At 33.1% G+C, this 72,089-nt stretch overlaps 3 protein-coding genes across 3 annotated transcripts in view; 1 reads left to right on the top strand and 2 right to left on the bottom strand.

The window, feature by feature from the left end:
- The window catches only part of LOC110021328 (probable ethylene response sensor 1), a 39,877-nt gene extending 22,106 nt beyond the window's left edge, over positions 1-17,771 (top strand). Inside the window, exons 3-6 of the mRNA XM_020719779.1 lie at positions 14,229-14,597; positions 14,905-15,171; positions 15,282-15,409; positions 17,170-17,771. Of these exons, the coding sequence (XP_020575438.1) occupies positions 14,229-14,597; positions 14,905-15,171; positions 15,282-15,409; positions 17,170-17,401 (996 nt within the window). The 3' untranslated portion in view covers positions 17,402-17,771. The remainder of the gene's footprint in view (positions 1-14,228; positions 14,598-14,904; positions 15,172-15,281; positions 15,410-17,169) is intronic.
- A 9,068-nt stretch (positions 17,772-26,839) lies between these two features.
- Positions 26,840-58,465, bottom strand: LOC110032685 (malignant T-cell-amplified sequence 1 homolog). Its single transcript, XM_020736391.1, has 8 exons — positions 58,315-58,465; positions 57,139-57,220; positions 56,980-57,047; positions 41,615-41,712; positions 41,088-41,224; positions 34,671-34,738; positions 29,574-29,637; positions 26,840-27,039 (listed from the first exon to the last, which is right to left on the bottom strand). Exons 1-8 carry the CDS (start codon positions 58,323-58,325, stop codon positions 27,022-27,024), a joined length of 546 nt encoding a protein of 181 aa, XP_020592050.1. The 5' UTR covers positions 58,326-58,465; the 3' UTR covers positions 26,840-27,021.
- An 11,934-nt stretch (positions 58,466-70,399) lies between these two features.
- LOC110038260 (poly [ADP-ribose] polymerase 2-A) overlaps positions 70,400-72,089 on the bottom strand; it is a 24,176-nt gene continuing 22,486 nt past the window's right edge. The window contains exons 17-18 of the mRNA XM_020743043.1: positions 71,304-71,409; positions 70,400-70,710 (exon numbers count right to left, since the gene is read on the bottom strand). Of these exons, the coding sequence (XP_020598702.1) occupies positions 70,618-70,710; positions 71,304-71,409 (199 nt within the window). The 3' untranslated portion in view covers positions 70,400-70,617. The remainder of the gene's footprint in view (positions 70,711-71,303; positions 71,410-72,089) is intronic.

Genomic DNA, 72,089 nt, shown 5'->3' with positions numbered 1-72,089 from the left:
TGGGTGGGATGGCTGCGATGCTTGATGAGATGAATGCCTTAACTGAAAATGAAATGTGGGAAGTAGTTGAACTACCTTATGAAATGAAAGCTGTTGGTTGTAAGTGAGTCTTTGCAGTTAAGTTTTATTTTGATGGATTTATAGCTTGTCTCAAAGCTCGGTTGGTGGTTTATTTCTCTATGCATTGCTTCTAATAAATCTTTGATAAGATTCTCTACGCATCGCTTCCAATAAATGATAATTTTAATGATAAGATTCTCTACGCATTGCTTCCATTTTATTGGTGGTTTATGTTGAGGATATTATTATAATTGGAAGCGATGCGTAGAGAATCTTATCATTAAAATTATTTCTTCAAAATCAGTTCAGTGTTAAATATTTTAATTCCTAGAAGTACTTATTGAAAATTGAGATATCAAGGAGCAAGAAATGTATATTTTTATCTCAACGAAAGTATGTATGGATCTGTTAGTAGAAACTAGAAAATTATGGGTGAAACCATGCAATACTCCAATTTTTCATAATCAACAACTTACCAAGGATGAAGAGCCTTTTAATGATCATGAACGACATAGAAGTTAGTGAAAAAAATAAATTATCTCACTGTAACTTGTCCTAATATTGTGTATTCAGTTAGTACTATACGTCAGTTTATGTCTTCCCAAATATTCTATCATTGGTCAGTTTTTGAACATATACCATGTTATCTCAAGGGAGCTCTTGGATAAGATATTTTATACCAGGATCATGGGCATAGAAATATTGCATGTTTCGCTGATGCAAACTAGACAAGTTCCATGATTGATCGAAGATCCATTACTAGATATTGCATCTTTAGTGGGGGTAATTTGGTCTCATGAAAGAATAATAAACAGAATGTAGTGTCATGATTCAATGTTAAATCTGAGTATCGAGCGATGACACAAGTTATGAGTGAATTGATATGGGTCTTCCAATTCCCAATCAAATGGGTTTTATGTTAACTACAACAAAGTTGTGGTATGATAATCAAGCAATAATATATATTGAGTTTAACTATCTTTCATGAAAGAATGAAGCACATTGAGATAAATTCATTTTGTTCATGAAGAGATTCAACAAAGTTTGATTTTTATAACTCATGTAAAGATTGGGGAACAACTAGGAGACATCTTCACCAAGGCCCTTAATGGAGCAAGAGTCATTTTTATTTGTAACAAGCTGGGCATGATTAACATCTGTTTCAGTTTGAGGGAAAGTGTTATGGAAAATACTAAATATAAAGCTTGTATATTAGGTAACTTGTATATTAGGAATCTTGTATATAATATAACTTAATTAGAGCAGATTAAATTTCAAATCTTTTTTATATTAGGTTTATTTTTAATTTGAAGAGAGAGGAGTGTCTATAAAGCTCTAACATATGATTTCAATGGGGAATAAGAAGAAGGGAGTCTAAAAAGAAGAACGCCCCGCATGCAAAATACAACAGTCGAAACGAAAGTGCTTGCTTGTTTTACTTCATTATGAAAATTTTTCCAACATTTGTTAATTGTTTTTGTAAAAATAAATCAAGCACATATTTTAAAAAGTTTTCTAGTGCTATAATTGACAATAAGAAGATTTGGATATAAAAATAAGAGATGTTATAAGTTTATTTTAGATTCAAGCTTGTTAAAAAAGTTAAAATAATCTTATAAAATAAGGTTGCTTTGGTCAACCTTCATAACACTGTAAAAAGCTAAAATTTGCTACATTTGAGAACAAATAGGTTGAGGCCAATTCCAATACACATGATATGTTAAAAATTTATCTCAACAAATACACTACTAGATAAGGCTAAGAATATTTTTTTAGTAATGTTCTTCATGGTTTGTGGTCGAGTAAAATGTTTTTTGGCCAACTCTTTCATCATCATCATCATCATGATTATTCACCTATCCCATTCATTTTAGTTGGCTTTATGAATACTCTTTTCTCACTTTTTTTTGTTGAATGCTACTGTCATGACCCAACTTGACTCGGGGCATGAAATCAACCAAGAGGGGAACATATGATCCGACGGTATTAATCAAATTTTCTTTTTTATTTTTATCTCTATTAATGAATAAAAAAGGATAAATAAAATAACCACTAAAATTAAATTAAAGCAATTATAAATTTATCTTACGTCAGGTTGTTTGCGTCTTCTATAAATATTGCCTCCTTTATTGCCCATCTTTACACAATCTTAAACCTGAAAAGTTAATGAAAAACATAATGCGCTAACTAAAGTCAGTGAATACTCATGCTCAGACCACAATAACACAATGAAAAATAAAATAATATGCATGCCAGTTAAGGTTATAATAAATCAATATAAAATATTTTACAGTTTATGAATATAACCACTCACGATATTTTATAATATTTAAGGTCTTACTATATCAATAACATGTCTATGTCATTCTATATATGTAAACCGTCACAGGAGCGCCATCTAAAAAATATACTATTTAAGGTATTTTAATATCATTATTATTTTCCATCTACATGTACGCGCACCTTAGTGTTCCTCCGCTAATATCATAAACAATTATAGTCAAACATACACATACAATCAATCTATGCAGTTCATATCATTCACAATTTTATATCAATGAATATGTAATATTTGGTACAATAATGCCTAAAAGTTTTCAAAATGAGAGACTATAAACATTCATATTAAAATGATCGATAAAATTTAAGAATATAAGAATCAATTGCATTAGCTTGAATAACAATAAAACTGGTTCAGAATAGATACAAACATGATATTATAATTTAAGTGTAGTACTCATCTCGATGTCGATTTTTTTATTCTTGCATTTGCCTTGATATCGATTCTCTTAAAATTGATGTCTATAATAAACATGGGTATTCATAGTGCCAAAATTTAATTTATTGATTTGGGGCTGAGTAGGGAAGCCAGTTGAATCAGATGGAAATAGGGGTCGGCTGAACCATCCTGCTTCTGTCTCGGTCTTGCATCTTGCTAGACCAACCAACCTCCTTAGGGGGTTGGAATTGCTGCCTATTGCTTTCCACCTTTTTCTTTTTAGTTTCCCACCTATTTCCCTCCATTTATATTTATGAGTGGTGGAATTAGGGTTTTGTTATTTGTGATTTCTCTTTTCAGATTCTAGTGTCGAAGTCCTTTTCTTCAATGGTTTCGTGTAGAAGCAGAGCGGGAGGATGAAAAAGATGGAGTTTCGGATCTCTGTATGCCGCGATCCCGATGTAGCCTTCTTAACTAGCTCTAATCGTAATTACATTGCAAGGTTACTATTAGTAAGACAGATCTTGTACGCTGCGATCCCGTCGAAGGCTTCCCAGCTCATGATTTCATAGATTCTGTACGCCGCGATCCTGTCATAGCTTCCTAGCTCGCTACAATTGCAACTGTTTATTGAGAGTTAGGTCACACCGCTATCCCATGGGCTTCACAGCTAGCTTGAATTGCAGAAATTTGGTGGAAATGCTGCAATCTCGTCTTTGCTTTCTAGAATCAAATGCTCTGATAACAATTTGACATGAACTTAGACGAATTTTCACATAAATTAGGGTAACTAAATATTTTCTTCAATAACACAAAATAACACAATCCGAATACATAAAGATAAACACCAACAATTCGAGAGATAGACGATCTCTCACAAATCTTAACGCTAACACTTACAATTTGAAAGGGAGTCAATCTCCTCTAAACCCTAATCCTTAGGCCCAAGATAACAATCTTATAGCCTACCTAACCCTAAGCATAATAAGCCCTACTTATGCTTAACAATAATAACTAATAAAAGGCTCTCATGACCTAATCTATATATATGTGTGTGTGTATTTTAAACAACTATCTAAACACCAATAAGTTGAGTTTAACATTGAATTTTGAATACACCTTAATTCTAAATATTTGAAACCAAACGATCCCTAAGCCAAGCCATTTTCTATGCCCTCAGTTGTGGGATTGGTGGTTGCCATTTTAGCCACTAAGTATGCATATGGATGTGGGATTTTTATGATATGCTATAAGCATAAGGAGGTAACAAAATGTAAAAAGGTGTGAACCTTCCCCATAAAGTTGTATATGTATTAAGCTGTGCTAAGAATTATCCTGTTCATGCTCATTTGTTCTTTTACCTATTGAGCTTGAGCATTGTCATTTCTAGTTTGAGTTGAATTCAAGCTTTATTAATTATGTTTTGAATGATTTAGACATTTTATATTGCTAAACATAATTGCATTAAAAAATTTTAAACAAAACTAATGTAATTCACTCAATATTATTTATAGCATTTTTGAGGTTTAAAGGTTAATAAAGAGTACGAGTAGATTTCTATCTATTTATATGACTATTTGATTAATATTTTCATCATACTTCTATTTCTAGAAATATAAATCAAATTTAAAGTACATATGATGCAGGAAGTTTTTTGATATGCCATCATTTATATGGATAAATAAGATCAAATGTATTTGCTTGCATGCTTCAATGTACGATATTTCAAAATTATTCTATTAGTTTATATAACGATGAATAAGACATTTTAAAATTTTGTTAGTATTAAAATAGTAAGCTAAGATGATTTGGATTTTTAAATAGAAGTTTATTTTCATGAAATCATAGATTTATAGGTCAAACTTCAAAATATTCTTGGTCTAAACACTTTATTTATTCTTACTTGATATCAAAAGATGAAATCGTTCATAAAATTTTTATATTCTAATAATGTATTAAAAAACAAAAAACCAAGAAAGAATCACACCTCAAATTCATGTTGGCTTAATGAATCCTTTTTCTACATTTAGTTGCGTTGATTGCTAAATCATCTGTCAACGTTGTACAACACTTATTATCCAACTTCCAGTGATATTACAGTTTGCCATACAAATTTGGGTTTATTGAATTCACCTTTCATAAAAAATGATCACATTTTGGAAAGCACGTGATTGGAAAGAAAAGCTTTAGTTATTTTTTTGTTTGGTTTTAATTTTTTCCCCCTGTATCACTCTTTTTTCATATATAGGCATTATTCTCTAAAACATAACATAGTTTTCCACCCTATAACATGAAATTAGAGTCAAGTTAATACAACTCATGCTAGCATCTCCTGTCCCCTCCCTCGTCGGTCTTGTTCTATTCACAAATCTTATATGCCGTTGCCTAGACTTTTTTTATTCACCCACTCACTCAACTTGTGTTGCTTGCTTGGACCAATTAATATCACACTTACATCGCATGTTGTCTTTTAGCGCTCATGTTACTTTACTTTGCTACTTGTGCCCTTGCGGATGCTGGTTTACTTGCTTCAATACTTATATAGCGCCTCTTATTCCCACCAACCACTTGGAATTTTGTACTCTACCTAGCCTTCTTGCTTATTTGTATTGAGAGCTCTCGTCTTTGCTGGTGTTGCTAACACTAACTAATGCCCTAGCCAGTGCGTACGACCACTTTTGTGGCTCATCATTACTTTGTTTCATGCGCCGCTCTCTTCCCGCTTCACATTTGTCCTACTCAATTTTCATCACCTCTACGATTTGATTCCCACTTAAATTCTATACACATATCTTAATGTGGGGTCATGGCCTCTCCATCTATTCTTCTTGGGGTATAACCATCCACTATCAAATCAAATTTACTATCGACTATCTTCTATATTCAAGAGTTTTTCACTATCTTGTGACATGTTTCCCAGTCATGGCGGCAACATCAATTTTTTTTGATAAAAAACATCTAATTATATTGTTCTCACTTTGCTGCTCAATAGATTTGAACCATTTAGATTGTGTTTGATAGCATATTATTTATAGGATTTAACTATGAATTTAACTTAAATCCAGCCAAGAAAAAAAAAAAAAAACTAACACTATGTTAATTCCAATTTTCTCGCATTCTGTCTCTCTTCTTGTGTTCCATTATTTTAACGACGTAAATCCAAATTTATTAAATTCGATTGCTAACCTGATTTATTCTGCCGTTGCTCCTGAGCTCTTCTATTTAGATTTATCTGATTTGATAAATCATATTTAACATAAAACTAAGTGTAGCCAAACATCGCCTTAGTGTATTGTCTGGCATTTTTCAAGCCACTGTACTGAAAATGTAGGACTTCTTTATTTAATATATATTTAGGAAAATAATATTGATTGTGGCTGCATTGATTTTAAGAGGTCTTTTCTTTTTAACGACATATTTAACTTTCCATGAATATTATAGTGCCTTAATTTGTAAGTAGGATGAACTTCTTTAATACAAACCCTTTTCTTTTAATTTGAACCATTAAAAAAAATAAAATTAGCAATTTATTTTGCCGATTCTGTGTTTTTTCCTTCCTGCAACTTGTTTAATTATAGATAATGGTTGACTCTAGCATTCTAAACATTGCCAGTGCTCCCTTGTGCGTTTAACTGAGCCCTGCCCTCCTTAGCCATTCCTTGACCAATTTTCCCTTTCTATAGTGCATCATGGTGGTTTTCGTCGCCGTGACACGACTAACGACAATTTTGACCACGAGGGAAAAGCTTCTTTTTTCTTGATCTCATTCTGGCTAGGGCGGCCAAAAAAACCCATTATTTGCGAACAACTCATATTTGGCTTGTTAAGTAGTTTGTGTTAGACTTTTTGTTGCGTAAACGAGCTGAACACGAACAATTTTTTTAAGCTCGAATTATAACCGAGTCGAACACGAACAACTCTTTGTTAGCTCATGTTCGACCTGTTTTAACTCGAAAAAAAAAAAAGTATATAATTATTTATATAATAATATATTTTATATATTTATATGTAAGTTTAAGTTATAATAGCTCGTGTGGTAATATTGTTATGCACATTCTTTTGCATAGATTTAGTTCAAGTTCGAATCTAACACTCTACATCTATTTATTCAAATTAATTTTAACGAGCCAATTTTGAGCTGAACACGAACATGAATATTTAAATCTAAATGAACACGAACACACTGTTCGCGAGCCGATTTTGAACACGTGTAATTTCAGAGGAGCCGAACACAAGCTAAGCCCAAGCTCGGACTGTTTACAACCCTAATTGTGGCAACACTAGTCATCCCTCAGAATTGTCTCTCTATTTCTCATCATACTTCCACCTCCTCTCTAATGGTATTGGCACTTTCACCCTGAACTCTTCTTCTGGATCGACAATCTTTATCTCAACAAGATTATGACCGTCTCCTTCAACACTCTCATACATGTGTTTTTGTTTGTCATTTTGTTGTTTGGGATTGGTTGATACCGGAGTTAACCCAAACTACAATAGGAAAAAACAAATGTTATTACTAAAAACAAATAGATCGTTACAACCACATATAATTGGAAGGGAAATTACTATATAACAAGACAAATTCACACTAGGGCTTGATCCGAGAGTGGTGGAGGTCGGGCTAAGTGGTTGAGGAGTGATGCTAGGAGACTGAACTGGGCTGTGGGTTGCTGGGACAGCGAAAGGAGGGGCTGAAATTGCATTGGCGGTGAAGCAGAGGGCCTGGAACGACAGTGACAACAAAGGAGAGGGTTGGGACAGCGAGGGACAGCGAACGGGAAGGGTTGTGAACTGCAGCATAGCAAGAATGCTGTCCCGGTGCTGCGACAGCGAGGGGGGCGGGTGGAATGAGTGAAATAGGTGGCTGAGGCGGGACATATCTTATCAATATAAAGGTCATCAAGCACTATTATCTAATCAGTATAAAGACCATTAATTTTTCAGGGCATACTTTTTATAAAGTAACCATTATTACCTTTTTCAAAACTTTTTGGTCCATGTTATCAATGTTTTGCACTTGGAACCCATTGACAGAAATACTGCCTTCGTGCTTCCTCAAAACCATAAAAACTACTCAAGAGTCATACTATTTTTTTGCCACTCCATCATTTAGCCTCCCAACAAGTTTAGAATGATCCTCACGCTGTTTTTGCATTGTCATATTGCAGAATTTCTTTTTTATTCGTTGATTTTGCTATTTCCTTGATGTTTCCCTCGTTCTGCGCGAATCATTTGCTTTTTTTTGTTTTTTTCCCACTGTTTTGAGCCCAGCCCCATTGTCAAATAATATGTTGTTTTAACCCCGACCCCACAGCCAGATAATAGGGCCAGTTCTATTAAGAAGATTGTCAGTAAAGAAGCTTAGAAACAAGCATTACAATAATGGAGACTTGATGTTAGAGTGAGGAGGTGCATAAAGTTATCAAGGATTAAATTTGACTTCTATTGAGGCTTATAATGATTTTAATAAAACTAAATCTTATAAATGAGCAAGTGATTAAAGAGCTAATTTTTTATGATTTATTTAATAGGCGTGATCATTGGTGCTAAGAACTGAGAAGATGAGGTGCATAAAAAAACCTAAGGCAAGAACCGAGAGATGTAGATATTTTAATCAAGTTAATTGCATCAGAAGAGAAGATTATATAGTCTTGATTAAAGATGATGCTAGCGAAAGTTATTAAAATTAAATTGATTAATCACAAAATAAAATTTTTAATAAAGAAATCATTTTAGAAGAACAATAATCAATATTTTTGGATTGATCTAAAAAGTGACGGAAATTTGCTTTGAAGAAGATACATACATATCACAATTTGGATCCCTATGAAGACGAAACATTGGAGCTAAGAAAAGTGAAAATGAGATGCAAAAAAGAGCTAAGACATGAACTAAGATATGTAAGTATTTTAATAAGTTAAATGTGTTAGAAGTGAAGATGATCTAATCTTGATTAAAGATGATAATAATAGAAGATGGAAACATATTAAATTAAAAAAAAGGGAAGATGGAAACATTAAGTTGATAAATCATTTAAATAAAAGCTTTAATAGCATTATGTTACAAAAGCAACGATTGATTTTTTTGGATTGATTTAAGAAATAAGGGGATTTTATGATCATTCTAGGTTTCCTAGAAGGTGTGATAGAACACAAAATTGTGTTAGGGACGTTGGATTGTGATACATTCTTGATAAATTTTCCACATAAATTAGAGCTAACATATATTTTATTGCAATTACATCATACATTCAACATGAATACAAAAATAAGCACAAATAGTTCGAGAGGTTGGTGAGCTCTCTCGAATTCTACAATTCGAGGGTAGGAAGTCTCTCAAAAACCCTAACCCTAATACTCAAGACCCAATCTCATGCATAACTCCAATCTTAACATATTAGCCCTATTTATACCAAACAATAATAAATGATAAAAGAATAAATATTCTTATGCTAATAAAAGACAAAATTGTCTTTAGGCTAGACCGACGTAACAATATCCCCTCCCAAAAAAAACCTTGTCCTCAAGGTGGATAAAAGGAAACTGTTGCTGGATCAAACTCTCCTGCATCCTCTTTACACATTGTGAGAATTTTTAGTGTCTATTGCTCGCAACGGTGCCTTGGAGCAAACTTTTCGTTGCACTGACGACATAACCCTTTGCTCGCTTCTCCTGAATTTGTCTTTGTAAGTTGCTTAAGTTGACCCATAGACGGTCCCCCTAATTCTTTTCCTTCAGCGCCACCTCTTGAAATGACATTTTATGGGTTCTTAGTGTCGTTTTCGTCGAGGTACTCTTGTATAATTCTTTCATGGTGCTGCCTCTATGGTCTTCTCCATCTGGTCCTTGTCCTCCACCATCTGGGCTAGCTCCATCGTCTCCCTCAATCCCCGTGGTATCTACGGTCAGAGTGCCGCACTTATGTCTCGCTTTTGACCATTCGTGAAATTCCTCTCCAATACTACTTCAAAAATCCTCCTGAGTTGCCTCGAAAATAGCTCAAATTTCTCCCTATACTCTATGATAGTCCCTTCCCCAATTAATACAAAGAATTGTTCGTATGGATCTCCTTGTCGAATGGCTCGAAAACGTTCCAACAAGTAATTCTTAAATTATTTCACAAATGGATCGGTTATCTAGCTTCACTCTACTGAAAACACGCTAGGGCTTTCCCCTCCAAACATAATCATACTGCCATGAGCTTCCCCTCCCAATTTAGCTTATTCATCGCAAAATATTGCTCTACTTGCTAACCCATGTGCATCCTCCCCTTCTAAGTTTGGCATCTTTAACTACTTAACCCTAACATCTACACCCAACTTCCTCTCCCTTCCCTGTTTCCCCCCATGTATGTGATTGCCCGAACTCTCACCCATCAAGGTATTATCTGCTTTAGCAACATGACCTTAATGTTTTGCCCCGTTGATGTAACTTCCCAGGAGGTCATTCATCCAATAATTGCTTTAGCATGGGCACACTTAACTATAAGGTTTATAATGAAATTCCAATTTTTACACCAAAAGGTACCTCAATGTTTAAGAGTGCTTTAATTTACTAAGGGGTTTAACAATCTCACTCACTTAAGCAACTAACACTTCATACCTAGACTCATCCACTAGGCAGTTAGCATTCTACAAAAGAGACCCTTATAGATTTAAGAGGTGGCTCCCACTATGTAGCACTTTGTACCATCTTGGGTTCAAGAGGTAGCTCCCATGGCGTAGCATTTTGTTCTATATGTCACTTAGTTTCCATCTTTTGGCTGGTGGAATGCTTTGATACTTTTTTTGATAGCCCGAACTCTCACTTATTAAGGTATTGTTTGCTTTAGCCACATGACCTCGTGGTTTTGCCCCGTTGATGTAACTTCCCAGGAGGTTACTCATCTTATAATTGGTTTAGCATGGGCACACTTAACTTTAAGGTTTCTAATAAAATTTCAATTGTTACACCAAAAGGTGCCTCAATGCTTAAGAGTGCTTTTACTTAAGGGGTTTCACAATCTCACTCACTTAAGTAACTGACACTTCATACTCAGAATCATCTACTAGGCAGTTAGCATTCTAAAAGTGGCCCTTACAGATTCAAGAGATGCCTCCCACAATGTAGCATTTTATACCATCTTGGGTTCAAGAGGTGGCTCCCATGGCGTAGCACTTTGCTCTATATGTCACTTAGTTTCCACCTTCCTGCTAGTAGAATGCTTTGATACTTTTTGTGACAGCCCAAACTCTCACCCATAAGGGCATTGTTCGCTTTGGGCGCATGACCTCACAGTTTTGCCCCGTTGGTGTAATTTCACAGGAGGTCACCCATCCTACGATTGCTCTAGCATGAACACACTTAACTTTGGAGTTTCTAATGGAACTTAACTGTTATACCAAAATGCACCTCATTGTTTAAGATCAACTTCAATCTACTTAAAGGGTTTCACAATGTATGGACCATAAATCTCCTTTCTTCGATCATAGCCATACCCCATCTTAATTTCTCTCTTTTCTTGTTCATGCTTCTCCAAACCCCTTTTATAGTCCTCCATATTTCGGCCCAACCACCTCCCTCGAAATTCTCTAATCCACCCCTCACTGGAGCTCTCAGAGGAGCTTCTTAATGGTGGTTTTTTTTCTTCTCGTGTTCCTCTTGTTCGATCTTTTTTCCTTTTGATTTAGCCAATGAATGTACAATCAACCCTTGGTTAGGTTTGCAAATTGAACCGTCAGAGGAGTCATGAATTGCATCTCGATAAGCCTCCTTATCCTCTGCTCCAAGCGCTTGAATCAGTTTTCAATGGATGAAAATTTTTTATTGGTGGTTGCAAACCTTTCCTCTATCCTGGATTTTAGTTGGCTCACCTTCCTACAATTTCATTTTCAAATTAACTACTTTCTTAGCTGCCATTATTCTGTGAAAAGTTATCAATCACAAAAGTCAGAAACCTCTGTACACTGAAATGCCTTGTCAATGATTTTCGGATAGTTTGTATCATGTTTATGTCGCGAGATAGTAAACTATATTTGGCTTTCTTTGATTTGAGGCCCGCTCCAGTTGCACACCCACTTTGGAACAAGAGAAAGATGGGTGTTTTGAGCTTTTATACATCGCAACCTCGACACGACCTTCTCAGCTAGCTCAAATCGCGACTTCTTTTTGCTTCTAGGGCATACCGACGCTTCCAGATAGCTCCAATCGCGATCTCTAATTGTTTTACGTGATAGGCAAAAACATTGAATTCCTGCCGTCATTGGTTATACGCAGTCCCATTGGCGTCGACTTCCCTATACACTCAGATTGAGCGCTCTGAACAACGTGATCCCTTCCCGCGGTGGAGCTCTCAGAGGAGGTTTCGCGCGATCGGTGAACAAGGCTGCGACTCTAAACTGTGATTCGTGGTTCTTCTAGAAATCAACAACTCTGATACTAATTGATACGATTCTTGGCTAATTTTTAACAAAAATTAGGGCAAACACATATTTTATTGCAAGAACATCAAATATTTAATGTGAATATAAAGATAAGCGCCTACAATTCAAGAGGTTGACGATCTCTCCCAAATCCTACACTTTGAGAGGTAGGAAATATCTCCCATACCCTAAGCCTAAGACACATGACCCAATCTCATGTATAAACCTAACTCTAAACACATTAGCCCTATTTATACTAAAGATTAATGAATGAAAAGAAAAAAAATTCTCTTAGACTAATAAAAGACAAAATTGCTCTTAGGCTAGGCAAGTGTAACAAATTGATACTGCTAGTGGGGAGATGGACGACAATTGACAATTTGCACGAATGGTGATGGGACAACAAACCATAGGCGTCAAAGTTGCAAATTTCTGCAGTAAGCAGCTGTTGGAAGCGTGTTCGATGGCTGTTTGGCGGAAAACAACAAGCAAACGGTGAATCAGTGTGGTAAGGATGTCGAGGGGGATATACCACCTGTTCCTGGGCAAGCTACAAACACCCCCCTTGCAAAGGAAAGAGACTACAACACTCTAGAGAGCAAGAAATCAGAGAGTTACTCTCAAAATGCCTAAAGCTTAAGCTGCAATTCCAAGCAGCCCAGTGCATGTATATAGAATCTCCTAATAGGAAATAGCCTAATTAGAAAATAAAAACATAAGAAAGAACTAGAAAGGAAGGAAGCTAAGTAGGAAAAACAAAAAGAAAAATAAAACAGAAGAAAACAGTGGCATAGGATGCCTGCAATCGTGGGATCCGAACCCGCCGATATGGCGGCGCCGCACTGGGGAAAACTGCATTTGCATCAATTCATCTTTGAAGAAGGTGCATAAATATAAGGATTTGATCCGTTTGAGATGCATATATTGAGATTTAGAGAGTTAGAAATTGCTATAGTAGTTTAAATACTAAAATTTTAAAAGAATTTTGAAGACTAAGATGATGCCAAATGATTGAAGGATGAGTATTTTGGAATCAATTTTTAAGAACAATGATGTTTAAGATTGCAATAATTATAGATGAATCAAGCTTATAATGGTGCTATGAGAGAGTTACGGAATGTACATTTAGAAAATTTATGCCAATTTTAGAGAATTAATTTAATTTCATGAGGAAGGTTTATATTGAAGTGAATTTTTGTGTTAAGATAATTAATGCAAAAATATAGATGATAGATAATGGATCTCGATATTGTTTTTATTCATTTTGAGAAAGAGATCAAATAGCATTATAACTGTTTTGGTGCGTAGGTGTAAGTTATTCATAATAATTTGCGTAGTGTTTTCAAGATCTAAGGCAACATTCAATAGAAATAAGTAGAAAATGAGGATTCATAAAGCTTGTACCTAAATAGTTGTGTTAATGCTAACCATGAAGATACATTCAAATAGTTGGGATGAGTGATGGTGATTATACTGATGATTTGATAGTTTCACATGTGATTGGGTTTCATTTTTCTATTTTTCTTTCTGGAATAACTAAATAACATTCTTCTGTTTTTTATGGCATCGTACATCTAGATCATTGCAGTTTCCATTTTTGAAGTTCCAATTTTATTCGCTGGTATAAGGTTGGTGCTGATGTTATTTAGTTAACACATGCATTAATGTCGTAATGTGGGCTTGGAGTAATGGTTTGGTTTCTTTTACTCTGTTTTCAAGTCATATCTCACAGTAATATAACTAGAATGCATTAGTGTTATGATATGGACTTTGAGTAGTGGTTTTCTTTCCTTTTACATTATCTCGTACCAAGCGAATGTACATTTTTTAAATATTTTTGTTGTGTAGATCAATCCCTCTCTTAGACCTGACATTTATGAGAAACTTCCTTCACTTTTCATTGCCATTTTATTAGTTCGTTATTTACATTTTTTAAATATCTTTGTTGTGTAGATCAATCCCTCTCTTAGACCTGACATTTATGAGAAACTTCCTTCACTTTTCATTGCCATTTTATTAGTTCGTTATTTGCGTTATATGTTGATTCAGGTTGCAGTAGCTCTTTCACATGCCGCCATCTTGGAGGAATCCATGCGGGCGCGAGATCAACTCATGGATCAGAATGTCGCTTTAGATTTAGCACGGCGGGAGGCAGAGATGGCCATTCGTGCACGGAATGATTTTTTGGCTGTCATGAACCATGAGATGCGGACCCCCATGCATGCAATCATTGCTCTATCCTCCCTGCTTCTTGAAACCGAACTGACTCCGGAGCAACGTTTGATGGTAGAAACTATCTTGAAGAGCAGTAACTTGTTAGCAACACTAATAAATGATGTTTTAGACCTTTCTAAGCTCGAGGATGGCAGCTTCGAGTTAGAGGTTACAGTTTTCAATCTTCACACTGTCTTTAGAGAGGTAGTTATTTTTATATACTTTTTCATACTGTCTTCAGAGAAGCTGTATGTTTATTTTTATTTTCAAAATGTTCCCAACACTTTGCAAGGGATCATTTTAGTCTCATAATTTGTAAAAGTGCCAATTTAATCCCAGACTCTTTTAATGAGGGCTAAAATAGCTTTTCATGGGAACTATTTTAGCCCATATTAAAAAAGCGCTAATTTGACACTTTTATAGACACTTTACTTTTTTTTATTTCTTCCATAAGCAATTCAATTTTCTTCTAGTTTTGCTTAGCTGACTATTTTCTTATGTTAAAATATAGGTCGTAAATTTGATAAAACCAATAGCAGCCGTCAAGAAGTTGTCATTGATTGTGTTTCTTTCTCCGGACTTGCCGTCGTGTGCCGTTGGAGACGAGAAACGGCTTATGCAAACTATGCTTAATGTTGTTGGAAATGCTGTTAAATTTACGAAGGAGGGTAGCATATCTATTACAGCGAGTATAGCAAAACCTGATTCATTGAGAGATCCTAGAGACCCAGAGTTCTACCCCATCCCAAGTGACGGCCATTTTTATTTACGAGTGCAGGTTACGTAAAAGAAGTATTTGACGTGTTTAGCATATATGAAATTTCTTGAGTAGAAGCTTCTTTTTGTACGTTTCATACATTGGCTATATATGCTTCTTTTCTGGTACAGATCAAGGACACTGGTTGCGGAATAAGTCCGCAGGAGTTGCCACACCTCTTCACTAAATTTGCACATGCCCAAAATGGTTCTGACAAAGGTTACAACGGCTCTGGGCTTGGGCTTGCTATTTGCAAGAGGTAAGGCTCTATAGATGGGATGCTCCAATGCATAAATTTGGTAGGGTGGGAAGTGGAAATGATGGTTTTCATTTTCAGTTTCGGTTTTGGTTTTAGAGCCTTTTATGGGGTTTGGGTTTCCACAATTTCGAAGTCTTGATATTTTTGGTCCTTAGTTTTGCGTCATCGGTTTTAGTTTTGAACAATTTTTGAATGCCTTGTAAATTTAAAGATTTCTTCAATATGCATTTAAATTCTCTAAGAATGTTATTTTAAATGAAAAAAAGGTGTTTTTTTTTTGTTTTCATTAAATGACTTGTAGACAATATATAAATTGAAATATTTTTAAATTTGAATTATTTATTATTTTAAATTAATGTATGGCTATATGTTTGAAATAATTAACTAATTGGCTAGAATGATTCATGAGATTGTTATTTAAAATAATATAATTTACTTATTAATATTAGTGATGGTGATTTGGTAGTGTGGATTAATACTTAATAATGCATGTTGAAGGTTCTTTGTGTAACTTTCACGTAACAAATCACTATATTTTTATTGTTTAGGAATAAATTATGCATGCAATTCGTATAAGGACATGAAAGGATGCGATTTTCTCACCTAAAGACTTTTTTTTGGGCTGAAAATGAAAATAATCTAATATTTCGTATCAGTTGAGCTAAAACCACTGTTTTGAATTGGCTTTGGCTGATACAAAAAACTATGATAAAAGAAATTAGCCAATGTTAATCATCCCATTGCATTTCATTATTTTATAAAGCAATTTATTTTTCCTTGTTATAATTATTTTGCATCTCACAAAGCATGTCAAGCTATATGAATTGCTAAAAGCATTCTCCTTGTATTTTCTATATTGGAGTATATGAACGCTATAACAGTCAAAGTCATGTCTCTTGTAATCTTTCTAAACTGAAATTTTACTAGCTGCTTTGTAATTTTAGTGACTTTAAATGTCTTATTTTGCACAAAAGCCCCAATTATACATGAACATCAAAATGCTCTACCTGTATAACCTGACTTCTGCAAAATAACCAAGTTATAAATTTGTAGAGTTTTATCACATATCCTTTCAACTTTTTTTTGGTCATTTTCATACAACAATTGGATCCCTCATTTGCCTTTGAATAATCTTGGCATTTTACTTTTCATTCTTTATTTCTCCTCATCCTTCCTTTTTAGACAACAATTTACAATGGCACTATTTTCACAAATTTTAGTCTATAACGTGTGGGCTTCGTGTTTCAACTTATTGCGAGTCTGTTTCACTGTAAGTGATTGAGTGTTTTGATTTTGCTTCTAGGGTTTTATTTGGTTAAGATTGGATGAAAGTGAATTATCATTCTTGCAACTCACCTTTAAAAAAGTGAGAAGTTTTGGTCTTGATGGTCAGAAAGGCATCTTTTTATTTTTGCTTCTTTCTTTTAATAATAATAATATAATAATGATAAATTGGTGGGATGATTGGTTAGAATAATGCTTTCAATAGTAATAAATTAATGAAAAAAAATATTAGTGTGGGTCAATTTAAAACATACCGCAGCCCAAAAAACACAATAGAACTAAATAAGAAGTAATTTATTGTAAAATAAAAAACTCCCTTCAGAGTTGCGATCCAAATACTTCAAACACTCTTACATTAGACTAAATTGGCCTTAAATCATCTTTAACACTTTCAAATACATATAAAAATAGGATCTTAGCTTTTATGCAAAATAATAATGCACTGGTTTTTCACCTTCTTTCATTCTTTTTACCAGATTTGTGAATATCATGAAAGGACACATTTGGCTTGAAAGCGAAGGTATTGGGAAAGGCTGCACCACCATTTTCATTGTGAAGCTGGGCATCAGTGAGGATCCTGCGCATCGGTTTCAGCACAAATTATTACCCCCAATCCGAGCAGGCCAATCCGAAGCAGATGCTTTTGGTTCAAAACCGACGCCGACGGATTTGATTCCATTGAAAAATCGGTATCAACGAAGCTTGTAGTGAGACAAAAATGAGTAATTGAAAGCAGTTGGATCTGTGCTTGTACACTCGAAAATAAAGTTGGAAGTGAAGTGCAATTAAAAGAAGCAATTTTCTGTCATTCCAGATTTCCAGATTCCAGGGGTTGAAATGAAAAATGTGAGTTGAGTATTTACAAAGTTGTTCTGGGTTTACTGAACTATTGGAATTTATTGTGGGGCAGTTTTATTGAGTGAGTATCAAATCTGGAAGTGTGGTGTTTAGTATTAACTTAAGCTTACATGGAGTTAATGTTCACTATAAAATTTGTATGACATGTTTTATCTGCTGACAGGCTAAGGAGATTGATCCCGCTGATTAATAAATCAAAATTTGATGAGAAAAAGTTGTTTTGTGCTGTGCATCCATGATGCGTATGTTTATCTTTTACATTTTTTTTTTATGAAGTTTTGGCTATAGTTGGTTGCAGATTGAAATTTATCGTATATGATTATGATTTAGTTTAAATGCATTATGTGTGAATACGAACGTATCATTTTGAAGTTGAAAGGAAGGGATCAATGAAGAGATTATTGTCGACCGTGATAGAGAGACTCGAAAATGCGAGAAAGAGGAAAATCTGAATTCCTTCCATAAGGTTGATTCCAATGAAGAAGAGGATATATCACAATGCTTTGGGATTTAATATCAAAGGAGACCGATGGATGGAGTGACTTTTGGAGGACAAGGAGACATGGGAGTGAAGGTGGACTTATCGAATTTCTAGTGAAGAATGAATGCAAATGACTTCATTGAGTTGTTGCAAACTACGGAGAAAATTTTTTAGTATAAGGAGGTGCCAACTATTAGGAGAGAAGTTTGCTGCCATAAAGTTGAAAAAGAGTCTCTTTATGGTGGAAGAATTTGAAGAGAGACGGAGAAGGTAGGCACAAAATCACTGCTAGAGGGACGATGAAGAATGAGATGCAGATGAAATACTTACACCCATAGTACTATCAAGACATGTTCTTGAAGCTCCACTACCCACAACAGAGAGTTGACAGTGGAGGAGTTCACAACAGAGCTTGAGCAACTCATGATGAAATGTGAGTTGATAGAGCCATAGAAGTGCACTATAGCCAAACTTTTAGGAGGCCTGAAGCCAACCATCAACAATTTTGTCCAACTACAATCCTATTGGTTGTTGAGAGATGTTCAGATCTTGACATTGAAGTTGAAAAGATAACAAAGTGAGAGCAGACACCCACCTCAATATAGACAACCACCCATAGCTAAAGGTATTAATAAGGGCACACTCCTGGGGAAGGTGTGAAGACTGGTCAGAGGGATGATAAAACTGATCAGAGTGAGATAAAGCTTGAGAAGAGTAGCAAACCTAACATTGTTCCATCGAAGTAGTGCTTTAAGTGACATGGATATCGACGTTTCGCCTCCAGTTGCCCTAATAGCAGAGTTATGTCCTAACCAACCAGGGTGTAGTGGAGGAAGTGAGTGAAAAGGAGGTAGAAGAAGAGCAGTGTGAGAAGTATCAACTCCATGGAGATGAGGGTGAGATGTTAGTTGTGAAGAGGGATATGCAAACTGAACCAAAGAGAGAACTTTTGGCTGAGACATATCATAAGACTCAGTATAATGGGTTAAAAAACACCTACTCATTTATGAAGGAGGGGAAACATAGTTTTTTTGCCCATCATGGAGTATGAAGGAGCTGGCACTCACAATGTAGAGGAGACCTTGATCTCACATACCACCTTTCTTCAGTTAGCATGGGAGGCCCTAGTGGCAATGGCCTTAGTCACCCTAGAGGGGATTGAGGAGGAGACTGAGTTAACAAAGATGATACAACCACTACTAGCTTTAAGATGTGATGACTGAGAGTTTACCTGAGGGACTTCCGCCACTTAGAGACATTCAACATGCTATAGAACTTATCTTTGGATCAGTGTTACTTAACAAGCCTACTTACAGATCAAAATCAGCTGAGTATGAGGAGTTGCAATAACAAATGTGGGACCTTATTGCTAGAGGGTTAGTGAGGGAGAGCTCCGATCCATGTGTTGTTCTTTCTTTGATGGTGCCTAAGATGGATTGTTTGTGGAAGATGTGTATTGATAGTCAAACTATCAATAAGATCACCATCAAGTACAAATTTTCTATAACTTGCCTGAATGATCTACTGGATCAATTACTTGGAGCTATTAGCTTTTTCAAGATTGACCTACGTAGTGGATATCACCGGATTAGAATGAAACCAATGGATAAATAGAAGATTGCTTTCAAGACTAGACATGGGTTATATGAATGGACAATCATACCCTTTGGATTGTGCACCTAGCACTTTTATGCGGATGATGAATCGGGTGTTTAGGGCATATATTGAGAAGTTCGTAGTTGTATTCTTTGATGACATCTTAGTTTACAATAAATCTGAGGAGGAGCACTTGCAGCATTTGAGGAGGGTCTTTGAGGTTCTTTGGTTAGAGGAGCAATATGCCCACCCAGAGAAATGTCACTTCATGATAACATAGGCATGATTTTTGGGTTATATTATATTTCGTGTATTCATTCAAATGGACCCTATGAAGATAGAGGCTATTGTGAGTTGGAAACCCCACATTCCTTTATAGAGCTAATGCAGTTTTTGAGGCTCGGATCCTTTTATATAAGATTTATCAGGAACTTCAACTCCATTACAACTCTCTTGACAAAGCTCTTGAAAGGAGTGAAGTTTCAATGGATAGAGGCAACACAATCCAGCTTTGACACCCTGAAGAAGAAGGTGACTCGCGTCTCATTATTAGTGCTACCAAAATTTAGCCAGTTTTTCAAGATGGAATGTGACAATTCTAATGTGGGGATTAAAGTTGTGTTGAGTCAAGGAGGGCACCTCGTAGTCATTTTCAATGAGAATTTAAGCGACTCAAGGAAGAAGCAATCAACATAAGATAAGGAGTTCTATGTTAATGTGAGAGCTCTTAGTCATTAAAGTCACTATCTATTGAATAATGAGTTTGCCTTATCACATATCATGAGGCTCTGAAGTTCTTGAACAATCAAGGCAACCTAAAGGGCAAACATGCTTCTTGGGCTGAGTTATTGGCTTAATTTTAGTTTGTGCTCAAGCACAAGACACAAAGTTAAAAATTAGTAACAGATTCCTAGAGTCATCACCACTTACTGATCATATTCATGCAAGCTAAACTTGTGGGATATTAGGTGGTGAAGGAGATGTACGAGGTTGATGAGGAATTTAGTAAGATTTGGGATCAATGTCAAGAGAAGCTTGCAAGACAGTACAACAGATTTGATGGCTACTTGTTCCATTAAAATAGGTTGTGTTCCCATATGTTCATTATGAAAGTCAATCGTGTATGAGAATCACAATGGGGGATTAACAAGTCATTTTAGTAGAGACAAGACCCTCACACCAGGGAATTTTTTTTTTGGCCTGGAATGAGCTATGTCAGACAGTACAGAGTTTGTCACCTCACCAAAATCAAGGGGCAGAACACAGGGCTATATATACCATTACTAGTAATATAAGCTCAATAGTTGGGTGTTAGTATGGATTTCCATGTGAGACTTTTGAAGACACATCAACATATGAATTCAATGATGGCAGTGGTTGACATTTTTTCAAAGATGGGTCATTTTGGTACCTTGTTAAAGAAGACTGAATGCATCATATATAACTGTCTTGTATTTTCAGGAGATAGTGAAACTACATAAGAAACCAAAGACCATTACTTCTGATAGGGATGTCAAGTTCCTGAGTTACTTTTTGGAGGGCTTTATGGGGGAAGCTTGATACTAAGTTTCAATTAGCTCAATATCTCACCCACAGACAAAAAGTCAGACAGAGGTGTTGAGCAGGAGTTGGGAAATCTTTTGAGGTGCTTTATAGGGAAGAAAATCAAAAAATGGGAATTGATTCTAGCCTAATCTCTTAAAACAATTCTGTGAGTCAAGACTATAGGGCATAACTCTTTGAGATTGTGTATGGGAGCAACTCGCTCACCCCACTTGAGTTGGCACCATTCCTAAAGAGGTTAGTATGGATGATGAGGCTAGATTACAGAAGATTTAGAGGCTATATGAGGAGGATGGGAACAAGATCAAGCAGAACGAAGTACCATGAGCAATAAACAGGAAAAAATTGACTTTTCAGGAGGGAGATATAGTGGGGATTAGACTAGAGAAAGAGAGGTTTCATGTGGGATCTTTTGGGAGACTCAAATCCAGAGCAAATTGACTTTTCAGGATCCTATAGGAGCTTAATGACACATGATTGACTTACCAGGAGATGACAACATTTTTGATACATTCAACATGGCCGACCTAGATCCATACTATGAAGAGACATAAGCTTCAATGAATGAGGTTTAAACTCCCATAATCCTAAGAGGTTGATGCAGAGCGTGGATGTCTAGGATGCTTAGACTGGTTTAGTCCATTAGAAATTGCGGGTTTTCTGGCTCTCTAGGCTTAGGGATTATCCCCCGGTTGGATTGAGACCCACTTTTAGTTATCTAAGACTATATATTTACTATTTTTGGTGTTTAGGGTTTAGTTTTTGTTGTAATTTATTTTGAGACAACCATTAATATATTTTTCCCTCTACTTGTTGTATCTAGTGGTGCTTCGATAGTATCTTGGTTTCCAGGTGGTGTTTATTCTTCCCATACTTTTACCCCAACCTTTTCCACAATTTCTCACATCCCATTCTTGTTTTGCTTGTTGCATCGCTCGAAACTACACCTCCCACCATTGTTCTTGCTGCTCACCGCTTTCCTGTTGTTGACATCATTTTTCCCATCGCTATTGCCTCCTTCCCGCTTCCTATCCAACCCCCTTGCCACCTTCTTGAAAGTCCAAACACCTAGCCAACACCACCTCCAACCTATTTTGTGTGTGTTGTTGTTTTGTTGCAATTTTAGATTTTCCTATTATTTTGTTGTAATTTCAGGTTTTGAAGTCAATACTAATCATATTTGTATTCCCTTTGAAGTGTGTTAAATTTTGGTATCACATGGTATTAAAGCACTGAAATGTTATGTGCATAAATATGAAAAATATAGGTGTAAGATATGAAAATACATAAGGATTGTGTTGTGTCATCCAATGAATTTATCATATTTCAAATGGTGCTTTGATATGTGGGGAAATTTTTTGAAGATTAATTTTAAAGGATATAAAAGTTATTGAATTTTATTTTCAGGTGGATTTTCGATAATTTATCTGTCGAAATGCCAGCTAAAAAACTACAAAATAGAATGACATAAAAACAATTAAAATATGCAAAAGTTGTGGAATATTTGAATAGTAATAGCAGGCTATTTACCGCTCATGCCTTGTGTTTACCCTTTTTATCTTTTCTAGTTTCGAAGTGGCAACTATATGTATGCCCCTTAATTGAGCATCCTTTTGTTATTCTCCCGGGTAGTGTGAGCATTTGAGTACATCCTAAAAAAAATTATTTTATTTTATAGTAAATGTGCTATTCATTTGAGCATTTTATCATGTATTTTTGATAAAAAATTAGTCTGAAACTTGTCTTAAAAATGTTAAAATAAAGATAAAAGCTCATTTTCTTAGATCATGCAAAAAACACATCATGTAAAAATAATCCGAACAAAATAATTTTATACTCGATACTCTTTTTAAAATTGTTGTGATTATAAATTTTCATACTAAAATATAAGAAAATATGGCAATATCATAAACAAATAATTATATATTTTTAATACATAACTTAAAAAGTAATATTGAAAAAATGACCCGACACTCTCTCCATTCCTCCAAGTCATTAATCTTTTGATATACTTGTCATCTTCTCTTTTTCCTCTTGTTTACTTCTCTATTGTTGCCTATACATAAAAAAAAAATATTTGATTATTTTTATCAAAATATATGAAAAACTTGTTGTTGTTTTAATGGGAGAATGACATGAGATTCATCTAGTATCAAAGATATTATATCTTCATTAGCTTAGTGCATGATAATCAAGATCTTCACAAGTTCCAAGCTAATCTTAGGTTGGTTGATTAATAACATTAAGATTCAAAATAAATGGATATAATCATATGGAATAACCCTTGTTGAGCAACTCTTATTATGACTATTATTCAAAATATCATATTAAATGCTAACTAATTTATTATGCATGTTATTTCATTTCTTTTTATGATGGGCTATAACTAACATTTCAAAAAATTTTAATACATGTAAATACAAAAAAAAATGGATATAAGATAAAAAAAGCACTTTACATGAAAATATTAAATATCTTGATTTAGCATAAAAAATAAAGAATCCAATTAAATATAACAATCCAACATGAATCTTCAAAAATGTTTATGAATCTAGAGAAAACCTATAAATTTACTAAAAAGTTTTCTATCTACCTAAAAGTGAATCTATAAAAAATACATAGATCCATGAAATGAAATCTATATTAACAAAAAAGTTATATTCCTCTTAAATTTTCACTATAAAAATCTATTTATTACTTAATTGTTTCGCATAAAAAAGCCACTATATGATTGAGTTCTTTATAACTCTAATTAGAGTATAATTTTATTTTAGTATTTGAAATTTTATTCTCCATATTTGAAACAAATTTTCTTATTGAAGATAGATTAAATCTATTATGAATATAAAACATGTGCTATTGCATTAGCAACTTTGGCCATCACTTTAAATAGATCAATATATATAGGATTTAGTTATCCTTTCTTAGTGAACATGTTCACTCTCTTTAATAAATTAACTTTAATTATCATAAATGCACCCAAAAAAATTTTATTGCAAGATGTTCAAGATTATAATACTTTTTTTGCTTATCATGAATTGTGTTCACTCTATTTTGATTGATATAATCTTCTTTGTAGCATTGTTGATGAATTCAGACATTTGTCATCCAACTTCTATACAAAAATAATACCTCTGATATTCTAAGACTTTATATGATGTCATTCTTATACTAGATTAAAAATTACTACTATAAGCAAATTCAACCAATGGAATATGCTCCTTTCAACTTCTTCCAATATTTGAAATGGGAGAACTCAATGCTTCCTCCAGTATCTAAGTTTATAGTCCATCCACTTGTGGGCAAAAGGATGAACTAAAATTCAGTTTCAAGCCCAAATCGTCTTGTACAACATTTACACAATATAGAAGTAAAACTTCTATTGAACTTAGATACATTAACTTTGGGTATGTCATCCAATATAATAATCTCTTTAATTTATAACTATACCAATCGATCTATTAGGTAAATTTATCTCATAGTAACAAATGTGTTGTTTTTTATAAATTGATCAACCATTACCCGCAAAATAACTTGGCTTTGTCTTGACCCAAGAAACTCTAAAAAAAAATCCATGATAATTTTTGTCCACTTTTACCCCGGAATAGATAAACGTTGGAATAAACTACTACTCTATTGTTGTTCCACTTTTATCACTTAATAAGTTTCACAGACAAATTTTGTTACTTCTTTTTTTATCTTGATAATCAAATTATTTATTTTAAATCATAATAGATCTTATTGCTCCTAGAATAAATAATATCATTAGAGAAATAAATTTTATTTAAAATTTCTCTTCTTAATTATAAACAACTAGAAACCCACAATCTAACTCTATAAATTAATATTTCTATTAAATGAATGCACATACAAGAAAAAGGACCGAAACATTAGCAATGATTTTATGCATCAAGTTCTATATATTTTTATGAATAATGATATATAGTCAAATAAATCTATAATGATAAAAAAAAAATTATTTAAGTGGTTACATGACATATAACAATCTTTAAAAATAGGTGCGAGTTATCAAATAAATTAAGGCAAAAAAATATTATAAAGCCTCATAATGCTTAGAACCATATTAGACAAGTGTAGCATTTCTCAATAATTCACCATGGGTTACTAACACAATTATAAAAATAATTGATTTTATATCTCATAATAGCAAAAAATTGAAAAATATGCCTACTACTACGAGGTCAATAGGCAAGTGAGCAATCACATAAACATGCTCAAACCTTACTCTAACCATTACCAAAACTTGAATTATATCCAAACATTGCTCAAACTTACAATTTTCCTCAAATCATACTTGAATCATTGTTTGAATAAATTTAATCTTCAATAAGCATTCCATGGTCAGGTGATGTAGCTTCTTGTGAAATGAAATTTTAAACAAATTTCCTCAAGAGAACAAACAACAAACATACTTCTTCAATTCTCACTACTACAAGACACATTAGATCAAATTTCCATATTCTTACAATAAGACTCTCAACATTTTAAGTTCAAACTACCCTATTGAAATTGATACAAGAAAAATAATGATAGATTTCATTTTTGGTTTCAATATCTTTGTTGTATGCAAATGATACAAAATTTTCTAATCAATAGGATTTAGCCATTGTGCCTTCAACAACCATTAAGCTTAACAATACATTTCTAGATGATATTTTCATTTGTTTGGAATACAATAATGGTTGTTTAGAAAAGCCTACAATAATGTAACTAGACTTGTGAGCACTATGATGAAGCCAAAATTTAAGTTGTTAAATTTTCCAAACATAACTCTCTTTCTTGTGAATAATCTCTTTAGTTTTACCTATTATAGCATAAGATGAGGGGTGGTTGATGAAGATAACTAAGCAAATCAATTTTTGTAAATTTCATACATGATTTTAAATACATGTCAAGTGATTAATGACAATATATGAAAGTCTTAAGTTCTAGATTAGCTATGCAAAGGAACAGAAGAGCCATTTGATATCATTTTAATTTTTTATTAGAGTTATTTACATGCATACTGCCCAATTCCCATTTATTTATTACATCTAAAAACCCAAAATTTACCTTTTAGATTTATACATCTTTTATGTCACATAAGAAAATATCACCATTTTGATTTCTAAAAATTGAAATACACCTTTTTGTGCATATGCAAAGTGGCGTATCTGTAAATATTACATGTAAACTCCATTAATATGTCGTCACGTGTGCTACATTGCAATGGTTATTAAAGTGAAACCGCAAAGGTTATTGGGGGATTATTAAAGAGTTATTGTAAGGGGTTATTGAAGTGAAACTACATAAATTATTGAGGGTTGAAGTGGAACAACAGAGGTTATTGGGTGGTTATTGTAGGGTTATTGCGGCGTTATTCGAGTTAATACCCCAATAACCCTCCCAATAACATCTACGGTTCCACTTAAATATTTTTTTAGGTGAGCCAAATATAGCACACATGACGACATATTACTAGAGTCCACATGTAGAGCTGCATCCGGACTACGCATGGAAAAAATTTTCAGAAGAGAGAGGACCATAAAACCAATTGCTGAAACATGAAACACAGTTATAATAATAATATTTATTATTATTATTATTATTATATTATATTCTTTTAAAACAGAAGGAAACGTAACTAGTTTCTCGTTAGACAAAAATGCTACATATCATAAGATCAAAAACATTAAAAAAAGAAACAATTTCAAAATGTTAGAAACTATTTGTTCAGCAAGATTACTTTCTTTAGTAAATAAAGAGAAATTCCCATTCGATTTTACCGCAGCAGATCCTCTCCTTCCTCCGGGTTCCCCAACAATAGAACTCAGTCCAGGTGTTCCATCTATTCATGAGCACAAAGAGCATTAATATACAATAGGAAAACTTACACATGCCACACAATTCCTTTGTATTTACATATCTAACAACTAAATTTTGATATTTACATTTATAATATTTTGCTGTCATAAAATTAGGCATGAAAACGTATTTTTCACTTTTAGTAAGTTAATGATAATGGTATTTTTTATATAATATTAAAGATAATAAGTGTACTGCAAGTAAATATGAACGTCTAGGCGAGATATGTAAATACATAACAATTTTGTGGTATGTATGTAAATGCCTCTATACATTAACGTGCAGAGATTCTCCAGAATAATCCAGAAATACACCAAAGTTTGGATTGGAGAAGAAACTAGCAGAAAAGAACAAGGGCAAAACGCCAGAATGGTTTTTGTAGAAAATAAATTCATCTTTATAGAATTCAGCGAAAAATACTATATATTAACACTTGGAAGGACAAATAAATTCTCTATTTATACTCTTCTGGTACGTATGGAAGTTCCCAAGCTTATGCGGTGTCTTATTGTACATGGAAACTCATAAGAGAAAGTACTGAACATGTTGGGACAAGTCCAAAAAAGAAAATAAAATTGATAAGAGGGGACAAATATAATGACAATATGTTTGAATATTTTTTGTACTTTTTATACCGTTTTTCTAGAGGAATTTGAATCCTCCCTCTCTCCTTGAAAGTAGATTATGCTTTAATTTGCATTTCTTTAGATTTTTGTTTAGGTGCTATTAAGATAATTATGCTTGTTAATATTTGCAACAGGAAGATTTAATGTTTGTTTAGTTGACTTCAAGAGAACTAATAAAATTATTCATATTGTTAACAACACGTTGCATTTAATAAATAAGAAACTAAAAGATATTTATTTATGATGTCACACTTCAATATAATTAAACTAATCATTTGTAATTTAAATTTTGTGGGTTATCTCTATGAATGATATATTTTAATATTTTGACTGTTTTATATAGTAGAATGGGTATATATATCTATAGAGAGAGAGAGAGAGAGAGAGAGAAAGAAAGAGAGAGAGAGAGAGAGAGAGAGAGAGAGAGCTATAGGTTAATATCAAGAAGAGTAAAGAGAGTTTATGTGAAAAAAAGATGGCATAAAATGAAAAGTTGATAGACAAATCTGTGAAGTAAATATCTCTATAAGGAATAAAAGAAGGACCAAACTCTGTTTAATTCTATCTTAATGCCCATTTTTATTGATTAGATAATTGTTTCATTTTCCTACACAATAAATGGAATTATTTTTTATTTAAAGTAAAAGAAATCTACTACTCTAAGCAGCCGCAATTATACTAGTTCACACATAATAACATCATTATGATCAGTCTTATCCACCTATTTTGGGAAGGCTCAATGAATCCTTCTTAGCGTTGCATGTATAGTTAACTTCGATTAATAAAAGCACTTATTTTCAACTATTCTAAATTATTTTACGCACACCTAAACCAGTTATCTTAACTGTTAAAGAAGGCAACTTGTCACTGTGTCCATAATACAATACCATCTAACACTTGTATTTCCTAGTTTTACCGCAACATCTATATTATAATTTTCATTTTGTTAAATCGAGTTATAAATGCACTAAATTAAGTGTTAGAATGTCGATAAACTCAGATAATATTGAAGCTATAACATGGCACTCATTCCTTACGAATTCACATATCTAACATCTAAACTTTGCTTTTTACATTTATCCCACCCAAATTTCCTATCACATCAAAAATATCACCAATTTAATTTTTTAAAATAATATACACTTTTCACGCCTAAGTAAGGTGGAATGCATGTAAAAATTGAAGTATAAGTGTTAGATACGTAAATACATAGGAATTGAGTGGAATGAATGTAAATCTTCCGAAAAATATTTTAAAAATTTATGATCCAAAAAATAGTTTCTGTTATAAAATGATAAATCAACCGATCCATTAGATTCTATCCTTTTATTATTATTATTTAATAGTTCGTTACATCGAAATGTAAATATGACATCATCTGAATCCAATGCATCCGCACATGAGGGACGAAACATTGGCGCTTAAAATGGAGCACCCAGCCATAAACTCTCTAACTAATTCATCAGCTTGAGGACTCAAATTATCTAATAACAACAACAACAACAACAACAAAGTTTTAATCCCACTACGTGGGGAAACTCAAATTATCTAATAGCTAGTGAGAATTAGGGAATAACAAATAGTTTTAAATAATGGAGTAAAACCATCTCATACTGCTCAAAGAGATAATTTCTAATCATGGCTTTAAATATGGTTGGCGGCCAAGTAGGTTGCTACATAAATACTCTAGCAGTTGACTTTATATGTTATGTTTTGGAAAATAAATATATATAGCTTTTAGAACATATAGGATAAGTAATTAATTGTTAAACAGGGCAACTTCATGGAATGAAGAAGGGACTCGGTAGCAGAATTGTTCTAGCAAAAAGTTTGAATAAGACAATGACCAAAATCATTAGAAAAGGAAATTCAAAATGAACAGACAGCATACCTTCCAAAGGCCATCATTTAGATAGTGCATGTTGTCGACACCGATTCCTTTGTTAATGGCCCTTCTGCAGAAATAATGAAATTATCATTTTAGAGTAACTTGATGAAACCTTAGTAAAAACCAAACCACCCTTGATGGCAAAGATAACAAACCAAATTTAGATGTAATCAACAAAATAGCCATCAGCAACAATAAAGTACATAAAAATATTTAGTGTCTGCTGGATATGTTGTCTATTGTATGAGTTTATATAAACAAGTTTGCTCAGTTATACAGATCCGCAGACATTCTGCAGACCACTGCCATATTAAGTGGAGCTCAAAGCAGGATCGTACCATGCTTGAGTTGGAACAGACGCTAATGTAAAATAAACAAACAAAATACATAGCAACCAGCATCCTATTTTATTTAAAAAGGAGAATCCAGTACCATGTTTATTCGAAAGTTGTGAACGCTATATAACTTAAATTATCCAAAAAAAAGAACATAAACATAATAATAATAATAATAATAATAATAATAATGGCACACATCTAACATGGAAAAATTGCGCAAAAATTTCAAAGGATGCAAGATGACTAAATTAAAGGTACTTGCATGAGAAAAGAACAGAGAATGGAAGGTTGCCGATAAATCATTCTGCATTGGTGCAGAGCATGTAGAGTAACAGCATGACATGATAAAGAAACACGATGCACGTGTTTTGCTAATCACTTCCGCTTAATAGACGAGCAATGTATTGCTTCATTTTTCTTTAAATTGCACTTATGATGTCACAACTTGGTCTAGGGTTTGAAATTAACTGAAACGGGAACAGATGGTCCGACGGTGAGAGTGAAGTTTTCAATATTTATTTACTATATAATAGATGAAAGCCATTTATCAATTTAAACTAAAACAATAAAATTACTAGTTGTCCGCATCTTTTATAAACATTATTAATTCTATCGTTCATCTTTTCAATCACCAAATTAACCTGAAAAGTTAGTTTAAAATAACAATGAGCTGAACAAGCCATACTCATATTCTAAAACTACAACAATACAAGAATGCATGTCAGTTAAACTTGTAATAATCAATGTTAACATTTAATATATTATAAATAAATCTTATTATATCAATAGCATATCAATATCATTCTATATCGGTACAATCGTAACAAGAGCACAGTTTAAAAATTGTACCACATAAGATACTTTAATATCAATATCCTTTATTATTTACATACACATATATTTTAGTGTTCCCCCACTAGTACTATCAAGAGGTGACTCAATCATTGTAAATCAAGCACATATAAACATCAAATAAAAATATAACTTTTTAAAAATAAATATTCATTTCTCATTTGCATAGAAGTTAATGTAGTTATAAATCATTCAATATTTATGATAATTTAAATATTGTTGTACACATATATCATTCATTACGAACAAAGATTCACTAGAATTGAAAAATTCTTAGTTTGCGGTAATTTTGATAGTACTAGTCAATGCATTTGGTCTAGAAGAAACAAAATATCACTATAATACAATAAGATGAGTACTTATCTAGATGTCGATTAATTTGCAATTTGATTTGCCTTGAATTTATGTTAACCTCAAAACTTTTTAAAATTTAAGCCAACAATAAACATGAGTATAAAAATTAACTTATTATTTAAAACATTTACTTTATATTATTTAAGTGTTAATTTTTTTTTATTATTATATCTTGTATAATCATAAATATATTATAAGTATAAAATTCTTATTAAATATTTTAATTAAACTTATTAAAAGTCACTTACTCCTATTCGATCGAAGCCCTAATTGTGTGCAGACGTTTCTTTTTGCGATTGAATCACTCTCTCCTCCCCTACAGTTGACTCCCCCTCGCATGAGTCTAGACGTCGACGCATCCCTCCTTCATATGACAACAGCGTATACGCACTCAGAAGAGCTTCTTCCCGCAACGTCGACCCCTTCGACCGACGCCTACTCTCTTTCCCATTGTTTGACATCGACACTGATACTTCCTCATGCCTTCTAATCGTCTGCTAGGATGTCTCCCGCGCCATTCTCTCCTTCGCAAGCTGCTCTACTCCAAGGTAAGTGAAGTTCAGATAGGTCGCTTCGTTTTATAGGCGAACTCTTCGTGAAGGCCTCCAATCCCATCGTTTCAAATTCCCGACTATTTGATTCATTTCCAACTTCTTCGGCTATCCAACCCTCTCAATTCATCTCCCCTTTGCTCGATTCCTCGCTTCCATTTCTTCAATTTTCTCTGTTCCTCTCCCTCGGTTATAGAAACATAACATTACATTTGATAACATCAGTTTTGATTGAGATTATTGTTTTTTTAATTAAAATGAACAGGACAATAATAATAAATAAGATAGATATATGACAGTTAAATTTTATCACTGATTAGCAAATTATTAGAATTTAATTAATAGGCTATACATATTAAGTTATGAGAATCAACCACGAGATAACTAATTAATTAATAGAATTTATTAATTAGTGAATTATTTCGGCTAACAAAATTTAACTTAAATTTTAATTCAATGCATAGATATTTTATGAGGATTAATTATGATAACTAAGCTTGGAATAAATAATAAGCTCATAACCGACCAAAAAATGAATAACTAACTACATATCAAGGTTAAATAGGAATAAAATGAGGATTTGTTTACGATAATTAAATTTTCAATTGTATTGAACTAAGATCTAGATAACAAATTCATTTCGTAATGGTGGAAGATTTGTTATGGTGTCATGAATTGATTGCTGCTCCTTTTCCATATTTTTAATTAACTTTGTCAGATCTCATCATTTTAACAAAAATACAATTCAACCTTTCGTTAAAAAATTATTTTTATACAAGGGATACTTAATTAACTAGTTAGAATTTTAATTAAAATAATTACTTAAAGATAAAATAATTAAAAATATTAATTATAATTTAAAGTGAATAATTATGTAATTGTTGCGTGCTGGAAAATTCGCGGCGATAGAGTAGTGATTTATGGTCTTAGTGTTATATTGAAATTCAGCGCGCACACACACAAGGATAAGAAAACATTGCTATGGGAGACATCAAAATTTTTAAATGGAAAAAACTTAAAAAGAAAAAAAAAATCACAGGACCTAACTTAGTTCAAATAATTCTACCATATATTTGAAAATATAAGGGTGCGCTCTTCTCTCATAATAGGGAGAACGTTAAAATTTTACACTAAAACTACATCTGTTTTTATTAAGTTAAAAAAAGACTAGTGCTGGGAAATTCAATAACAGTCGTAATCTAGCAACAATGGTTATAAGTATTGGTCGCCGGCGGCTGGTGGTCAATAGTGGAAAATGGTCGATAGTGGTCAGTGGCTACGGAAACAGGTGGTCGACGATGGCTAGCGGTTACGAAGGCTGGTGGTATTCACTGGATCTTCTAGTCACAGCCCAGTCAAGGACTTGAAATTAACCAAGGCGGGAACAGACGATCGAACATTGAAATTAATTTTTTTATTATTTTGTTTCTATCATTAACAATTTATTAACCATATATTAATTGAAAGAGCCGCTAAAAGAAACAATTAAATTAACCAAATAAAAAGTTAACTTTCAGCTTGCTAAAACCTCGTTTTCTGTAAACATAATCTACCCATAATATTCATTTTAATAAAAAACTTAAAAGTGAAAAATTTTAAAACAACATAATGAGTTATCTAAGGTAAACTAGAAGCAATCAATCTTATAAAGTATAATAACTCAAAGAAAAAAATATAAAATGTATGACAACCTTTCATATTTAACTATAAAAAATCTTATAATTATCTAATGTAAGTGTTCATGACATTTATTCAATGAAAACAAGTTAAACTTTAATATGCATTAATTTTAACTGTAGCTTTCAAAGTTTAATTTTTAACTTTACTTTTATTTCATGCTATTAACGTTTACATTTGCCTTGGGAGCAGCGTCAAAACATAATCTAACACACCTCTAATTAATATTATCACATCGGCACAACGATTCATGATGTAATTTACACGATTGTCTGAGATGGAAAATTATCTACTCATCCCTAGCCGATATTCTCCAGTCAGCACAGTTGTTCATGATCTAAAAATCACAATTTTTTTGGGTGGTAGGAAAAAATCTACGTGCGTGGGTACATTCAAATCCCCTGCATGAATCGTAAGAGGGTGAACTTCTCTTAACATGCACATATAAACATTCATATATACAATATATTATTCTTTATAAAATAAATTCTTTTTATATACGACAACTTATATTTATCTACCAAACATAATACAACTCTAATAGAATCTAAGGTCATTATGACACTACCTAGGCGAATAACTTGGTGTAAAGCGGTAGGTGTCTAGGTGCTTGCCTCAATGATTCAAATATATTTGTATTATTTTCATGCTTATACATGGCCATTATAAGAAGGAGAGCTACAAATATACTAATGGGGATGAGTATAGGCAATGAAAAAGATGAAATATATGGTCATGAATATATGATTACAGTATTGCATTTGCTTGTTTAAGCTTGAAGCATAACTTCTGGGACACGGAATGCTATGTTTTGGAAAAGCTAATTGGCTTGGTTTGTTAATTTGATATTTGGAATAATACAAGCTTGAAACTATGTATTTTTGCCTGGTATACTTTAAATATTATATTATGATAATTATCATTTTATACTCTGTAAAGATATTTCTCAAAATTAACATAGATGAAATTTTTTTAATGCCTCGTTTTGCTTGGGCTAACAGCTACGCTAATGCCAAGCATCTCAGAATTGGGAAGTTTTCTCATCTTAAAGGAATCTAGAACCTTTACACTGAAGCACATTCATGTCTTCATTTCCATAACAGTTGAAGTGTTCTGCCCTTTAAACACACACAGAACAAACACTTCTAAGAAGCAATGGCTTTTACAGAAAAACTAAAACTTCAAAAGAGTATACTGCATAACTTGAATTATGAAAATCTTTTGAACATGACAACCACTTCGTATATGCTATTGAAAATTGGAAATGCCGCTATACGAATAAGAACGCCAACATCAACATTCACAACTAAGGTAAATGTGCTACTTACATGTTTTTTGCAGACATTTTGGTGAAACCAATAGCCAGAGCATGCTGTTTTCCCTCGGCCATTATGGCCTGAAACAGATTAAAAGCAAATAAGTTAAATTCATCCATTAGTCATTACAAGCATGTACCTTGCAAGGATTTCATCACATTACAAAGCAAATTCTTAATTATGCACTAGCAAAAGGATCGTGACAACATCTCTGTTACAGAATATAATCTTTTTAATGCCGGAGTTTAACCAACCATCAATAGAGAAAGCAAATATTATTACTGAAATCAAATAGGACCTTACTGCCACACAACTGAAATAGGAAATAACAACACACACAACGAGTATCTTGCAACTAGGGTGAATCGAAGGTGGTGGTGGTGGCCGATGAGGATTCCGGAAAGGTGGCGGCAAAGTGAGAAAGCAAAGAATGTGGGTGGATATGGCAACGGAACAGCAGGCGGCAGCGAAGAGATTGGGGGCTGGACAGAAAGGAAAACAGCGGGGTTGAGGGTTTTCCAGGTGACACCAGCTAAGCGTGCCGGAACAACAAAACAACAGCAATAGTTATGCGGCCTTGGGATGGCAGTAGGGTGGAACTCTGGTTCTGGCAGGTAGCGGCATGGTGGTAAGGAGGAGCAAGGGCTTTGGAATGCGGCAACAAGGTGGAATGCAGGGTTTAGACGGCTGGAACTGCAGTTGACAGCAACAAGTGATGTCCAGAGCGGCCTGCAGAAATGAAGTCGTAATTGGGCGAGATGTGGGGAGGATGGTGAGGGGAACCATGTAAGTAATCACCACATCGAGAGTAAGATACAGTCGGAGCAACACTCGGACCCTCAGATACAGCCCTAGATGAGAAACAAAGACATCGTTGGTTGCCTCGAAAAAAAGCAAGACACAATTGACTTTCAAACCATAATACAACACATATATAGGAAATAACTAAAAAGTAATGAAAGATAGTAAAAAAGAAAATGTAAAATGGAAGAAAGGCCCACGACATGACTCTATTGCGATCGTGGAAGGACTTGCGGTTCCGCGGTTCGGAACTTGACGTTCCGTGTCATTCTCCAAAGGTTGGGGGTGCTTCAACCTTATCCGTCAAAGCTTCTATCTCATAGTATTGTGCCAGGTCATCCACCATGAATGTATTGTGATTTTAACTTCCCGATACGTCAATCATGTATGCATTATCGTTCCAAAGCACATCCTGATATAATAAGTATACATTCTTTTTTTTGGCATATCCTGAGATGGAGCTGCATATAGACGTATATTCTCACAAGCCAAATCTTGAGCAATTGAATCTATAATCTGCTTCTCCAACTTCTTGTACTCAGTTGACTGTATCTGATAAACAAATTTGTTATCAGGAATCAACTCAGAAATGAAATATATGACAGGCTAGACCACACTGAAGTGCAACCACTAAGGAGAGGTTTTTTCTTCTCTGAAAAGACTTGGATCTCACTGTAGAATGTTCTTTCCCACAAGGATCCTAAGGCGATTTTCAAAGATGCGGTTCATCCCCCCGATATAACCATCTACTATGAGTGTATTGTTGAATTGAATTTAATACTCAAACTACTCTATATAGCCTTTAACAAATATTTCAAAAATTGCTCATCTCTGACATGTTGAACTTTTCTCATAGGCCCGACTTGAATCACTGACATTTCTTTCTTTTCAGGTGAAAGTTGAGACTCCTTTCTCAAGAATTCATTCTTCTCCTGTGTCAATGCCCATTTCTTCCACTGTTTCTTGCTCAGTAAAAGATTATTCTTCTGTCTGATTCGATATGCCCAAATTTGTGGCACTTGAAACACTTACTAGCTAAGACGGATTTGGGAATGATGGTTGGCACCATCTATTCTCCACTTTGAATTAATTTATCTTCACGCGGTGTCGTCTTGGATATTTTATTGGGTTTACTCTTGCTAGATCCTGGGATTGAACTTTGAATGTAAGATGTGACAGTTATATAGTTACGATTTTTGTCCACCTCCAAAACTAGAATCTGAACATCGAGTAGAGACCAAGATGGCTGCAGTTTCACTAAATTCGTAATAGATGACCTCAATCTTCCACTACACCTCGCTACTGTGTGCACTTCCAGCTCCACCAACGCACATTTTAACATGAGTTGGTAAAATTCATCTGTTTACTCTACAAAAGCGTCTCTCCGCATAAATTATGAATCTTTATGAACATATCCTTTTGGTAATGTGGGGGAAGATATTTGCACTGCATCTCCTTTTTCATCTTGAACCAAGTAGTGATTGTCTTTTCACTCACGTTGGCGTAGGTGCTTCAATTTTTTTCACCACAACAACAGACTCTTCCTTAACTTGATAACAACTAGCTTTACCATTTTATATGGTGGAATATCCTTATATTCAAAGACCTATTCTACTGTCTGGAGCCACTTGATGAATTCTTCTAGATCCTCAAGAATGTCAAAACGAGGTAAATCCACATGTGCTTCCACTACGCCACTCTAATATATTATGTCAAATCTTTGGGGTGGTGGTTCTTCATCCCTGAAATTTGTCTGGTGAAAAATATTCACTCCATTCTTTCGATTCGACAAATCTCCGTTGTGTTTACAGGTGATCTCTCCAACAGTTGGAAGATTTTCAGCTGCACCTCTTCCAAGGTAAGTTCTTAAACATCTCGTGGATTTTTCATAAACAACATTATGTCATTTCCTTCCCGATCTCTGACAATGGTCTCTTTGGTGGAGTGATTAGAGTTTAGGTTTGAGAGGTGAAATGGGGTATATGGGTGGGATTTAGGGTGTGAAAAAATTTTTGGGTGGACGGTTTTGAAAATTCAGCAAGGGGTGTGGGATTTCAATAACTTAAGATAGAACTCGGGTCATGCTAATTCTGATACCAAATAATACCGGAATTTAATCAAACAATAATAACGAAAACAAATATTATTACCGAAATTAAATAGGAACTTACAACCAGACAATTAAAACAAGAAATAACAACACACGCGACTAGGGTGAATTGAAGGTGATGGTGGTGGTTGTTAGGGGGTCCGGAAAGGTGGCGTCAAGGTGGGAAAGCGGAGCAAGCAGACGAATATGACAATGGAGCAGCAAGTCCTTGTTGTCTTGAGCGGCAACAAGGAGGTCGGGGGATGGAAAGCAAGGAAAACAACAAGTTGAGGGGGGTTCGGAGTGATGGCAAAGAAGCGGGAGGGCCAGGACAGCCGGACAACAACAATACCTATGTTGTCATGAGGTGGCACCAAGATGCAACTTTAGTTCTGGAAGGTGGCGAAAAGGTGGAAGGGGGGAGTGTGGGGTTTGGAATGCGGCAACAAGGTGAAATGCTGGGTTCGAATGGCGGAAACTACAACGTTGTGCATAACGACCTACGACAATGAAGGGGCGGATGGGATAAATGTTGGGAAGATGGCAAAGGGAGCAAAAAGATATCACTACCTTGGAACATAAATACAACCAAAGCACCACTTGGACCCTCAAATACAATCATAGATGAGAAACGAAGATGCTAGCGACAGCCTCAAACAAAAACATGACAAAATTAATTTTCAAACCCTAATACAACACATATATAGATGAATGAAAGATAATAGGAAAGAAAGCAGAAAAGGAAAGACAGGCTAGCGGCATGGCTCTACCGCGATTGCAGAAAGACCCATGGTTACGCGATCGTTCAACAGTCCGGAACCTTACGATCCACGTCACTTTGTCAGCTTAGAACTTCATTAAAGCATGACATCATATGGTCAATCTTTCAAAAGGATATATAAAAGTATCCATTAATATAATATAAAAAAACTCATCCCATTTTGGGGAAAAAATGAATGTGTACTAGTGATGCTGTAAAAAGTAACGGAAAGTAGAAAATGGTTCCATCTTCAAACACACATTAGCAATGTATTGATCATATCCTATGTATCTAGCAACCATGGATAATAAAATTATAGTGTTTCACAAATTGAAACGGTAGTAATATTATAAATAGCTTAACTTTGCAACCCAAAAATAGATAAATAAATAAATTAAACAAGAGAGCGAGTTCTTTTTTTCAAGGGAAATAACATATCCCTAAAATAGTATATTAATAAAAGACGCATGACAAGTTTGAGAGAAATATAGAAAAGGACAAATGTTTTGGTATAAGAGACAAGGGAGAATACTCCTCACTTTTTTAAAAGAAATAATAACAGAGTGGAAGAATAGAGCTTGAAATCAAGACCATAAGGATAGAAGTAAAGGTAGGAACCGATTGGCCAAGATCCGGTTCTAAAGAAGAAGAATAGGTTGGGACCTTGTCCCACTATCTTAGATGGAAAAGGCATTGGATAGAGAATAGGACAAGCAAGTTGGCATATGTTGGTGATGGGTTTCCTCTTCCTTTCTCTAGTCACCATATTTTTCCCTATTGTTATTACACCATCTATCTTCCAATTTCATAAAGAAGACAATTTCCAATAAGACCTTGTTGCTTGCGGAGCTTGTTGGACTTCGGACATTGCTTTAAAATAGTTGAACTTCGGTAAAACCTAAAGCTGTTCTCTATTATTGATTATATGTGCAATTAAGCTTAAAATAATATAGTTTAGCTCTTGATTGGGTATTTAGCATTAATATAGTTTAATTTAAATACTGAATAACAAGTTTCATATTTGGTTTAAGATAGTACACCTATAATAACTCCTCAATTGGCAAAATTAGGAATAAAACTTCTTAGTTGAGTATTTAGGCAAACAGGAGAATTTAGTTATTTATAATAAAGTTTCATATGAATACAAAGATAGAATGATAATCTAAACTTTTAGCGATTACAACGTAGTTAAATAAAATGTAAATGCTTTTCACGCTTTATAATCATGTTGTGTCATTAAAAATGGATGGCTTGATAACAACTTCAAATCATAATTTGAGGGTGAATCTTCTTTTGAGGAGAGCTAAGTTAAAAAAATTCCTAAAATTATCAAGAGGAATCTTCTCTACACATGCTTATGAGAGAAAAAAATCAAACTAATTAGTGAGCTAATGTATGAATATGGTTTGGGTTAAGAATTTTATCAAATTCCTTGATTCTAGAAAAGATCAAATGCTTAATTATGATGAGGGTATTTCTGCTTAATATTGAGAATTTATGCCATTTATTTGCAGATTTTGTATGTTGTTCCTGACCTAAGAATTTTTATTTTAGTTTAAAGGATATTGACATAGTATCAGTTGGGAGGACAAGCAGGATTCTCTTCAGCTTTTACAGTAAATAGTCCTAGACTTTATAAGAGAAACTTCCTTTCAACATTGTGTGTTTGTTCTTCAAGTTTGATTCATTATTTCTATATATGCAAGAAAAAATTTCCAAAAATATATATCTTTACCTCTATACGCTTATCCGGAGTTGCCCAAATTGTTTATCAGCTACTTTAAAACATTGGTCATTTATTATTGAGAATAATTGAAGGCATCCTCATTTCTTACCGAAATGTAAAATTGCTATGTTAATATTTTGGTTTGCTCAAGCATAGCCGACATGACCCTACAAGTTGGATCAATGAATCCCTAGTGAACCTGACAGGTTTAATACCAAAGCCAACAAGCTCACATCAGAGAAAGATTTCACTGGAAATGAAGATCTACTCAAAGCAAGCCAAGTCTGAGCATGCCTATTGATTGTTGTCACATTGATTTATGCAAATTGAGAATGAATGAATGAATGATAGTATCCTACTGATACATCTATTATGTTATTTCATATGCTGCATGATATTGCTCTAAATAGATCATTATTATGATTCATTATGTTATTATGAATGCATACTTACAGTGTGTTTTGCATTTGTTCATACAACTATTAATTCCTTAAGTTTGACAATTCTCATTGCTGCGCATTCATATATAGCAAATTAATATTGATGAGTAACACTAGCTCATTGATTTTTTTTGTTTCTTCAGTTATTATGTTTGGCGCAAACTTTAAAGTCAAGCCTTCATATGTTCGTATTTATCAGATAAGGAAATTCTTTTGCAGAGGGGCACTTCTATGTAATGCAAATGACAGTGTCGAAGGATTGGTTTACTAGGTGTAGGGCGGCGAGAGCGATTTCAGGAAAATTCTGACTTCTTCCACTACCAAGCGCACAAAGCATATTTGAGGGGCTTAGATCTCTTCTACAACGAAATGTTTGCCAAAGTGTTTTATTCCATTTTGACAACATGCGATGTAGATTTTAAGGTTTTATCTACCTTACTTTTGCTTCAACAGTTTGATCTGTATTGTGGAAACTGCCAAAGTTTTCAGACCAACTGGATGGATTAAGGCAATTATAAAGTAAATAACATATTTAGCCTAACTTTGCCTCATTGTAGTAGCTAAATATAAAAAATGTAAGTTTCACTGGATATCCTTGGAGCTTGGATAATACCACTGGGGTTTCCTCTTGCACGTCATCATCCAATGCACCACCGGGAGATGTAAGACCAGGGCACATTATATTAGCACCAGAAAGTACAAACTTTACAGCACCTCTATCGACTTGTAGCTTCTTCATTATATTGGGATCTGTGACGAAGATAGCACCACCATAAGTTAAGTACATTACAAAAACTATAATACACTTTTAACTTCTTATATTTAAATCAAATATCAAACAACAAACACTAATTAAGCGAGTACATATAGAGCATCAAGGGTTCAGAACATGTTTTGTATAAATGACTAAAAGAACAAATCTGAAAATTTGATTTCTAAATGCATGAAAATTAATTAGCTTAGGAATATGATTTTTTTTTTCTTTCTTTTGGCGTTCCTGTTAAAACAACAAAAAGCTGCTCTATTATGATGAGATTTCCACGAGGGAGAAGGAAAAAAAACTAAACAGAAATTTCAATCAACATTTTTATTGAAGATAAAGAAATTAAAAGAAATATGTGCGTTGAGTTAATACTTTACATTGATGAAGAAGCCTCAAAGTTGGCATGTAAGGACCGTCCCTAATGTTGAAGAATAAAGGCACGTTGTTCACCAAGACAAGATTCAAATGGTTTTGACTAAAAAAAAAATAGAAAAGAAAAAGTTAGTCTCCTCAGTATCAAGTCAATTAGTAAGACTAGCTACTAGGTAGAGACGACCAAACTCAAACTTATTAGGATTGAACATTGCTCAGAAAATTGAATTCAATGAGCAGAGCAAAAAAACAGATGCGCTTTAACAATGACTAGCAAGAAATAAATTGACCTCCTTTAACGATCTTTCTCTAAGAAAATCAAGGTTCAAAGATGTTTATTATTTTCAAAACTCCAACAAAAAGTGAGTGTTAGAGTTCAGTGGTTACGCCATTTGGGTAGTTAATCTTCAAGGAAGTAGTTTGTCTCCTAGGGTTGCCTACTTTATTATTAAGAAAATCACAGTAGAGCCCTTAGACAGCTTTTAATTATCACTGCAATAAGCAAACATACAAATCATCTTTGTAATGCATAACTTGCTTAACATTTGCACTAGTTCTTCAGTGACTTGAAAATAAAATTGGCATGCAAGATGTTAGATATGTATCTATAATATAAGCTCACCAAGGCATTTGGAAGATTTTTGAAATAGGGTTTTAAGTTAACTTTCTAAACTCCACATATGATCTTTATAATAGATTATATACTAAAGAGAGTGAAAGATATATATATAAACTAGTCAAGCAAAGAGATAAAAAAAATAAAAATATAGTTCAAGCAAAATGTATTAAAGATGAAAATCAATCAAAAAGTACCTCTTAGACAAGGATATTCAACATAGGTGGGTGAGATATTTGATAAACTTTTCAATTTTGATTGTTAAAATATGGTCGAAGTTAGTAATCCCAATATTGTAAATAGTAACAAAAATTTTTATTTCTATCATCGCATTGGTAAAACAGAATTTGAGGATAGTTTAAAGAAAATAAAATGTGAAAAAGCAATAGGACCTCATGGTATTCCAATAAAAGTATGAAAATATTTAGAAGATTTGGAAATTTCTTTGCTTACCAAACTTTTTAATATTATCTTAAAAACTTAAAAAAATATGTAATGAGTGGAGAAAAGTCCATTGGTTCCTATTTTTAAGAATAAAGAGGATGCACAATAGTGTGCCAATTATAGATGAATTAAGTTAATGTGTCATACATTAAAGTTACGAGAAAGGTAATTGAGCATAGGTTACAACGTGACACGAAAATTTCTTTAAATCAATTTAGATTCATGTCGGGTAAGTCTCCTATGGAAGCTATAAATTTATTAAAAGGTTTGATGGAGAAGTATAGAGAGAGTAAGAAAGATCTACCTATTATCTTTGTTGATTTAGAAAAAAACTTATGATAAAGTTCCAAGAGTTACGAGAAAGGTAATTGAGCATAGGTTACAACGTGACACGAAAATTTCTTTAAATCAATTTAGATTCATGTCGGGTAAGTCTCCTATGGAAGCTATAAATTTATTAAAAGGTTTGATGGAGAAGTATAGAGAGAGTAAGAAAGATCTACCTATTATCTTTGTTGATTTAGAAAAAAACTTATGATAAAGTTCCAAGAGAAGTACTTTGAAGTTTTAAAACAGAAATGTATTGATATTATTTACATGCAAATCCTTAAATATATGTATACTAGGGTTATTGCTTGTGTTCAAACATAGGAAGGATTACCAAGTATTTCCATTTTTAGTTGCATCAGGGATCGAATTTAAGCCCATATCTTTTTGCTTTAATTATGCATGTTCTTACTGGGCATTTACAAGAGGATGAATCTTCGTCTATGTTTTTTGCTGATGATATTCTTCGTGTGGATAAGAGTAGAGAGAGAGAGTTCATGAAAAACTTGACTATTGGAGGTTAATTTTAGAGTCTAAAGGCATTCATTCGAGTAGATCTAAAACTGAATACATGGAATGTGATTTTAGTATTAGTAGATCTAGTGGCGGGGATATAACAATGAGTGATAAAGTCATCAAAAAGAGTGAACGTTTTAGATATCTCGAGTCAATTGTTCAAAGTGATGGTGATATAGATGGAGAAGTGATTAGTAGAATTCAAGCTGGATGGTTGAAGTGGAGGAATGCATTGGCCCTATTTTGTGATAGAAAACTATTGTTTAGACATAAGCAAAAAATTATACGATGGTGGTGAGACTTGCAATACTTTATGCCGCAGAATGTTGGCTTGTAAAAGACGAGCATAAAATTAAGCGTTGTCAATATGAGAATGTTGGGTTGAATAGTGGCTTTACACTTAGAGACAAGATGTGAAACGAATATATATGTGAAAGGGTTGGAGTAGCTCTAGTGGCAGACAAGGCTAGAGAGTCGCCTAGATGGTTTGGTTACATTAAATGTTGACCATCTGATAATACTATTAGAAGAGTAGATGTTTTAGATTTGACTTATGTTAGGCGAGGTAGAGGTGGACCTAAAAAGACTTGGGCATGTTGTATTACAAGTGATCATAATTTATTATAATTAAATGAAAATATGACACTCAATAAGACAACGGATAAAAAAAATTCATACAGCCGACCCCACCTTGTGGGTTAAATGCTTGTTATTGTTGTAGAACCTAGTATGTTTGTACATAATTTATCTCTTAATATCAATCACGGTCATATTTAAAATGTTACAACCATATTAGCTAGCAAAACCACATTGACTCTTTGTAATTTTTGTTTTGTTTATATAGGTGGAGAGAATATTGACCACAGTATTCAAATTGCTACAAACACGCCTTTTGCATGTTAAATCAAGAGTTGTCACCATCTTAACTACATATGTATATACATTTTTTTTTCTAAACTGATTCTACAACATTCCATGGAGTTCAATATTGTCATTCTTTTAATCTTATAAAATGAAATCACCCTCACTATTCTATAAGAGTTCTTTGTAACCTTAGAGATTTTAAGGAGGTCATCAAGGGAGTCACAGAGTTTTTGTTGACATGCAATAGCCAAAGACGTGTTCCAAGAATATCAAGCTTTATGAGGTAATTACAACATTTGCATTTAAGTTCATGTCATCATTTTTTAATTATTTAGTAATTATGTCACACAGTATTATTATTTAATTAATTTGTATATGTTTTTACTGAAAAAAAATCAAAAGATACTTCAGGCATTTGGTTGTTAAGCTACTAATATAAATATCTATTTATATCATTTATAAATCTTTTAATGATGAATGAACAACAATCTATCCCTCGAAAGTTTAACTAAGGTTAAATACTTCTGCAGCATTGCACCCTTTATGAAGTAAGGTTTCACTACGTGATGTAGTTCAAATCCAACTAGTTTAAAACAAATACATAGGCTATGTGATCCAACTATTTATCTTTCTAATTTTGACACAGGACGTGTGACAGACGAGAGGATCGCGGCTCCCAGGCCCATAGATCCCGCAGGTTATGGGAATAATAGCCCGAGAAAACTGATTTTTCAAATATTTATTATTTCTTTACGCAAATTTTCTTCTTTCCTTCTATCCTTTCTAGGTTTTTCCTATTTTTCTAGTTTCTAGTTCGTTTGTTTCTCAAGGGACATTTATATATATAAGTTGTACTATGATTTTGGATTAATCAGTTATTGATTTTATGAAGTTGAGGGACTTTCTCTCTGATTTACATTCTTCAGAGTGTTGTATCATCTTCCTATTGCAAGTGGTTTGTTTGTAACTTGCCTAGGAACAGTGGTGGATCCCTCTCGACGTTCGCAATTCACTGTTTAATCATTCAGCCGTTGTGTTCAATCCGGAAAGCTACCGAAGTCCTCCAATTGCTGTCCAATAGCAGGTTTTATCTCATCTCCCTCCAAATGCCGTCAAATTCCTATGTTGCATTCCCTTGTTATTCCACAACCACTTCCCCAGTAAATTCCCTTTATAAATGCCTTTTATGAGACCTAGAACAGTATCATCTGGAATCGGAGCAAGGTTAGCCCAAAATCTTTAGAGTTTTGTTTTTCTTGCCCCAAACAAAAATTTCAAATAGCCTATTCTAAAACCCCCACAAAAAAAAAAAACCAAAATCATTTCTACCGCAATTCCTAGCCCCAACCTTAAAATTTTTTAAAAATCATTTTTCCCACCACCACAAAAATTCCACCCCGACACCTACCCCAAAACTCTAAACACCCGTCCAACCTTAAATCGCAATCCTACAACCACAGAAAACCAGATCAAGAGAAAATGACCTAATGACGCCTAAGAGAAATCCTCAAAAAGATGTCCAAGAACTTACTATAGAGGATATGTAGCGAGAAATCCTCCAACTGTAACAAAGTCTTGATAACTTCGAGAGTAGACAATTATGTGAGATCAACCGTAGCCACAACAGTAACTTATCAGATCGAGAGGAGAAAGTGAATCCCTTCCACTATTAGTTTCTAGTGATAAAGATCCACTACCTCGACGATTTGACATAAAATATCAAGGAAGTTAGGATATTGGAGTAAAGATAAATTTACCAGATTTCGACGGTGCATGGATCCAAATGAGTTTACCGAGTGGCTTCAGACAATAGAGCATGTATTTGAGTACCAGAACATCCCACCAGACAAAATAGTAAAACTAGATTCCATTAAGTTAAAGAAGAGTGCATCTCCGTGGTGGGAGAACTTAATATATTTTTGACGGTAGGAAAGGAAAACAAAAACATTACCTAGTACAATTTGAAACAAGTGTCTTAGCGCAAGTACCTACCAGTTCATTACATACAAAACATTTGCTTGAGACTTCATTACTTGCATCAACAAGATCTCTTAGTAGAGGAGTACACAATTGAGTACAAGCATCTTCTATTGAAATATGGACTAGTGGAGCCCGAGAATAACATCATAGCTTTATTATGGTGGGAGAACATGAAGCCTATTCGACAACGAAAAGGAAAGAGTTAGATCACCATGTGATCCAAGATGAAAAAGTAAATGCATTACAAATACATTCTTCAACATTACCAACAAAATATGTTCATAAAGCTCCATGATCTGCGCCAAACAGACACTTATGTGGAGTACACAACTAACTTTGATCAACTCATATCGAAATGTGAGTTAGTGAAACCAGAGAAGCACACAATGGCAAAAAAGCTTGGATGATTGAGGTTATCTATTTGTAATGAAGTTCAACTTCAACCATATTGGTCCCAACTTATTATGTCTACCCTAGCCTTAAAGGCAGATAAACAACATCACCAGGAGACGTCATACCTTATAAGCAGAGCTTAACTCACCTTACAAGCAGAGCTCATCCCCAGGATCAGCAGTAAGAATACACCTAGTGGAGCATCCCAATCAACCTAACCAGTCCAGAGTGGAGAAAAATAGAGACAACCAACACGCTCACAATTTCAACCAGAAAGTGCTTCAAGTGTGATGGTATTGATTGCCAAAATAAGGAGGTGATATCTTTTAATGAGCAAGAATAAAAGAGGTGGAGGGAGAAGAATTAGAAGAGGGGAATAGAAAGTAACGGCCACCCGCAAATGAGATAGAGATGCTAGCAATATGAGAAATTGATGCGCCAAAAATATATGCATTTTTATACATATATTTTATACTCATTTTTTTATGATATTGCACTTTAAAAGAATATATTTTGCATGTTTTTTACTTCAAATATAAGAAATGAACTTTTGGTGAAAAAGAAGCAAAAACGGTGCAATTTGGAGCTAAAACGAGCAAAAAATAAAATTTTGGTCTTATACATTTCGATATATCTTTCTATGCTTAATCTGCTTATCAATTTTCACATGTTTTTGAATGAAATTACACTTTAAAGAAAGATTTTCATGCTTATTTTGACGGTCTATCTGTTAGGAACGAAACGCAACTGAAACGGGGAAAACAAAACTAAAACGAAGTCAAACGGAGCGAAATAGTGGAGTTGCTGCAGAACGACGCCGACGGCGCCCGAGTCCAGAGGAGCGACGAAAAATGGCGCCAAAGGCACCCAGATAGGTGCCGACGGCACCCGGGATGATTATGAACGGATTTTGGGCGGTTTTTTATGTTCTATAAGGCTTCCAAGTGATTCAAAGACAACATGAAGTTATTCAATGCATCTAGACACTTGGAAAGACTCTTAATGAAGGGATGTGTCTCTTGGAGTTAATGAGTGGTTTTTAAATGAAGAGATGTGTCTCTTGTAGTGATTTAATGAATCTAGACACTTGGAGTGAAGAGATGTATCTCTTGAAGTGAAGGAATGTCTCTTGGGAAAAAGGAGGGATTTTGTGCCTCTTTAAAAGAGAGGGGCTGACGCCTCTCATAGCGGGGTGTGAGTGTGTGTGTGGAGTAAAGTATTATTTGTGGAGAGGATTTTCTTGAAGATTGTAAGAGGAGAGGGAAGGTGAGAGGTTTCTTCTCTATTACATTTCTAAGAGAGAATTCAGTGTTGATTGTAAAGAAAGAAAGTGCTTCAAGAGAACTTTAAGGGATTTGCTTGTGAATGAGTTTAAGATAAATTGTGTTCTTTAATTTCTTTGTTTTGTAAACTTGTTTATATATATAAAATCTGTGTTTTGTCGTATCTTCTTCATGAACTCTGAGTAGTATTCATTGTCTTTCTCCCTGCAATGAGATATGGTGAAAGGGAGAGATAAATTGGATGTGTCATTTAAATGTTAAATAATTGTGATGATTTTTCACTCTGTTCTTCATTTAATTTTCGATCTGGCCAATTGAAATATTAAAATTTATTGTGAAACATACGATCCGGGAAATAAACTATGAGTTCTACAACAAAGTGAGAATCACATTTGATTTCATGGAGGAGTATCTCATTCATAGAATTTGGTGCAAATAAATAAGAAAATTTACGTTGTTGGGCGTAGAATTGAAGATTTTAGAGTGACAGACTAAAATTTTCAATTTGGTCATAGTGTTTAAGAACTGAAGTGAGAGTTAGCCTTCAGGAGAAGGGAAGTGAGAGCCAATATCCTCTCAACCTAACCACGAATTTAAGGACTAAACCTAAGTTTAGCCAATGATTTTCTATAACACTGAATTAGAGTAGAGAATTAAAATTGCTCATATTCTTGATCGACGGTAAAGAATTAAAACTCCTTTTATTTAACACAATACAAATTCAAATCATTTATCTCTATCATTAACAAAAAATTCATTGTAGTGGGAATGATAATTTCTTAAATTTGAACTCTTCGTCATAAAACTTTGTTTAGTCTTAGTAAATTTAACTTTAAAGTTTAGAAATTAATTTAGTAAACTTAGTTTCGTTAGCATAAATTAACACCACTTTAATCAAACTTCCAAACTAATTGTTTATAATAGTAGACTAGAATTAGCATAAGGGATTTCTTACCTCGCTTATTTGTGGGATCGATACCGAGATTTTAAAGAAAGTCCTATATTACTTGAAGTCATACGTGCACTTGCGTAGAACTCATAGTGTGTGAACTAATTTCTCTATTTTATAATATTTTGATTTTACATATTAGTTGCTACATATAAATTGGGTCAAATTTTTGTCTTCTTTTGAAAGTTAAATTACTGCGTAACTGCAGGTCGGGTCAAGTTTTGACGCCTTCTTAGGGGAATTAAATTAACATAAAACACGCAGAAAAATAGCACACACTAGGGGCCCATAAAGTTTTCGATGCTGTTGTCGGGAAAGCTTCAAAAAGAATTTTAGGAGAATTTTAGTTAAACTTGTAAGTTTTAGATTTGGAAATTATAATATCATATAGTGTGTTTAAATATTATGTGAAAAATTCAAAATACCAAAAATATTTTTTATATGTCATATTAGTTAAGTATTTAAATTTGTATGTGTAGTTCAGGGGTTGCAGACCTTGAATTTTACGACTCAAATTTAAAGAGAATTTTTAGGAGGATGATGAATCAGAAACGGCTCCATGCATTTAATGTAGAATGGTGAATCGACAATATAATGAATATTTATATTTGGATTATAATGTTAGTAGCTTCGATAGAATAAACCTTAAGAGAGGAGCAAATTTTCAAGAAAATATGCTTACAATTTTAAGTTCTCAGGTTGCAGATATTGCAAGTTAGATCAACATATAGAAAGTTATCCTCAAATGCCCCCAAATATTTAGGAAAATTCATTTGGACAATTTATTAAGCCAAACTATTTTGAAACTAGCCATAAGATACATAATCCTTATTCTGATTATTACAAACTAGGTTGGGAAAATTATTCAAGCTTTAAGTAGAATACTAATTTTGGAGGAGAAAATCAATTTTGGGAAGATAATCAATTTAATCAGACATGCAATTGGAATAGTCAGGGTGATTTTAGCGATGAACTTTCTTTTCCTAAAAATTTTAACTTCAACCCACAGAATGAGGAGAATGATTTATTAGAAGAGGTTCTTATTTAAAGCAATAAGGAATATGAAAAACCAACTGGGACAAATTATCAACTCACTTTACAATCATTCTTAATTTAACTTCAACCCACAGGAGAAAGAGTTATCGATGGAAGAGGTTGTGATTCAAATGGAGAGTGAGTTTGAAAGTCAAGGGCCTGCAATGAAGAATATAGAAAATCAATTGGGCAGATTATTAATGCAATTAACAGTTACCCCCCAGAGATTTTACCTAGTGACCCTGAGGTAAACCTTAAAGAGATGAATGATGAGTAATATAAAGTTATCGAATTAATATTTAGAAGAGAATTCAAGGATATGTTTCAAAAGAACTTTGAGTTGAGAGATGAAGATAAGAAGATTGAAAGACCAATAGAAGAAATTCCTAAGGAATTAAAAAAACTTATTTCCTCAACTAGAATAAATATAGAAAGGCCACCTCCACCATTTACTCAATACCAAGGGGAAGAGTTAGAAGATAACTTGAAACTGAATTGTAACATAGAAGAATTTGATCCAAAATTTGAATTATCTAGAGAGAATTCAATCCAAAATTTGGGAGATCTTAAATTATCATATGAAGATCCATTTCTTATAAATTTTAAAGATGAAATTAATATGCAAATTAAAAATCAGTAGAAGAATATTGAATCTAGAAGAAAATATGAGGAATAATGATATGAATCAATCTAAAATGGAAGAGTTGAAAGAAAAATTAAAATTTGAGGATTTTGTAGGAATCCATAGATCTGGAAAAGATTAGACGATTGATCAAGAATTACTTAATTGAAATTTTGATTCAGGTGGAATCATTTGTCGGGCTAGCAACGTTAATCCAAAAGCTTTATGGGAGGCAATCAATAGATATCAGTCTGATTTGATTTAGTATGCTTGAGAGTCATGATAGTTAGTGTGTATTATGTTTACTTTAGTATGGATTGATCGGTTCGATTGATGATTTTTGGATGTTTGGATTGTTAATGGTTTGATTTGATCTTTGTGTGTCATGAGAAAGGTGATTCCTTAACTTCTTATTATAGCTAGATTCTCTTATAGTAGTGGGATTGACGAGTCCACTATGACTCGGGTCTTACCCAGACTTGAGTTTTACAAGAGATAATATGAATTCAAATAATGATAGTTCTATCTCAATTTTATTACTTCCTTTCTCTGACCTTATTTTCATTTGATAGAAGTCATGAACTTATTTGATGAATAACGTGTGGATGAACTTACACCATCCTTATAACAGTTAGAGATGTTTAATTAAAAGGATAAGGTGATGCCTGAGATTGGTGTCTGGGAGCCAATATATCAAGGATAATCTTATCTTTTGGATTATAATCTATAAAATCATTTAAAATGTACCTTATTTATCTATGTAGTGATTCCGTTAGAAATTAGAAGTTAGTGAAATGTGACGAGTTAAAGGAAGAATTGACCTCATTTATCATGTGTGTTTGTGTTTGTATTACAATAATATAAAGATTTGGAGAACACAAATATATATATTCCTATGACGATACCCTATGACGATACCTGTTCTGCTTGTCCTGCTTGTTAGACCTTTCTTTCAAATTTATTAAACATGTTTAGTTTAGATTTATTTTCTACTAAATGTTTTATATCCTAATAAATAATTGTAGAAATTTTTTAGAGACATTTTTGGTAGATAGAATTTCTAAACTGTTTTTCTTCCTACTTATATCTTCTGTACTAAATGCTATACATATTAAAAATCAAGTTTAAGGGTAGGAAGAAAAATAAAATTTTAAAGTTAGTATATTTCCTTTTAGTTTAATATTATTGCAAGCATGTTTTATGCTAGATTTACTTTCTCCTGCAGTCATCCTCTCCTGATTATGAATATATATGATTTTGATAGGACATTGTAATAGTAAGTAGATTCAACTTTTATTTTTTCTTCCTGTTACATTTTATGGAATTAATTGCAAAAATATTTTAAAATTCAAGTTTGAGGGAAAGAAAATTTTCTTTTAAAAGAAATAAACTAAATTTTATTTGTTCTCAATTAGCTATATTTTTAAAATTTAATTTAACATGACATTCGGTATTAGAGGCTAACTTTAGATAACTATACTTGTGTTTCTAAATATATATTAGACTTAAGTAAAAATTTTAAATAATGAAAGTAAATTATAGAGTTAAGATGTTTGGTACGAAAGGATAAGACTAAATTTTTTCTATTTAAAATAAATAAAATTGTATTTTTGAATTATTAAGAATCTCAGAGTTTCATGTAAGAAGAAAAGAATGAGACTAATGAAAAATCTTCAAAGCTACAATGAATTTATAAAATGAAGGAATGTGAAAATTTTTTAACTTTAAGAAGATGATAATGAAGTTCAAGACTATCCAGATATAATTATCCTCATATGAAAAAGAAAGAAAAAAAGAAAGGATTGAAAATAATCCTGAAAGAAAAGAAAAAAAAATTATGTGAGGAGAAACTTGAGATGCCTAATCAAAAATTGACTTCACTTGAATCAACTTGAGAAATAAAGTTTTATTACATTTTCTAAACTTGTATTTGAGTATTAGCATCATTACTAATGAATATCACAGGAAATTTTTTTTCATATGAATATTCTAAGTAATTTTCATATGACAAATTGCAATTCTTGAAATGAATAGAGAATTAGAAATCTTAGACTTGACTACTAATATTCTTACACATTTATTTTTGACTTAAGTTGTTAAAAAGTTTTATTAAGTCGTGCTATTATATTCAGTATATTAAATTATAGAAATTTAGAAGTTAAACTATGTACCATAAGTCATATTTTTATATAGTAAAAATATTACTTAAGAATAAGTAACATTTAAGCTTGGGAAACTTTAATATACCAAAAATATATGCATTTTTAGACCTATATTTTCTACTCATTTTTAGTGATATTGCACTTTAAAGAAGTGATATTGCACTTTAAGTGATATTGCACTTTAAAGAAATGTATTTTGCATGTTTTTAACTTTAGGTACAAGAAATGGACTTTTATTGAAAAAGAAGAAAAAACGGTGCAATTTAGAGCTAAAACGACTAAGAAAGAAAATTCTAGTCTGATAGATTTCGATGTCTTTCTATGCTTAATCTAATTCTCACTTCTCACATATTTTTGAATGAAATTACACTTTAAAGAAATATTTTTTTCATGCTTATTTTGTAGGTCTATCTGTTAGGAACGAAACGTAACTAAAACGGGACGAAACAGAGCTGAAACGAAGTCAAACAGAGCGAAACAGTGGAGCTGCTGCAAACTGACGTCAACTGCGACCGAGTCCAAAGAAGGGACGAAAAATGACGCCAAAGGCATCCAGACCGGCGCCGACGGCGCCCGGGACGATTATGGACAAATTTTTGGTGGTTTTTGATGTTCTAAAAGGCTCCCAAGTGATTCAAACACCTCATAAAGTGATTTAATGCATCTAGACACTTGAAAATGCTCTTAAATGAAGGGATGTGTCTCTTGAAGTTAATGAGTGGTTTTTAAACGAAGAGATGTGTCTCTTATAGTGATTCAATGAATCTAGACACTTGGAGTGAAAAAATGTGTCTCTTGAAGTGAATGGGGGTGTCTCTTAGGAAAAAGGAGGAAGTTTGTGCCTCTTTAAAAGAGAGGGGCTAGTGCCTCTCGTAGCAGGGGTGTGAGTGTGTGTGTGTGTGTGTGTGTGTGAGTGTGTGTGAGTGTGTAGAGTAAAGTCTTGTTTATGGAGAGGATTTTCTTGAAGAATTGTAAGAGGATAGGAAATGTAAGAGGTTTCTTCTCTATTACATTTCTAAGAGAGAATTCAGTTTTGATTGTAAAGAGAGAAAGTGCTTCAAGGGAACTTCAACGGATTTGCTTGAGGAGGAGTTTAAGATAAGCTGTGTTCTTTCGTTTCTTGGTTTTGTAAACTTGTTTATATATATATAATCTGTGTTTTGTCGTTTCTTCCTCATGAATTCTGAGTAGTCTTCTTTGTTTTTTTCCCTGCAATGAGATATGGTGAAATTGAGAGATAATTTGGATGTGTCAATTAAATGTTAAATAATTATGATGATTTTTCACTTCGTTTTTCATTTACTTTTCAATATAACTAATTGAAATATTAAAATTTGTTATGAAACATACGATCAGGGAAATGAACTATGAGTTCTATAATAAAGTGAGAATCACATTTGATTCCATGGAGGAGTATGTCGTTCATGGAACTTAGTGCAAATAAATAGAAAAATATACGTTGTTGGGCGTAGAATTGGAGATTTTAGTGTGAAAGACTAAAATCCTCAATTTAGCCTTAGTATTTAAGAACTGAAGTGAGAGTCGGCCTTCAGGGGAAGGAAAGTGGGAGCTCTAGAGTGAGAGAAAGTATCTTCCCAACCCAACCACGGATTTAAGGACTAAAACTAAGATTAGTCAATGATTCTCTATAACACTTGACCGAGGGTAAATAATTAAAACTGGACATATTTGACACAATACAAATTCAAACTATTTATCTCTATCATTAACCAAAAATTCATTGTAGTGGGAATAATATTTTCTTAAATTTGAACTCTTCGTCACAAAACTTTGTTTAGTCTTAGTAAATTTAACTTTAAAGTTTTGAAACTAATTCAGTAAACTTAGTTTCGTTAGCATACAGTAAAACCACTTTAATCAACCTTCCAAACTAATTGTTTATAGTAGTAGACTAAAATTAGTCTAAGGGATTTCTTACCTCGCTTCTTCGTAAGATCGATACTGGGGTTTTTAAAGAAAGTCCTATATTACTTGAAGTGATACGTGCATTTGCGTAGAACTCATAGTGTGTGAACTAATTTCTCCATTTTATAATATTTCAATTTTACATATTAGCTGCTACATATAGATTGGGTCAAATTTTTTGTCGTCTTTTGAAAGTTAAATTACTGTGTAACTGCAGGTCGAGTCAAGTTTTTGACGTCGTCGTATGGAAATTAAATTGACGTAAAACACGCAGAAAAACAACACACACTAAGGGCGCATCAGGAATCTTTCACACTGAGTCTATAGAGATCAACAGTGGCTCAATCACAATATATTTCGTACTATTTACATCGTGAAAGAAAACTGTCCAACCTCATCATAAATTGAGGCAATTATGAAAATGTGGCATCTACATGGTTGTTGGATAAATTTGGTCTCACTTTTTCAACCCCACTTAGTGAGATAAAGGTTTGTTGTTGTACTCAAAAGCATTCTCAATCATATTATCTGACTTGGTTGAAGAAGAGTAAGATCCGTGTTAACGGGAGATGACTCGTGAAGTTTTCTATCAAAGATAAGTTTCAGGAGCAAGTTTGGTGTGATTTGGTACCTATGGATATGTGTCACTTGCTATTAGGTCATCCTTGGCATCACGATCGGTGCACATATCATGATGGCTTACAAGAACACATATTCTTTCACCAATGATGGAAAGTGCATTGTACCCTTGCCTTGGAAGGAGTCTGGGGTGTTTAAGGATGTAGTGCCATGAACTATGTTTTTACAAGTCTTGAGAAAAGCGCCAGTCGAACTAACATTGGTTGTCCCAAAAGGTGATGAGTTCAAAGAACCAATGTCAAACACAGTGCAACCACCATTAAGAGCAATGCAAAATGTCATCACTTTAGATAGGTTTGAAAAAAATTTGAGCTATTTCTGTAAGGCCCTAAGGATTAAGCCGAGTACTAGATTTCAATTCGGTTTAGTGGCACACTAACGAACAGGATAAGAGTGGTGTTGTCTGAAAATCTCTGCAAGTATCTTATGGTGTGGAATCCAAGTGTTTTCAGAGATGTGGCAAATCCTCTCCTACCCAAGGTGAGTGATGCAAGACACGTGATGGACATAAGGATTGTGGCTTCCAAGCCAGGGGATCCCGCAGTTACGGGAATGACAACCAAGGAAATCTGATTTTGATATATTTCTTATTTTTTAAGCAAATTTCAATCTTTCCTTCTTTACTTTCTAGTTTTTTCCTATTTCTCTAGTTTCTAATTAGGTTATTTTCTCAAGGGGTCTTTATATAGGTTGTATTTTGATTTTGGATTATTCAGTTTTGTTGATGTTATGAAGTTGAGAGACTTTTCTTTGATTTATGCTCTTAGGAGTGTTGCAACTTCTTATAGCAAATGGTGTGCTTGTAGCTTTCCCAGGAACCACAAGTGGATCCCCCTCAACGTCTGCACTTACTTCATTTTGTCGTTTTGTTGTTCAGCAATTGTTTTCAATCCGGACAACTGCCCACCTACTCCAATTGCTGTCCAAATGCAGGTTTTATCTCATCTCAACCTCCAGACGACGCAAATACACATGCTTCATTCCCTTGTTATTCCACAACCACTTCCACGCTAAATTCCCTTCCTAAATATCGTCTAGGAGCCCTAGAACGGTATCAAACTTCCTCTCTAGCTACAATAAGATCCCTTACGTCCTCCCCATCCCTTCTTACACTTATTGTGACCTAGGACCAAACCTTACATCATCCCTAAAATTTCAATTTGTTGTCAATTAGATAGATTATTGGGTTTCACATCCTTTAATCTTTCTAAGCTACAGTTCAATACTCTTCTTGGCTAACTCGCGCGCTTGAACTAGTGAACTTAAACCATTTCAACTTCAAGTCTAAGATATGTCTAAGCTAATCATCTAAAACTATTATATATAGCAAATGTAAGAAATGAAACCTGCTCTCCAGCAAAAAAATGTTATCTTCAATGCATTTCTTGAAGTGGAAATGCACAAACAACTGGAGCATATAAATCTATTAATACAAAATTCATGAAAGGCTTATAATATAGATAAAAGTTGAAATATTTCATCCTTAAAAGATCATACAGCCCGTGATAAGCAAAAATTTTCACATTTACAGTATAAGATAACCCAATTATACTCAACAAGATATACTTGCTAACAGAAAATATGAAGATATGATGCATGAAACTTTCATCTAACCATTTTGCAACAATAAGAGGCGATTTCTTCGGAAGGAGGTCGTCCATGAGAGGTTCCAAAATAGGGTACTGAAAAAAAGTTGACAAATTGTCACATTTTGACACTTCAGACAACCAATTGAATGGGACAAATGCAAAATAAACAACTAGATCACTTAACCTCATCAACAATGCTTTGTCGAATCTTCCGTTGTACAGATGCTTTTACTTGATTTTGTGCAGAAATATCTTCCAAGGTAAATCTTCAAACAGTACAAGTTTTTAGTGGATGAAAGGAACCTTTCCTAAAACAATCTCAATCTACAGAGGATGATGATGATGATAATCTAACCATACATAAGCATGGTTGGTTACAACATTGTTTCCTCATGAAAGAGTGAAGAAAAAAATTAAAAAAAAACATAAATATCAGTAAGATATTGATGATGGATCTATTTAGAACTTCGTAAACATTAACATAGTTCGATACAGTATATAATCAACAAAGAAGCGTAAAATTGCTAACAGAGGTAATGCCATCAATACCATCATCTTTTTTCTCATCTAAGAACATACCAACATGGGAAGATCTAGCATAAGACAACAATAACACAAACCCCAAGTTCACGAATGTCCCACCGAATTATCCAATTGAGTGACCCCCAAAAAAGTTGAGATAGAAATCAGGAGTATATTCTTTGGTAAATTATCAGTAAGTCATGTTAGTCATTGACATTGCAATGATTAAACAAAACATAAGTCATAAATTGCTTTAGAGCTTAATTTAAATACGGGCTAGGGGGATTTGCATGAATTGAAGTTAGGAATAAAGCCTAATTTTCTTATAATGATCCTACTCAAATAAATAATAGTTAAAAAAAGATTCAACCCTGCAGACCAAACAGCAGAATCATAGCAAACAGGAGGATGGAAACAAACGCTAGTGTCCACTGGGGCGCCCCAGTAAACGCTTACGGCTTATATCACAGATCAAACTCACAAACACATACCGTTGAATTTTACACTGCACAAACAGACCATTTCAAAATCCTTTAAACATATCTTAGTCCATCGATCACTCAGCATAAATAATTCAACGGAAAACGGAAAACTTCAAGCCTTTATCAGATAACAGCCAAAGGAACAGAAATAACAAAAGAAAAAGGGTTACAGAAACCAGAGAGAGCAGAAGACCAGACAAGCTTCACGCATATACAATTCATAAAACTAATTAAACATCTAAGAAGCTTCTGCTATCACATTTGCAGCATCGGCTTCAGTTCGGACACATTGAAAGCTTGTGAAAAGTTCAAAATATGGGCTGATTCAACCAATGAAAAAAAGATAAGGGACTCACTTCTTGAACATTCTGCAGTAGACGAATCCCTAAGAACGACAGCAACGGCGAGAGGCCTAGCGACCGAGCTTTCCTATGGCCGGAACTCGGAATCAGGATCGCGTGAAGACGATGTCGACTCCCAGCAGCCGAAAGTTTGAGAGATTCATTTATAACTTCTTTTACAAAAAAAAAAAAAAAAAAAATTATGAAAAAAACTTTAACCCAGCTTGACCGATGGGTTATAGGAATATTCTACCGATGGGTTATAGAAATATTCTATGCAAAAAAATATTTTCACGTATTTACGTATTATTGATGTGTTATTCAGGATTTAGCAATATTTCATCTATGTTATTCTAAATATTTTTTGTATTATTCATGTATTATTGAAGTGTTATTGTGAGTTTAAAATATTCTCTCGTGTTATTCATGTGTTATTTAATGTGTTATTCAATCTGTCTTATAGGAATATTCCCTCGCGTTATTATGAATATTTTTCTTATTATTCATTTATTATTAATGTGTTATTCATGTGTTATTGAGGGTTAGGAATATTTCGTGTTATAGGAATATTTCTTGGCATTATTATAAATAGTTGTCGCATTTTTTATGTGTTATTTAATGTGTTGTTAAGGCTTTAGAAATATTTCGTGTTATAAGAATGCTGCTCTTCGAGGGAGTTTGGCTGCATGTAGGAAGTAGGTTAAGTAGGATTTAATAAATCCGGTAAATTTAAACTTATTAAATTTGGTGGTGTGAGGAAATGTTTGGTATGATTTAATTTAAATGAACTTGAATTCATCTCTTATGTTTGGCATTTTATCATTATTTAATTTTCTTGTGCCCTAATTTTGTTATATCTGATATTTGGATTTAGTAAATTCGGATTTATGTTAAAAATTTATCCGAAGGAGATAAATTTAGATTTAGTAAACTGTTGGATTTATTTCATGATTTTTCACGTTTGGATGGATTTACGTTAGAATTTTCGTAAATTCTACTAATAGGAAATACAAAAGTCAAATATTTTTGTTGTTTTTAAAATTAGAAGTAGTCATTTGATTTGTTATATATTGTAAAAAAAAATCGGTGTAAATGAGATATAATATATTTTAAAAATTCTAAAGTTATTTTATTTGGTGTAAAATAAATATAGGACTTTATATTTTTATTTTGAGAAAATTGAAATCAATATATAACACGGTTTATGAGTGCATTGACGATGATAAATAGGTAACGTTTGGTGGGTGGTTGACATTAATGCAACGGAGTAGAGTTTTTGATGTGTTTAAAAATCGCCCAAAATATGAATTTGGATTATACGTGATTTAAACTTCATGAAAATTTTTACATTCACAAAAAGTTTATATTGCATTCAATTTTCACGAGACAAACTGTAAAATTTTTAAAATCCTTATATTTGCTTTGTTTAATACCAAAAATTCCTCAAACCAAATAATCACGAGTCATTTTTTTGTTGAATAATTATTTTGTCTGTAAATCATACCAGAGGAATATAGTGTAAATTAGGAGAGAGAGAGATACTAAACATTAATCTGTCATGTCTTATTCACAAAATGATTCTCCTAAGTATGAAAATGATGATATTAGATTTTTGTCCCTACTTTTAAGGGGTCTGTATTGGGATATTTATGGTATTTTACATGTACAGAGTTATTATCTGGTTATTTTCTGTTTCAACCGATTAAGCATGTTTGGCTTTAGGTCGGCTGGATCAGCTCGGTCGGTTGAGCTTGGTTAATATGGGGCAACCAACTCAAATGGCTTGGTTGTTGATCCTTGATAACTGATAAGAAACCTATAAGCGTACCTGGATGGTTGGAGATACTAGATAACTAAATCTTACCTTAAGTGACTCTATTGGTAGGCCATCATTTCGGGTTGGCCTTCCTAGATGGTAGGCAACCACATCAAAATTCGTTTTCCTATAGTGTTTGGCTCAGACAACTTCTTTGAATCGATGTAGTGGACCTCACATACTCCTTGCAATGGTTCAACCTTCTCCAAACTCTTCCTTAAGAACTGTTAGATTTCTTTGAAATCGGTATTGCCACTTCTTTTATGTACATCTATTTATCATTAAAACGTAATTTTAACATTTGCCATACACAAACATAAATGATGCTCATTATTAATTTTCTATCCAAACAATTACTATTTATGAAAGTTTACATATATACCATGTTGTTCTTATGTTTTACATATCTAACTCCTAAAATATGATATTTATATTTATAACATTTTAGTGTCATAAATCTATTGATAAAATGATATATTTTCCTTTAAGAAAATAGCGCTTGTAATATTTTTGATGTGATGGTAAATATTTGAGTGATATTCATATTAATATTAATATTTACATGTTAGATATGTAAATACATAAGAATTGCATGATAGGTATGTAAATGTCCCCTTTAAGTATTTATATGCAAAATTTTGATAAATTCTCCAATTGATTAATTATTTTATATTTTAAATAAAAAGTAAGGGTCTATAAATTCTCAAATGAGAGATATAAAACAAATTTGAAATGAGGTGAAGAGAGGGCTAGAGTTTCTTTGAGCTCCTGTGGGCATTTTTTGGCGCCTGTATAGTTTCTAAGTGTGTTATCCTTTTCCTTCCCTTTCTTTTGGGAAATCTTATGGATACTCTCGAAACATTGCAACGATTGATGCAAGGACGGGGCTAAGGCTTCTTGGTTCCTTTTGACGATCCTTTATTGCTCCGTTTTGGCTCTCTGAGTTAGAAGATCCACTATCTTCCCTTTCTCCCTTCTTTCTCCTCTCCTTCTCATTTTATTCTTTCTTCTTCCTTTTCCTTAAACTAGAAAAGACTTATTTCTTCACATAGTCCTACTACATATTTTAATCCTTCATATTTACCTTGTTTAGATGAGAATATTTCTTTATTAGATTGTGAAGTTGAGGATGATCTATGAAATGGAATCTTACTCTTGTTGAGTACGTTCTCGATTAAGTTTTTCTTATATATATAATTATCTCTTACAATCCTTTGGTAAGCTTTTGAAACTCAAAGGCTCGATTGATCTCATTGCACTTATTGATGGTTTTTTCTTTTTTAAATGTGCTTGTTCTGAGAATTTTGACATTAATTTCTCCAGTGGTCCTTGGTTTATTAATGGGAAACTTTTTCTTTTTAAAAAATGGACACATGGTTCTATACCAATTCGGGAAGATATTAGAGAAATATCTATTTGGGTGAAGTTTTTTAATCTCCCTATATTTTATTGGTCTAATTTGAAATTTCTAAGATAGCTAGCAAGATTGGGATTTCCCTAATAGTTGATCCTTTAACTATTAAGGGTATTCACCTAACCTTTGACCGGGTTAACATACAAATTAATGTTGATTCATCTCTTCCTGATATGGTTACTATAATTCGGAAAGGAAAATAACTTTTTATTTCAGTTTTATAGGAGTGGAAGCCTATTGCATGTTGCTCTACTTTCTCTCATAACCTCATAATCTGCCCTAAATCTGGTTCTCAACCTAATATTGCTCTTATTCCCACTTTTTTCTGAAGAAATACTAATATGAGTTTTAATTTGTATAGCTTACAGAAAAACAAAAGCAAATCAGTTAATTTGGCATGATCTTTTCAAATTTTTAATGTGTTGAATAATGATTCTCTTGCTAATAATATTGGTATTGCTATTGGTGCTTCTGAGAATGCTTTAATATCCTTAATTTTTCCAGCATCCAGCCTCTGATCGTAATATTATTGTTGATGTTGTTTCTAATAGTAATGATATTTTAGAACCTCCTAATCCTGCTCTTGATTTACCTATAATAGATATCGTTGTAGTTTCTTCTAATTATGTTATTAATCCTGAATGTGCTAAGGATAGTTTAAATGATAATAATGTTTTGTTGCAAACTGAACGTATATGAATGATCCAACTAGAAATCAGTGTTCCAGAATTTTTAATTAGACATCCACAGCTCCTATTAGTTTTAATTCTATTAGAAATATTTTAAATAATAAGAATCCTCCTTCTTCTTTTCCTCCTCAATATCGAGCTAGAAAAGAAACGAGTAAATAATTTTAGTGTTTACATTTTTTGTTGTCTTTCTGTTTTTTTCTATATTAAATGTTTTTTTTTTCATATTTGATTGCTTGGAATATTAGAAGGCTTAATAATGATGCACATATTGTTGATTGCAAAAATCTTTTTAGAAATTAGAAATTTAATATTCTCTGTCTGTTAGAAACTAAAGTTTCCAATGATATTTTTGATAATCCTTTTGTTCTTAATCATTTTAAATTTTTTCAAATGAAGGAAATTGTGATAGAGTTCATATTGTTAATCAAGGAAGAATTTGGATTAATTGGAACTAGAATACTCTTAATTTCTCTGTTATTCATATTTATCCTCAGTCATTCATAAGCATGTTATTAATTCTTCTTATGTCACTTTCTATGTGACTTTTATTTATGCTGATAATAGTGCTACTATAAGTAAATATTTTTGGAAGTCTATTATAGTTATAGCTGATAATATGGTCGTCCTTGGCTTCTTCTTGGAGATTTTAATTATATTCTTAGAGTTAATGAGAAAGTTGAGGTTTTACCTCCTTTGCGTGGCAAGTTTTTAAACTTTAATATTTGTATTTCTATGGTCGGTCATATTGAGCTTAAGAACTTTGTTTATTCTTATAGTTGGTTCAATAATCAATTGAATTATTCTATAAGATGCATTCTTGACAGGGTCCTTTGTAAATTTAGACTGTGATTCTTTTTAAAAAGTCTTAAATGCTTATTCTTCTAATCATCATCCGATTTATATTTTTGTGGGCAATTTCAATAAGTTTCATTGTAAATTTATTAATAAGAATTTTTGGAGTTTATATCTTAAATTTTTTTCTATTATTACTTAGCCTTGGAATATTAAGTTATCGAGGATCCTATTTTGTTGTTTGTAAGAAGCTACGTAATGTCAAAGTTGCTCTTAAAGGTTGGACTAGAATTCTTATAATGCTCATTTGGCTCATAATTTTGAACTTAAACAAAATCATAGTTTATTCATGTCTAACTTGAAATACCAACCTCTTTCAATTGATCTACTTAATCAAGCTTTTTTTATTCAAAATGATAATACAAATGCTATTATTTGTGATTATATGGAAATTATATTTATGTACTTGAATTTCTATCAAGTACTTGAATTTCTATGATTGGGCTAAGCAAAGAGATAAATGTACTTGAATTTCTAAAGAAGAATATGATATTAAGTATCTTTATCAAAAAGCTAATATTCCTCATAATTGCAATTTTATTACAAAATTTTTAGTTAATGGAGATTATATTTATAGACAAGAAGATAATGTTAATGAAACTATTTCTTATTTTTTCTTGTCTTTTGAATGATCAAATTGAGATTGATAATAAAATTATGAATTCTTCTTCCATAAAGTATTCTCTGAAGATGATTCTTTTTTTTGGTTCAAACTTTTACTAATGACGATAATAAAAATACTTTCTATTCTATTGACTCTTATAAAGCCTCTAGGCTTAATGATTTTTGTTCTTTTTTTTTTAATTATTGACATAATGTTAGGTCTTACTATTTTACTATTATTAAATAATTTTTTTTACTTTCATAATGCCCCATAGAGTTAAAACATACAACTATTTTGAGAATTCCTAATGTTTTGAGGCTAATTTATTTTCTCATTATCGGCCTATATTTTCATGCAACACTTTTTATGAAGTCGTTGTTCTGTTAACTAAAAGCTTAATGTTAATCATCGTAATCTTATTCATCCTGCTCAAGTTACTTTTATTAAAGTTTTGATATTGTGAATAGTATTATTCTTGCTAATAACATATTTTATGATTTTAATTTTAGTAATTCTGCTAAGAAATTTATTCATACAATTAATATTTCGAGGGTTCTTTATAAAATTAATATATTCTCTGTGAGAGAATGAAAAAATCTTAGTTTTCTTGAGAAGTTCATTAATTGGATTATTTCTTGCACCAAAGATGTTAAGTTTTTTTTAATCATTAATAGTGAACTTAAAAGGTATTTTTGCTCTACTTCTGATTTGAGGAAAGATTGTTCTCTTTCCCCTTATTTATTTGATATTGTCATTGATGCTCTTTTTCTTTCTATTGATGCTTAGTTAAAGGATGAAATTTATGATCATAATATTGCTTTTTTTAATTTATACTGATGATATTCCACTTTTTGGCAAAGATGATTTACATATTATTTCTTTTTTTACTAAAATTTTAAATATTTTTTGTAAAGATCCTAATCTTTATATTAATATTTCCAAATATGTTATTATCTTCTTTAAACCTGTGGATGGGTTTATTCAAAATCAAATTTGTAACATATGTGCTTTTTCTATAAAACATTTATCTTGAAATTGTTTGGGTATTTTTATTAAGCACTCAAAATTGCTTATGGCTGATTGTCATTCTCTATTAACAAATTATATGAATGTCTTGCTAATTGGAAACAAAAGTTATAATCCACTGCTAGGTCATTATAACTTATAAAGTTTATTTTTTTCAGTTATTTAAATTATTAATTTCATTCTATCGTTTTACACAAATGTTTGAAGTAGAAAAATACTCGGATGATTTTGAATTTCTTTTTAAATAAGGGAAACAATAGAAGACTTCATATTATTATTTGGAGTAGTATTATCATGCCTATGAATAATGGTGGTCTTAGTCTTCCTTATTTGGATAATTAAAATGTTTTATGCGAGTCTAAAATTTTATGGAAATTTTATAATGATAACACTTATATTTCTAGATGGTGTCTTAATCATTATGGATCAATTTGGTATGATTATAATGCTTCTTTCACATCCTTTTGGAAAGATTTTGTTATCATAGCTCATAGAATGAGAAATTATCTTTAGTTTCAAGTTAACCCTAATAGTCATTTATCCATCTTTTATGACTCTTAGTTAATAGTTTATCTCTCAAAGATCATTATGGTGATATTATATTTAGTTGATTTAATATTCCTCAGCATGCCCTTCTTAATGATGTTATTGTTGATGGTAGATGGAATATTTTCAATTATATTAACGTTTGGAATTGTTGTCTTGTTGCTATTAATAACATTCCTATAAGTTATGGTGAGACTTGTCTCTGAAATCAGAAGAATTTTACTCTCATAAGATTGTTTGTTTTTCTCCATAAGAATCTTTTCCTTGTGTTTATTGATTTATACCTATAAGGTATAAGAGAAACTTTATTAAGTTTGCTAATCAAATTTGAAAAATTGTTCATAAAGTTTTGAAGACTTGTAACATTCTTTCTCTTGGAGGAATAAATATCAATAATATGAGTATTATGTGGCAATGATTTTGAGACACATGATCATCCTTATTTCAAATGTGCTTTTTCTCATTTTATTCTTATTAATTGTGTGCCTAATGAGAATTTCTTTATTGCTCAAGTCAATATTTTTCAACTTTTATATCATTTTGAAAATATTCCTTGCAAGATCCATATAAGATTTCATCTTTTGGCTTTACAAGTCACAACTTATTATATTTGGTTTGAGATAAATGCAAGAATTTTTAAGAAAAAACTCTTACACTATGGATATGCTTAGATCCACTGGATGATTATCGGTAAAAGTAGGAAATGAAAATTTAAGAGATCTATTCCTGATTATATTCTGATATTTTATAATTATTAACTTTCCCTCTCCGATTTTTTATTTCTTTTTCATATTTCTAATTTTAGTTTTGGTTTATTTTTTATTTTGATTGTTTAGAGGTTTGTTTTTTTTTTAATTACATTTATTAAACTCCTCTTCTTAGTTTTATTTTATTTTTGTTTATTCTAATTGTTTGGTGTGGCCTCTTTCTTTTTTTGGTGGGGAATGTTGGTTTTTGTTTGGAGTTTTTGGGTGTTAGAGAAGAGTGTTTTGTTGTTGTTTTCTTTTTCTTTTTGTTGTTTGTTGTTATGAGATATCGGCTCTTGTTTGATTTTTCCTTTTTGATATTTTGATTATGGATTGGATACTATTTTTGTTTCTTAGTTCTTGTGGTCGTTTTTTGGTATATGCTATGATGTACTTTGCTCAAAATTTTAAGAAATATATGTTTTTTTTAAAACTTTTTTCTATGTTACTCACCTATACTTTTCTGCGTAATTAAACTTGGATGTGAACTTTTCAATCGTCTAATAAAGCTTTAAACTTATAGTGGACTTATGATTTTGTTGTTCTCTCATTTATGTAGTGGTTATGTTCTGTACTTTGATCATATTTTGACTTTAAGGTGATTTTAGTTACCTCAAAGTATATTTTTATTGAGAGATTTACTGACCATCCTTCATAGATTTTATTTTCTTTGAACTTGATGGATTTCTCTTAGTTTTGGACTTGGGTTCGGCTGAGCTCTTCTTCATTCTCCCTCATGATTTAGCTTCTATATTGTTTGGTAGTTTTTACTTTATATTTATGTTTTTGGTTTTTGGTTATTGTTTCCCTTTTTTGTGCTCTTCTTTTGTTTGTTTTGGTTCGCAGCTTCCGTTAATGTTGATTAGTGTTGTGGCCATTTTCTTCTCTTATCGAGCCTTTTTCAAGAATATTAACTAGATGGATAGTTGTTCGTTTGAATGTTGCTTGATTACTTTGCTGCAATTTTGGATCTATGGAGCTCAATTTCATCAATTGTTGTTTTAAGGTTCTCTTGCTGCTAAGCAAATCGTGACGTTGCTAATGTTTTGGATATTTGATGCTCTCTCCTCATGATTATTTTGTTGTCATCTAGTTATTGCAATAGTTTTGGATATGCATATCTTTTTCTCTTTGTTTCTGACTTTGGTCGTCGTTGTTGTCCGATAAGATTTATTGTTCTCTTAATACTATAGGTTATTGCTTTTTGGATATTTCCTTTTTCTGTTCTATTTATGTTGGGGGTTTTAGTTCTTTTATTTTATTTGTTGTTGTTGTTGGTTGTTTTCTCCCTTGTTTTTGGGACGGGTGATTTCTCTTTTTTTATTTTTGGGTAGTGTTGTATTAGGGATCGTATTGTGTCTATCTTTTATTTAATATAGTTGGGCATGACCCTCATTTTTCCAAAATATATATAAAAAAAAGGCTATAATGCACCAATATGAATAAAGATATGCAGATACAAAATGGCATGAACATTAATCACTTACTATTAAAAATATAGAAACCATTTATGTATTTAATATGACATTGTAGTATTACATCTTAAAAACTTTTTCAAATACAGAGTAAATTAAATAATTAAAAATAAATAAATTTAATAATAAACATTTTAAAATTTTTGTAAAATCAGTCCTCTATTGTCTCTTTACAAATTACTGCCTCAACAATTCAGAAATATCAAAGTTTAGGGCTGATTCAAGGGAGCTTCACCTTTCTGAGAAGCTCATTTAAACACAATATTAGAAAACAAAACAGTGTGTTAAAAATTTAAGTTTTATTAATTAATATTAGTGTTTGAATGTACAAATTTCTTGTAACTATTATTCACAACATTTTACATAAAAAGACTATAATAACCCTACCTAATTTAATCTACAGGAATTAATGCACCGTTGGCTAGGATTGTCAAAACGCCTCGTTGTTCGCGAACTGCTCGTGTTCGGCTCCTTTACTAAGTTAACTAGCCGAACACGAATAAATATTTGTTCGTTCATGTATCGGCTCATTTTGACTCGAAATACTACTAATATTTTTAAAAAGCTTAATTGACTACAAGGCTATAAAGATTTATAATCAATTAAAAGTAGTAATTAAAAAAAATATAGAATAAAAATTATTAAATTATTATTAAATTAGAATCAAATAATCTTGCCCCGATTTTTAACATTTTATGACTATGTGTTAGGGTTGTTAACATGCAAAAATTTTTCTGTGCAAACTCTTGACGTAGCTCTACGTGCGACGCAAGGTATTCCTGAGTTATTTTCAGTTTATTTTTGGTTTATTTTAGGATTATTAAAAATAACCCAAAAATAACCTGAAAATAACTCAGGAATAATCTAAGCCGCACGTAGAGGTAAGTCAGCTGTCCGGATAGAAAATGCAGCTATCAAAATGAAGCTCCTATTTGGCTCACTAAGAAACTTTTTTAGCTCGAAATATAAACGAGTGTTCGGGCTCGTTTACACCCCCAACGTCGGCTAACCTCTCTCGCGGGCGATTCGTTCTTCTCCGACGACGAACTCCTCTTCTTCCTTGCCTCGATCAATGAAAACAAATTCAGGGAAGCAGCTGCTACTCCTGCTTGGTAATTTTTAGAAGACAGAAGGAAAGTACTTACCTTAGCTGAAACTTAATGGAGTTTCTGCGCGACCTCCTCCAATCTGTTCAGGTTGGAATCTGGAGCCCTTTCTCTTTAGCGGACGGTTCTTCCTCTGGTCGATACCACGAAACTTTATCGAGTTTCTTCTATTTATTTCGTACGAAATGTATTGATTATCGTGGATATCACGGGGTAGAGCTCATGGATTCACTCCGTATTTATATTTTAGGTTTCCTTGTTTCCAATTTCTATACCTTAGAGTTCTATGGTCGTCGGTCGTAACAGGGACTACCGAGATGATAGCTAAATTGCAGAGCAGTCGACTGCGGTAGGAAGAAGGGGAAAAAGACAAGGGTTAGGGTTACTTTCCTTGGTGTTTATGGTAGGAGAAGTGATATCAGAAGTACTAGAAAAATAGTAGAAGCATAAAAATAAATTTTTGTTAATAGAAAAATAGATTTACAATAAAACGCAACAGAAAATAAGAAGCATCGACATGTATTCCAAGAGCGGTGAAAGTCTGCTAGGTGGATTGGGATGGTTGATAATGGAGGTGGCAGCTAAGAAATTTTGATGGCAGCGAGGGGGAGGTGCAGGATTATAGGGACGACAAGTATTGAGGGTCGTAGGTGATTGATGGCAACGGAGGGGTGGCTGAAAGGTGTTAGACAACAAGGTAAATGCAAGAGATAGAGTTGCAGAGGCTAGGGAAGGGGATTAGGAGTGACCGACGACTTATTGGGAAAGAGGAGGAGGGTTGGATAATCAAAAGGGAGTAAGATACACACCACCCTCCTCGGATGCAGCTCACAAAGGGGCAAAAGATTCCACACAGGAATCTGAAACCAACACATGGCAAAAACTTCGCCTAAACTCTAAAAACAATAAATAAATACTCTTACACAAAGAAGAAATGAAAAAAATAAAATAAAAAAAGTAAACTCCCACATAAAAGGAAGAGGTAGTAAGGCAAGAAATATTCATAAACTAGCCATTAAAATACCTCCAAATAAAAAAGCACAAAAGGAAGTTGGAGAGGGGTGGGCGGCAGTCCCACCCCATCAAATTACCGTCACAAGCCACTCGACTTAGGTTCATCCTAAATCGGCCCTCAATTGGACCGATCGGGTCGATTAGCTACTCCCGCAAGTGCGGGAGTCTTCCGCACCCGCATCCCGCCCATGCGAGATTCTTTCGCACCTGTGTCAAGAAGATTAGGAGAAAAAAAAAGTCGCAGTGCTTTTACACTTCTTTGCTCGTTTTGTCGTCCCTCCTCAAATTCTGATTTGTATTTATGTGGGAGGGCAATTAAGTCATTTTTCTCTCCTGAAATATCACTTTACCTTTCGTTGTCCTAACCGCTCGCACGTTGGGTCAAAAAATCTCTCCTTAAAAGAGGTTATTGTTGTCCCTGAAGACGAGGCAACATGCAATATACTTTTTACCTTCACATTCTGAAACATCGGAACAACGTTCTGAACGGAGAGCCCATGGTGCAATTAGAAAATGACGAAAAATAACATTGCGACAGACGAGTTTTTAAAGAAGCTCGTCCAGCAAATGAAAAGTGAACATTCTCTCAACCATTTTTACGATGGAACCGAGGCCAGATGCCTCTTTCAACATAGAATTATAGTTTCAGATTAATTATTTTGTCACTTTAGAGAGAACCAAATGGTTGTTTTTGTTTGGCGTGTAGCTAACAATGTTTTAGGCGGCGCAGGCCACAAGCTTGGCCTGTCAGTGTCAATTGAACATTGGAACAGCACAACAAGAACCTATAGACTCTTAAGAAATAATACTACTGTAAAAGAAAGGAGCTAGACAAAAATAAAATATATCTAACAAAAGATTTGTTCACTATTAGGAGCTTATTGAATAACAATCCTCAAATATATTCGAGAATCATCGGTATGTATCTTCTCATAAAACACAAATTACATTCCAAGAAAAAATTACAGACATTTCACGCACAGCTGCTTCACCTAACGTTTCACTACAGATACAGAGTAGGCCAAGTTCAATAATTGTAATTAAAATTTACATGAAGGACATATCGCATCCTGATCTGTTCGACATTGTACACTATGTATTCATTGTACAGCAGGCAACCCTGCAAATGACACGGATAACTGGTCGGTAAACTTCTGGTGTGATAGGTGACAGAAAAAATTCAAAAATTAGAAAATTATTTTTTTCAAATTAAATGAGAAATACTAATATGAGTTAGCTATGGCTCGACAATAGCTCAATATATAAGGCTCGACATGATTATCTTCTGCTCGTGGGAAAAATAAGATTTTTTTTTAAGAGTTATCTGATTTGTTGAAAAAGGATGCAATATAAAGAAGGCAGTATAGTTGAAATTTAGCCTATTTGGAATATTTTAGAATTGTTTGGTTCGGTATTAAATAAATACAAGACTTCATATTATTGTATTTTGTTTGGAAAAAAATCAAATCAATATAAAATACAATCGACGGTCGCGGCCACACTTTATATACATTGTATTTGGAATTCTTAAAAATCTAATAAATTCCAAATACATTGAAATTGAAGAAAAGAGTGAATTCTAAATGCGTTAAACTATGCCACATTAGCATCCCATTTGTGTTTGACTTGACGGTACGGTAAAAAACGCGTTATGGTGAAAGAACAACAACTAATAGCAATAAAGCACTACAATAATGGGTTTAAGTCAATCACCTGTGGGCCGTCCTGCTCTTTTGGCTTACCAAGGGGCACAACCAAACCATCTTCAAGAATCTCAGCCTGTGACATATTTGGTGCTGTGCCACCGACTCCTTTTGTACTAAAAAGATGAAAATTCAAAACACAATGAGTGAAACAAAATAGATGGTGAGCTAAGAATACTACTATCCTTTCCTAAATCGATAGTGATAGTAGTACACAAGAATAGTTTGATCGGAGCTAAATTTAACAAAAGGCAGAGAACAGTAAAATGCTTTGAACTGGAGTGTAAATGAGTTGAGCCGAACTGCAGCTCGGCTTGTCTATCAAATATAAGCTCGATCAATGATGGGAATAGGATGAATGTCATAGGAGCTCGCCGGATAAAGCACCGACGCGACCATGCTGGCTTGTGAGACAAGCTTGAGCTCATGCTCATTTAATTAACGAGCTTGAGTTTGAGTGGCTCGATAAGCTAGACTAGCGAGCTCGATAACGAGTTGAGCTCGAGTCGGCTCGGTTCTCTTACACCCGTACTCTAAAGTCTGAACAAATAGATGAGTAATGGGCTTATATGTCATTCAAAGAACTGCCATGGGCACCAAGTTGGGTTAAATTACCAAAAATTATGACAAACAAATTATATTCTAAGGCTTGGGAAGCAGAAATGGTAGAATTAGGTTACATGAATAGGGGTGAATACAAAAAAATGGGATAAGGATAAGGATATGATGACAAGCAGGGCAATCACTTGCTTGTTTTACGCTGTATTGCTAAACTATAGTTGAGAGAAGGGAAGCT

Source organism: Phalaenopsis equestris, unplaced genomic scaffold (genome assembly GCF_001263595.1).
Source record: "Phalaenopsis equestris unplaced genomic scaffold, ASM126359v1 Scaffold000002, whole genome shotgun sequence".
NCBI classification, from domain to species: domain Eukaryota; kingdom Viridiplantae; phylum Streptophyta; class Magnoliopsida; order Asparagales; family Orchidaceae; genus Phalaenopsis; species Phalaenopsis equestris.
The sequence above is the reverse complement of the archived record's forward strand: the minus strand, read 5'-3'. Positions and strand labels throughout refer to the sequence as shown.

Excerpts from the sequence above, each read along its gene's own strand:
- LOC110032685 (XM_020736391.1), bottom strand. Across the intron at positions 41,225-41,614 it reads TTTGAGGCTTCTTCATCAAT|ATCCCAATATAATGAAGAAG; the intron begins GTAAAGTATTAA and ends TCTTCGTCACAG. Across the intron at positions 34,739-41,087 it reads TGCAAGAGGAAACCCCAGTG|GCCATAATGGCCGAGGGAAA; the intron begins GTATTATCCAAG and ends AATCTGTTTCAG.